Genomic DNA, 72,089 nt, shown 5'->3' with positions numbered 1-72,089 from the left:
TTAGCTTCTGGCACTGTAACCCAATGTTAACATGACTGACACTGTCAGTCTTATCTTCTGCCTCAGGACCCTCCACCCACATGGGATCAATCTGGATTTCACTAGTTTTCTCATTTCCCCTCCCCCCACCTTATCCCAGATCCAACCCTCCAACTCGGCACGACCCTCTTGAACAGTCTATCTTCCTTCCCACCTATCCGCTCCACCCTCCATACCGACCTATCATCAACATGCCCCATTTTCATCTACCTATTGCATTCCTGGCTACCTTCTCTCCAGCACCACCCCCTCCCATTTATCTCTCAGCCCCCTTTGCCCACTCCTCATTCCTGATGAAGGGCTTTTGCTCGAAACATTGATTCTCCTGCTCCTCGGATGCTGCCTGACCTGCTGTGCTTTTCTTGCACCACACTTTTCGACTCTGATCTCCAGCATCTGCAGTCCTCACTTTCGCCTAAAGGGACTCGATCCTTATTGTTGTTGGGGGGAGGGGTTTTGAGGGCAGAAGTGCTGGAAATGGTTGAGATGCGGTTGAGGACATCTTTAAGAATGTGGTACGTGCAGACACCCTGTCTGAAATGGCTAGCTCCTGTGTTTCCCTCACCTCTCGCAAATTGTACAGTACTGAAAGATAATAATCCATCCGCCCATCAAAGGGTTAATACTCTGGCATTCCAGAACAAGCTTACTGGGTGTTTAATCTGCAGTTGATTACTGAGAAATATCAATGATTTCTAAGTTATATAATAATGCTCCTGATTTAATTTGCTTTAATTTGCCATAAGGAAGCCTGCTTTTAACATTCTATCGACATTAATAGAAATTTTAAGGCTTAAATATGTTTTGGATTTACTTGTCATTTTCTTTCCACCAGTTTAACAATTTGTCTCATCTTGAAGCAGAAAGTCATTTTCCCATTAGCTGTCAGATCTTTTGGGTTTAGCAGCCAGTTCTGAGCAAATATTGTTCAAAGGGTGTTGCTGCTGAAATAGGCTGTTTCTGAATTGGTGCTCTTGGTTTAAACTGTGAAAACATTGGAGAAATCAATGTGGTGTAGTTGACACTGCGTAACTCTGTCTCAGTTGTGTCCCATCACCATTCTAAGAGGGAACTTGCATTTTTATAGCACCTGCCACAAACACTCAGGCCGTTCTTTACAGCCAAATCCCAATGAAATTCTTAAATAAAATGAAGGACTGCAGATTCTGGAAACCTGAAAGAAAAGCAAAAATTGCTGGAGAAACTCAGCAGGTCTGGCAGCATCTATGTAGAGAGAGAGAGAAACAGAGTTCATATTTCAAGTCCAGTGACCCTCTGTCAGAAGTCCTGTTAACTCTGCTTTTTCTCGTGCTGCCCAACCTGCTGACTCTGTTAGATTTTCAGCATTTAGAGTATTCAGCTTCAATGTGTTGACCTCTTTTAAGTTTAAAGACTATGAAAGGAAAAGGCAGGAAAGTCACTTTACAATTAGACTGTATTATATTTGATCTAAATTCTTCCTTAATAGAGCCTTGAACCTCAGTACTGTACATGGACTGCAATGATTCAAGGAGGCAGGTCACACTACCTTGTAAAGGAATTAGGAATAGGTAATTAATGCAGCCAGGCAATGATGCCCTCATTCTTTGAGAAAGCATTTTGTTTTAAAAATCTGCTCTTCTCTTATTCAATTTCACAGGAGTGCCCAAAGTGGCATTCTGAAATAAAAGTTTGGGATCATGAACTCAGAGGGGGTGCATTGTCCAGCTGTCCTCTGATCCTATCGTCTGTCACCACAGACCTTCCCACTACCCGACCTGCTCTCACAAATGGGTTGCGACAATTTTCAAGCCTCAGACTTTTTTGGGGGGGAGCGCAGGATTGGTGTTCACAGTGGAAACATCATTCGGGGATCTTGCATAAGCAGGTATGGTGTGTCAGTGGTTGTGTTGCTCACGCAAGTCAGTTAGAGACTATGTACTCATGTCTTGTGGAATTTTGAGAATCTGAATTCATTTTGGAAAAAAAACTGCCAGATTAAAAGTATCACTTAAAGGGGAGTGGTACTGCAAGGAGTAAAGAAAGAAATGTGTCTCAAGGAGATGTCAGTGTTATCATAAAGTGACCAGGGACTTGTTAGATCCTTTGAACGCACTACTAGAAACCAACTCTTCAGCCAAACAATCCATGCCAATCATGTTCCCAAACTAGTCCCGTCTGCCTGCATTTGGCCCATAGCCCTCCAAAACTTTCCTATCCATGTACTTATCCAAATATATGGCAAATGTTGTAACTGTATCTTCATCCAACATTTTCTTTAGCAGTTCATTTCATACATGAAGCACTCTTTGTTTAAAAGCGTTGTCCCCTCATGTCCTTTTTACGTTTTTCTCCTCTCACCTTAAAAATATGCTCCCTAATTTTGAACACCCTCACCCTAGGCAACAGATTCTTGCTATTCACCTTATCTATGCCCCTCTTGATTTTATACACCTCTATAAGGTCACCCCTCAAGAATCATAGAATCATAGAGATGTACAGCATGGAAAAGACCCGTTGGTCCAACTCGTCCATGCCGACCATATCCTAAATTAATCTAGTCTCATTTGCCAGCACTTGGTCCGTGTCCCTCTAAACCCTTCCTATTCATATACCCATCTAGATGCCTTTTAAATGTTGTAATTGTTCCAGTTTCCACCACTTTCTCTGGCAGATCATTCCATACAAACACCACCCTCTACATGAAAAAGTCGTCCTTTAGTCCCTTTTAAATCTTTCCCCTCTCACCCTAAACCTTTGCCCTCTTGTTCTGGACTTCCCTACCCTGGGGAAAAGACCTAGTCTATTTACACTATCCACACCCCTCATGATTCTGTAAACCTCTATAAGGTCACCCCTCAGCTTCCGACACTCCAGGGAAAACAACCCCAGCCTATTCAGCCTCACCCTGTAGCTCAAACCTTACAACATCCTTGTAAATCATTTCTGAACCCTTTCAAGTTTCATAACATCCTTCCATAGGAGGGAGGCCAGAACTGCACGCAATATTCCAAAAATGACCTAACCAATGTCCTGTACAGCCTCAACATGACCTGTGATGTACCTCATTTCCTTGTTCTGGTAAACTACCACCCATCTTGAATCTTCGTTTCCTCTTTATGCACACTGAACATGTTGTCTTTGAAAATAGTGCCCATGTTTCCAGATGTTTATGCTTGAAACGCTCTAATAATATTTCCTTAGCACTCAGCACTGAAATGGCCCTATTCAGTCATAAATGGCAATTTACTTGTCTATGGTTAGCTATCCCTCCTTATCTTCCCCAATCCGTTTTAATGACCTGGTTGACCGTACCATCATCCCTCAAGGAGAAAGTGGGGTCTGCAGATGCTGGAGATCAGAGCTGAAAATGTGTTGCTGGAAAAGCGCAGCAGGTCAGGCAGCATCCAGGGAACAGGAAAATCGACGTTTCGGAAGGGCTTATGCCCGAAACGTCGATTCTCCTGTTCCCTGGATGCTGCCTGACCTGCTGCGCTTTTCCAGCAATACATTTTCAGCCATCATCCCTCAAGGCCTCCCCTTCATTGTCCATTTGGGTGGGACTGTCCTTGTTGGATGGGCTGTCCACGTCTGAGCCCACCCTTATCTGTTCACTTGTGGCTAAAGAATAACCCGTAATCATTTCATCTTCTGCTTCTGCACCATTACTTATGGAATCCGCATTGGATCCATCCTTAGCTTCCTCCTCTTTCTTATCCATGTGCTATCCCTCAGTAACATCATCTGACAATTCAATATCAGGTTCCACTTGCATCCTTCCACATAACATCCAGCTGTACCTTGGCACCACCCCCCTTGGCCTTCACTCTCATAAGTTTACAACTAGTTCGGAAATGTATTTAATACGTATTAGGAAAGATTGCACAATATCAGTTCCTCCTCTGTATAAGTAAAAGGGCTGAGGATTGACCAAATCTTTAAAATTATGAAAGGGTTAGAGAGGCTAGGCATAGAGAAGATCTTTAGATGTGCAGATCAGCCCACTTTACATGAGTCAGTAATAAATCTGATTTGGAGTTTTGTAACCAGGTAGTGTCAAGCCATTTTCCTTAGAGCAGAGAGGGCTTGAGGGGGGACCTGATTGAGGCTTATAAAGCTCAGAGGGGCACAGACAGGATAGATGGGGAGATTCCTTCCCCCCCCCCCCCACCCCAGTAAAGATATCAATGAGCAGGGGGCACAGTTTTAAGGGGAGAAGCAGCAATTTTAGAGGACACTTGAGAATATTTCTTCACCCAGATCGCGTGAGAATCTGGAACTCACTGCCTGAAAGGGTAATATAGGTGGGAATCCTTAAGATATTTTAAAATTATTTAAGCGATCACTTGAAACGCCATGGCATTGAGGTTCTTGTGTCGTAGTGGTAGTATCCATCCCTTTGAGCCAAGGGGCCCAGATTCAAGTGCAAACCGGCCCCAGAGGTGTATAAAAACATCTCTCAACACATTGATTAGAAAGTATGTACAAAGGCTGAGTGTTGGGAAATGGGATTAGAATAGATGGGTACGTGATGAACAGTGCAGACACAATGGGTCAACAGGCCTCTTTCCAAGATATAAAAGCTCTATGATAGTTACAAGGAAAGGATCAGGCAAGGAGTGCTGGGAGGACACTCTCGAGTTTCAACGCCAGCATAGACCTTTTGGACCAGATGGGATGATTCTATGCAGCCATATTATGAAGAAAAGAAGAGGGGACATTGTTTAGAAATCAGAGATTTTTTTAAACTTTCCCTCACAGGCTGTCACTGGAAAGGCCAGCATTTATAACCCCAGCCCTAGTTGCCCTTGAGAAGGTGATGGCTAGCTGCCTTCTTGAGCAGCTGCAGCCAAGGTTGACCCACAATATCATTAGGGAGGGAGTTCCAGGATTTTAACCTAGTGACGCTGAAGAAACAGTGATATATTGCCAAGTCAGGATGGTGAGTGGCTTGGAGGGGTAACTACACTGGCTGGTGTTCCCATGTATCTGCTGTCCTTGTCCTTCTGGATGGAAGTATTTGTGGGTCTGAAGATCTATTGCAACTGAAGATCTTTGACGAAGTTCAAAAATGCATCTTGTAGGTAGTACACGCTGCTGCTACTCAGTGGTGGAGGGAGTGGATGCTTGAGGATGAGGATGTGGTGCCTAACCATTGGGCTGCCTCATTCTGGATGGCTTAGACGGAGATAGGGAGAAATCTTCCTCTCAGACAGCTGCCAGTCTTTGGAACTCTGTCCCATACAGCAGCGGAGGTGGGGTCTTGAATATTATTACTGTATGGCTGAGGTGAATACATTCTTAACTAACAAGGAGTTCAATGGTTATGAAGGGGTGCAGGAGTTAGGGGTGGGTACAATGAGATCAGCCACAATCTTATTGAATGTCATAGCAGGCTTGAGGGGCCAAATGGCTTACTCCTGCTCTTCATTGGTAAGTTCCTGTGGAAGGTGGGAGTTGCTTTGTTTCCCATCTTGATTTTGCCTTTGATTTTATTTTAAATCAGTGACTGCTGCCGTTCCCTTTGTCTCTTTTACATTAGACCAGGAATAAACTGTCTAGTTTACCTCTTGTTCTCTGCTGGCTGTGGGTCCCTGTCACTGCGAAGATTGGCAGTGAGGATTAAAGCAAAAAAAAAATCAATTTCCATCACAGTGTTTAATACCTCAAGACAACAGCCCCTGTCTGCTATTCCCATTTGGTACCCCTGTAGTAATTGTATGTGTCTATGGATCAAGAGCATAATCCCTTGTATTCCAATACTGGGGGATTTCAATTAAGAGCATTTGGGAGAGAACTACAGTCCATTTCCCTAATGAAGATGGGCAAAGGTAAATTAATTGTAACAGCGAATTCGCTTTAATCCCTGTGAATTATAATTAAGAAAAGGGCTGTTATTTTCAATCTTGCCGCAATGTAATTAAAAAGTGGCACGTGGGAGACACCAGTTCTCCTCCCGGTTCGATGTGAACTCGAACTGTCGAGTGCTCATCAGGATAGACTGAGCCACTAGTAATCACATTAGAGGGATTTCTGAGCCTTTCGGGAAGGCGCACAACACTTTTCAAACAGTTGCATTTGCATAGCGCCTTCCACCACCGCTGGTTACCTCGAGGAAGCACTTTGTTAGTCACAGTCGCTGTAGTAAAGTAGCCAATTGGCACACGCTAAGACCCCGATCAGAGCAATGTGACATTGAAAAGATAATTTGATTCTTAATTCGTAATGGTTGATTGACGGACAAATAAGTGGAGTACTGCATACAGCATTGGTCACCTTATTTAAGGGAGGATGGGCGGGAGACAGTTAAGAGGTTGACCAGACTAGGACCTGGAATGGACAGGTCGCCTTCTGAGGAAAGGTTGGACAGACTGGGCTTGTATTCACTGGAGGTCAGAGAAGTAACAGCTGACTTACTTAAAACACACATAAGATCCTGAAGCGTCTTGACCAGGGGAATGTGGAGATGACATTTCCGTGTGTGGGAGAATCTAGAACTGGGGGGGGGGGGGGGTCACTGTTTAAATCAGAAGTCTTCTATTTCAAACAAAGAGCAGGAGCATTTTTCTTCTCCTGAAAGTTTGTGAATCTTTAGAAATTCTCTTCCTAAAAAGAGGGTAGGAGCAGGGTCCTTGAATATTTTAAAGGCTGAGGTAGAGAGATTCCTGTTGAGCAAGAAGCTGTGAAAAGTCATCGGGGTAGATGGGAGTGCAGATTTGAGCTTATACTCAGGTCAGCTCTCCTTTGAATTAACATCATGAGATCTTTTACATCCACCTGGGCCTCAGCTTTACAACTTATCTGAAAGACACTTTCAACAATGCAGTGCTCCCTCAGTACTACACAGGAGCAAGCAGACTTGATCTTCTGCAATGCATTCAAGTGTTCTGGGGTTGGACTTGAATTCAGAACCTTATGACACAAAGCTGAGTGTGCTACCAACTGAGCCATGGTTAGCACAAGAGAGTGAAAAACAAGACACCCTCCCTTCACTGGAGGTGACTGCTCTTTTCTGGGATGGATGCTGAGAAGGAGTTAGCATTTCACCACCTCACTGAGGTGCCCATCTCCATTGTACCCTTTACATTGGACCAGGAATAGACAGTGCGGCAGAAGTGGGTACTGCAGATGCTGGAGATTAGAGTCAAATTTGAGTGGTACTGGAAAAGTACAGCAGGTCAGGCAGCATCCGAGGAGCAGGAAAATCGATGTTTCGGGCAAAAGCCCTTCAATAGGAATGAGGGATCCTGAGGGATCCCCATTCCAGATGAAGGGCCTAGGCCCTAAAGGTCACTTTTTTTCCTTCTCCTTGGATGCTGCCTGACTTGCTGTGCTTTTCCAGCACCACTCTAATCTTGACAGGAATAGACAGTGTAGAGTAAATCTTGTTCTCAGCTATGGGCCTCTGTTGGTGTGACATTCATTCATGTTTAATCTTGCCATCAACAATTTTAGATATTAATCTCTATACTATCCAGCCACAATTTTGTCTAATTCCTCGTTTTTTTGCTGTTTTCTTTTCTGAGCTTTGCTTCTCGCCATTAGTTCAAACAGCATAGAGTCAATCTCAGTGCTCCTTTAAAACTCAACCCTTGTAGGAATATTGCAGAGTTAGCACTAAGTGAGAGGTCAGTGCTCAATAATTTTATAGCACATACTCCATGAAATAAAGATAATGAGAAACTGATATTTTTGAAACTTTGGACACAATAATCAGTCAACATCACAGGGAGTAGTACAACACAGTCGAAACACAATCATCTAACTTGTCCAGATAGAGAAGCAAACTAATTTGCTCTAATTCCAATCTCCCCCTCTTTGGTTATTTACAGACAAGACAATTAGACAAGAACATTAATGAGGGCAGAGCGGTAGACGTGATCTATATGGATTTCAATAAGGTGTTTGACAAGGTTCCTCATGGGAGATTGATTAGCAAGGTTAGATCTCATAGAATATAGGGAGAACTTGCTATTTGGATACAGAATTGACTCAAAGGTCAAAAATAGAGGGTGGTGGTGGAGGATTGTTTTTCAGACTGGAGGCCTGTGACCAGTGGAGTGCCACAAGGATCGGTGCTGGGTCCGCTACTTTTTGTAATTTACATAAATGATTTGGATGTGAGCATAAGAGGTATATAGAGGAAACTCGATTATCTGAAGGACACAGGCAGAGAGTCGTTCATTCAGTTAATCGAATGCTCGATAATTGAGGCCGGATCACATAGTTAGCCACAATCGGGACTTCTGATCTTGTTCAGGTGATCCGAAGTTCAGTTAATCGAATACCAGATAATTGATGCTGGATCACATAGTTAGCCATGCATTGGGACACGCTTCTGTAGTTAGTAAGTTTGCAGATGACACCAAAATTAGAGGTGTAGTGGACAGCAAAGAAGGTAACCTCAGGTTACAACAGAATCTTGATCAGGTGGGCCAATGGCTGATAAGTGGCAGATGGAATTTGATTTAGATAAATGTGAGGTGCTGCATTTTGGAAAAGCAAATCTTTGCAGGACTTATACATTAATTGTAAGATCCTAGGGAGTGTTGCTGAACAAAAAGACCTTGGAGTGCAAGCTCATAATTCCTTGGAAGTGGAGTCGCAGGTCGATAGGATAGTGAAGAAGGTGTTTGGTATACTTTCATTTATTGGTCAGAGCATTGAGTATCGGAGTTGGGAGGTCATGTTGCAGCTGTACAGGACATTGGTTAGGCCATTTTTGGAATATTGTTTGCAATTCTGGTCTCCATCCTGTTGGAAGGATGTTGTGAAACTTGAAAGGGTTCAGAAAAGATTTACAAGGATGTTGCCAGGGTTGGAGGAGTTGAGCTATAGGGAGAGGTTGAATAGGCTGGGGCTGTTTTCCCTGAAGCGTTGGAGGCTGAGGGGTGACTTTATAGAGGTTTATAAAAACATGTGGGGCATGGATAGGATAAATAGGCAAGGTCTTTTCCCTGGACTGGGGGAGTCCAGAACTAGAGGACATAAGTTTAGGATGAGAAGGGAAAGATATAAAAGAAACCTAAGGGGCAACTTTTTCATGCAGAGGGTGGTGCATGTATGGAATGAGCTGCCAGAGGACATGGTGGTACAATTACAGCATTTAAAAGGCATCTGGATGGGTACATGAATAGGAAGGATTTAGAGTGATATGGGCCAAGTGCCGGCAAATGGGACCAGATTAGTTTGGGATATCTGGTCGGCATGGATAAGTTGGATCAAAGGGTCTGTTTCCATGTTGTACATCTCTGACTCTTATATATTCCTTTGTGCTCAAAGGTATTTTGAAGAGATTTACTCCCTCACCAAAGTAAAGCAGATTAATTCATGAAGCTATCATTGACTGTTTAAAAACACATCTGGTTCACCCATACAAGATGGTGGAGATGTCAAGTTAGGTATGATTCAGGCTCCTGGCCTGTCAACCGCCTTTTGGCTGACCAGCCACATTTTTAAAAAAATTATTCTAATTATTATTTATTAATTTCACCTTTTGTGTAAATTCATCTTTGCTTCTTTGTGATGCAGAGGTGTGGCAGTTTCAGTCAGACAACCCTGGGTCCTCAACAGTTTTTACAGGTTCTGGTTCTCAACTTTTGTGACAAAACCCCAGTTCTCAACAGTTTTGAGAGGCCCGGGATCTTAGCAGTTTCAAGAGGACCCCATTCTCAGCAGTTGGGCAAGGCCCTGGTCCTTGGCAGTTGGGTTGGGCCTAGTCCTCAGTGTTGGGCAGACCCCAATCCTTGGCAGTGGATGAAACCAAGAGGCCATGAAATGAACAAAAGATGTTATCTGTTTTAACTTTGTTTCTTTTTTAATCTGTAATTTATGTAATTAAGTGGCAATGGTAATGTATACACATTTTATTGTATTTTCACAAATGCAAGTAACAATAAATTTCTATCTATCCACCTAATTCCCTTTAGGGAAGGAAATCTGCCATCTTTATCCAGTCTCACCTACTTGTGATTCAAGAACCACAGCAATATGGTTGACTCTTATGGCCCAGCAATCCACTCAGTTCAAGGGGGCAGTTAGGGATAGGCAATAAGTATTGGCCTTGCCCAGTGATGCCCACATCCCTTAAAGAATACAGAATGGAAAAAAAGAACTGTGTTGCACAAATGGAAGGCTGTGCTTTTGACGTGGAAGCGCACTCCTGACGTGTGCCTTGTAGATAGTGAGCAGGCTTTGGGAAATCAGGAGGTGAGTTATTTGCTGTAGGATTTCCTGACTCAGACTTGGCCTTGTAGTCACAGAATTTGTACGGCTAATCCAGTTCAGTCATCTACAGGTGGGCTACTCAGCAATGATAATTCCAGCGAATGTCAAAGAGTAATAGGTTGTCTCTTATTGGCGATGGTCATTGCCTGACATTTGTTTGGCATGAATGTTACTTGTCACTTGTCAGCCCAAGCCTGGATATTGCCGTGGTGTTGCTGCATTTATACAAACATTGCTTCAGTATCTGAGGAGTCGCGAATGGTGCTGAACACTTTGCAATCAGCAGCAAACATCCCCATTTCTGACCTTATGATGAAGAAAAGGTAATTGATGAAGCAGCTGAAGATGGTTGGGTCAAGGGCACTACCCTGAGGAACTCCTGCAGACATGTGTTGGAGCTGAGCTGACTCACCTACAACAACCACAACCATCTTCCTTTGTGTCAGTGGCTCTAATGAGAGAAAGTTTTCCCTCTGCTACCCTCGATCGTCTCAATTCCACACTGGATAAAATGCAGCCTTGATGTTGAGGATTGTTAATCTGAACTCACCTATATGTGTATCCAACCAACTGTCTGCTTCACTCGTCAAATCTCATTTCATTAATTTGGCCTTCACTTGTTGGTGGGATATCACTGAAGAATTCTGACTAATCAGGAAAAGGTTCTGTATTCAGAAGTGCTTTGGTACTTGTCACTGTAAGAATTATTGGAAATGGCTAAAGTCACTTTTCAATGTATTTGCACGTTCCAAAGATTATTCAACTTTAAAATGGAATAATCACAGTAATCTACTTTGCAACGTATGAAGACATACAGTGACTCAGTGGTTAGCATTGCTGCAAAGCGCCAGGGATCCAAGTTCAGTTCCACCCTTGGACGACTGTCTGTGTGGAGTTTGCGCATTCATACTGTACCTGCGTGGGTTTCATCAAGGTGCACCAGTTTCCTCCCACAGTCCAAAGATGTGCAGGTCAGGTGGGAAATGCAGAATTATAGGGTAGGGAGTTGGGTCTGAATGGGCTACTGTTTGGAGGGTCACTGTGGACTTGATGGGCTGAATGACCTGCTTCCACACTGAAGAGATTCTAAATAACTTCCAGAAATGACCCGAGTATTTCTTAGATTTTCACAGTTCCATTAAAGAAAATCTAATGTGAAGGATTTACAGCAGGATTATACACTATCAAAGTGTTGGTCAAGGCTAACTTTGGCACCTCAAACATTCTTACAAGGGAGCAAAATCTGAGACTCCTGGAAATTGGCCTGTCAGCTTTGCAGTGGGAGAGTGGCCTGTGTAGTTTGGACACAGGCTGATCAATTCCTAAATCTACAGGCGTCACATTCAAAGGATGCTGAAACACTGTGCTGATCGATTTCAACCTCACCATTCTATCACTTTCAGCTTTTACAATAGCCACACTTGGCCCAAAGTCCTACTATTAACCTCACACTATCCGTAATTAGCAAGTCCTCTAAAGCTGTGATTGTTAATTACACAATATTGGTAATTTGAGAGTGTATATTCACCCAGGAAATTAGGGTTTCAGGGCAATGGAGAGTTTACATTCTCTCTGGGATATTTGAGGGGGGCTACGAGGGGGTTTATACTCTCCCAGGGGTAAGGATAAGGATGGGCAGGGGAAGTATCGATTTGCTCTCCCTCTGTCTGGTGGCCTTGCCCTTGCTGCTGTGGCAGGGCTAACATTCCTGACCACTAATTCCCTGCTAATTGCCCACCGACAGTGAGGCTACTCCTGGGCTCTGCTGCCCGCCTCGTGTCTCCCTCAGCCTCTAATCCCGGCTTTCTCAATGTGGTTGGCTGCCAGCAGGAGCTCTGCGGGATAAATCCCCTGGACATCTGCTGGGCCTGGACAATCCGTGGCTCTGTGTGTGTGTATGTGTGTCTGTGTCTTGTCTCCGCCTCTCTCCAGGACCCTGTCCTTGTGTGTGTGTGCCTGCCCCTCTCTCTGGGACCCTGTTCCTGTGAGTGTGTGTGTGCCTCTGTCTGTCTCTCCAGGACCCTGTCTCTGTGTGTGAGAGAGAGAGTCTGTGTGTGTGTGTGCATGTCTGTCCCTCTCTCTGGGACCCTGTCCCTGTGAGTGTGTGTGTGCCTCTGTCTGTCTCTCCAGGACCCTGTCTCTGTGTGTGAGAGAGAGAGAGAGAGTGTGTGTGTGTGCACGCGTGCACGCATGTGTGTGTGTCTGCCTGTCCCTCTCTCTGGGACCCTGTTCTTGTGATTGTGTGTGTATGTGTGAGCGTGTGTGTGTCTACCCCTCTCTCTGGGAGCCTGTCCCTGTGAGTGTGTGTGTGTATGTCTACCCCTCTCTCTGGGAGCCTGTCCCTGTGAGTGTGTGTGTGTGTATGTCTACCCCTCTCTCTGGGAGCCTGTCCCTGTGAGTGTGTTTGACTCACTCAGGCTGGATTAAAGGAGTTACGAATCCATATCAATAAGAATATCCACTCCTCTCGCTCATTTGTCCACAACCTCTTCCTCTGGTCCCTGTCCAGCGCCCAACTAAAACAGGATCAATCTCTGCAGATTTATACCTCAAGGTAAGATGCATTAGCTTCAGATAAACTATAATTAACTTTTAAAATTCCAGCTACAGGTTATTTATCAGTGATCCTAATGTAAGGGGTTTAGTGTCCCTGATCAAATGATTTGTAAAGACTTAAAGTCCCTAGATTTTAACACCGCCTTGTGCTGCTTTGGTCTCCCTGTGGTTTTGTTTTGGTTTTTTTATTAAGAGGGAGAGAGAGGAGTTGTGGCGATTAAGACAGGGATTTTCATATTTTGAGCCCAGTAGCTTTCCCGGAGAGTGTTACATGCAATCCTCAGTAGCATCTCTACCAAAACGCTTTTAATTTATTTTTTCCACAGCTCCTTGCAGGCTGAAGTGTCAACAGCAAATATTAGCCATGTATAGTCATAGAGACGTATAGCATTGAATCAGGCCGATCGGCCCATGATGTATATGCTGACCAAGTACACTGATCCCATTAAAGTACTCTGCCATGGCATTTTAAGGTGCTTTTTAGATGTTTTGAGGGTAATGTCCCTACCTCAGGACTAGGGGATCCAGGCTCCAGAATGTCATAGCACGGTGATTGAAAAACAAAAGTCTACTTTTTTTGTCTTTTCTTTCACTTCTAAGGACACTTTTGAGAATTTGGATTAATCCTGAAACACTGAAGTTGGAGCATTGTACTCATACCCCTCACTGTGTTGCCCCTTATTTTAGCGACCCTCCAGGAATTAGCATTAATCGACCCCGTCACTGTCCCGAAAGAGGTTGAAGTGTCCATGTGCCAGTTTCTGTGAGCGTATCCCTGGCGGTTTAACTATTTAGCTTTCTACCTCCTACTTTCTGTTTTTTTGCGCCTGTTTTTTTTTTACATAATTCATAAGCAGAAATGTTGAAAGGGGATGGAAGGTGGGCTGGTTTTATTTGCCAATCGGCCTGTAATTTTCCCTCCTGGGTTTTGCTCCCTGCCGTCCCCGAGGCGAATGCACGACTCCCGGACACCCGGAGACAGTGTCCAGCGTGAACTGGGGGGTGACCGCAGGCTCCCTGAGCTCTGGGCCGGCTACCCGGGCTGCAGGGGCGGGATAAGTGTTGGAGGACAGACCGGCCCGGAGCCAATCGGTAGGAAGGTGGCACTGAGACCTGCATTCTGCGGGATGCTGGAATTACTGGTGTTCAGTAAAGTTCAGCATTGTCCAGTCCTTTAATCAGGTAAACCTCACTTTAACCATTGTTATGAATTAGGATCATTCGTTTCATTTGTATCGTTTCCGCTGAATTCGCAAACGCCGTGGCGAATATATTTGATTAAAATAATTATCTATTTATCTGTCTGTCTGTCTGTTTGTCTATCAGCCTGTGTCTCTATCTTTCTGCCTCCCTCTCAATCTATCTGTCTGTCTGCCTGTCATTCTGTTTGTCCGTTTGTCTATCTGCCGTCTGTCTGTCTGCCTGTCTATCTATCTATCTGTCTGTCTGTCTATCTGTCTGTCTGTCTGTCTGTCTGTCTGTCTATCTATCTATCTATCTATCTATCTATCTATCTATCTATCTATCTATCTATCTATCTATCTATCTATCTATCTATCTATCTATCTGTCATGATCTGGAGATGCCGGTGTTGGACTGGGGTGGACAAAGTTAAAAATCACACAACACCAGGTTATAGTCCAACAGGTTTATTTGGAAGCACTAGCTTTCAGAGCACTTTGCCTATTTGTCTGTTGTCTATCTGTCCATCTATCTATCTACCTATCTGTCTGTTTATCTATGTCTGCGTCTGCCTCTTTAGCTGTCTATCTCTTTATCCATCTATGTATCTATCTATCTGTCCATCTATGTATGTCTCCAACTTTTTCTTTCTTTTAATCGTTCTATCCATCTATTTATCTGTCTGTCTCTCTGTGTGGAGTGGGACAGTACCATCTGAGCTGTCACAGTGACATTGAGAGGAGGCAGCTCTAGTTGGAGATGTGAACATTTCTCAGACTGAAGCTTGGGCGGGGGGTGGGGGGGAGGGGTGTGGGGGAGGGGTGTGGTGGGGGTACCGAGTGGGTGTCCCACTCGAATCAGTCGCGACCATTCCCAGGCAGATTCTCACCCAGCCCGTTCTGTTTCCCTGTGAGCCGACACTGAATTACTGTCAACCAGGAGAGATCCATCCACCGTTTCCAATGCGCATTTCGCTCTCCTCAAACTCCGAACGGAGGAGGTGAGAGAGGGTCCTGTCGAAGGCTCTGTTGAGAAAAGTTCACGCTCAGATTTAGTATCGAATATAACGGAATGTGATGGAATGGAAAGCGTTGAGAGAATTTTTATGAGAAAACCGTTTCTCCAACATTTTAACTGAATATTTTGTCCAGAGCAAAGTCTGGTGCTCCTTTTAAAGGTAATGATTCCGGGGTCCCTGTGGTACTTTTTTGGCAGCGGGATGATGAGCAGCTCCTTTAAATGTTTTTGTCGGGTTAAATACAAATCCGTCCTTAATGGGATAACTAAGTCATTTAAGAATGAAATTAAACTGAAAAGTAAGCGTTACTTTAGCTTCCACGGCACTGTTTTACTCAAAGGTATGTGTTGGGAGGGATCTAACAGAAAGCAAAGGCAGATTTTCTTTGTAAGTTTAGAGTAAAATAATTTAGAACTGTTTTAAATCGGGGATGAGAGGACCGACAAGTGAATATAACGGAAACAAAAAGTGCTGGAGAAACTCAGCAGGTCTGGCAACAGAGGGAAACAGTCAATGTTTCAGGCCCAGTACGAGTCTTCTCAGAACCCAGTAACTGGACTTATTTTCTCGAGAAACGTTAGAGTAAAAATGTTGTGAAGTGCGATGGGATTTTTTTTGTGTTAAATTTGATAAAACACAAGTTAGATCTGACACTCTCAAAATGCTTGCACTCACGTTCTCCCCCTTCCCTAAAGAACAGATTTCCACATCCAGGTGATTTACTACGGCCCAGCGCTCCAAAATCCCTGAAAGATAACACCCCCCACTTCTCTCCCAATCTGGTCCAGGCTCACTGTGGGACTTCGGAAATGCTCCACGCCTTCAGTCCACATCCACCACACAGTCTCTTGCCCCTGTCCTCCTGAAAATCAACGGGACAGACAGGTATAGCCAAGAGAAATGGGGGAGAGAAAGAGGAGGGGGCTTTGAACCCAGCGAGACAGCCCCCGGGGAAGGCTTTGGTGCTAAACCGAGCTCGGGGGACTGGGGAAGGATCTCCTCTTTTGGGACACCGGTCATCTCACATCGAAGGTGAGGCACAAGGGGCGGATCATGCCCCCCGCCCAGAATCTCTCCCCCTCCCCTTCCAAACACACACAAACACTCCCTCCGCCCCTGTCTCTGAGACAGGGGATCCGGGTTCAAGTCCAACTCCTGGCGTTTGCTGACTGGGGTGTGTTGGTAAGGGCCTCAGTAGATCAACCCACAAACCCCTTGCAACAATACAGACTCTGTCAAAACACGTCTGTGTTTTTCCTTAATAGGTGGGGTGTGCGTGTCACTGGCCAGAGGGCAGTTATAAATCAACCACATTGCTGTGGGTCTGGAGTCACAAGAAGGTCAGACCAGATAAAGGTGGCCGATTTCCTTCCCTGAGTAGCATCAGATGGATTTTTAACAGCAATTAGTTTCAAGGTTATCGAGGTTATTATCGAGTTCAAGTTCCACCATCTCTAGTGGCAGGATTCGAACCCGGATCCCCACTGGATTAATAAATCTGGCAATGCCACTCTGCCCTTGCTAGGTCCAGACAGACTGCTCCAGTCAAGTGGATGGGGCTGACATTTCTGTCCACCTCAGGAGGTTTCCCAATTCCCTCTGGAAAGCTCCGATTGAATCTGGCTCCAGCACATTCAGGGCCCTAACCACGTCTTGTCTGTTTGTCATCAGAGTCCACTGCCTCCATTTGCCCCAGCCCTCCACCAATGGGCAGTTTCTGCCTGTCCAATGTGTCCAGACCCCGTCTGATATCGAAAACGGCTCAAATCTCCCCGTAATCATCCCTTCCACCACAGAGAACAACATCTCCGATTTATCCTGGAGACGTCTTTCTTTCAAATATGATCAGTTTGTTCATTTCTCCACCCAACTCTGTCTCATGGCCAGAATACTGTGTGTGTGTGGAAGAATTGATCAGCACAAGCTTCAGTTGAGAAGACGGGACCCGTTAGCAATTGGGGTTTAAAGCAAAGATTCTGCAGATAGATGAGATTCCCTACGGTGTGGAAACAGGCCCTTCGGCCCAACCAGTCCACTACCGACCCGCCGAGGAGTAAGCCACCCAGACCCATTTCCCTCTGACTGATGCACCTAACGCTATGGGGCAATTTAGCGTGGCCAATTCACCCTAACCTTCACCTACACAGACACGGGGAGGATGTGCAAACTCCACACAGACAGTCACCCGAGGCTGGAATCGAGTCTGGGTCCCCGCCGCTGTGAGGCCACTGAGCCGCCCCTGAAATAAAACCAGAAAATGCAGCGGAACCTTAGCAGAGCTGCCAGCATCTATGGAGAGAGAAGCAGACTTAATGTTCCATGTTAGAAACACAGAAAATTCCGGAGAATTGCTGTAGGTCTGGCAGGACTCGTGACAAGAGGAACAGAGTTCACATGGCAAGTTGTAAATACAGCAAGTGCTGGAGGAACTCAGCAGGTCCGGCTGCTGTGGAGAGGGAAACAGAGTTAACAGTACAGGTTATGAACACAGAAAGTGCTGGAGGAACTCAGCAGGTCCGGCTGCTGTGGAGAGGGAAACAGAGTTAACAGTACAGGTTATGAACACAGAAAGTGCTGGAGGAACTCAGCAGGTCCGGCTGCTGTGGAGAGAGAAACAGAGTTAACAGTACAGGTTATGAGCACAGAAAATGCTTGAGGAATCCTGCAGATCCGGCAGTGTTTGTAGAGACAGAGAGAAAAAAACGGAGTTAATGTTTCCAATCCAACGACTCTTCTTCAGAGGGAAAGTGAGGTCTGCAGATGCTGGAGATCAGAGCTGAAAAATGTGTTGCTGGAAAAGCGCAGCAGGTCAGGCAGCATCCAAGGAACAGGAGAATCGACGTTTCGGGCATAAGCCCTTCTTCAGTAATCCTGAAGAAGGGTTTATGCCCGAAACGTCGACTCTTCTGCTCCCTGGAGGCTGCCTGACCTGCTGCGCTTTTCCAGCAACACATTTTTCGACTCTTCTTCCGAACCTGAGACTGAAGGTGAAAACGTTTCTGAAGAAGTCATATTGGAATCGGAGCATTAACTCTCTCTCTCTCTCTCCACAGGACCTGCTGAATTTCTACAGCAAATTTGTTTTTCTAATTTCAGATTTCCAGAATTAATCCCAGTTATTAACGGTCCCTGACACCTGTGGCGATCAGTTCTCTGGTTTAAATTGCACATGACCACCCCTAGGAGCCTCTTGGAGTGGAAGCAAATGGATAGATTGAGGTGAGGGGCGCCAGCTACCTTCACACTGGGATACATAGTCTCGGGGTTAGAGGGAGCCACTGGATTAAATCTCTGCTTGAGCAGGTAATGATTGGGTATGATGTCTGCGTCAGAACACATAGCAGCCAGATCCCACGCACTCTCCCCTCACTTCCCTTAAGCTTGTCTTTAACAAGGTTAAACCATATTTCAGCTGCGATTAAACAGCTCTGTATTATCCCTTTACAATATCACGCTCGGTAATTCTAAGCAAACCAGTTACAAAGAAAAACAAGTCTTGCCAAACGGGGTGTTTGCGGTGTCTAAAATCTCCTGTGTTATGTTTCTGTCCTTTCAGGCCCGATTGCTAGAGACCGAGGGAGTCACTCTCAACGTTTTCCTCCCCTCCCGAACAGACCAAATCAGCTTCCAAGCCTGGTAAGTTTCAAATATCACTCTCCTCCTGAGTCAAGTCTCTTGTAAGGTTTTACTGGACCATGTTGAGAAAGGACTGAACGCGGGAAGGGGGATGAAAGCGATTCTAAGCTTTCCCGAGATTCGATTTCAAAGCATTTTCACTGGCGAATTGCTCAGCATTGTGAGCAGTGTTGAGTTTGTGAAAGTTATGTTCATTGGCGCTACGCTCGTCCAGCCCTTCTGCTGGGAGTTGGTAAAGAGACGTGTAGTTTTTTTTTTAGAAAATAGACAGCTGAGTTTCTCCAGCAATTTCTGCTTTTGCTTGTGTGTGTGTGTATTTGACCAGGAAGATTGTGCTCCAGTAATTGATCCGAAATCAGTGACAAATCAGGCATGATATGAACCGAATGGGTAAGTAGATTGGCCGAATTTCCCTAAGTTTTTGCTTTCACAAACTTAATCGAATAACTTCCCAATTTGCATAAATTTGGACACTCTTATTGACTCTCTGTTACTGTCAGTACCCTCACGTCCTTGTTCTTTTCCAAACAAAAACTCACCAACATTTTATTTCGATGCGTTGTTCCCAAAGCCATTCTTAAATTGTGCAAGTATTTTTAAATTTCAGTTCAACTCCACTTTCAAAAATAAATCAGACCCATTTCTGAATTTAAATTGGTTCAGGTTTATTTACAATGAACACTTTTGCACATTAGATCGCCCCCCTTTACCTCAACCCTTCAAAAGGGCTGCTCTTGGTAGAAAAAACAAATCCATGGATCTGAAACGAGTCTATTTTCTGGGCTGCTTATTTAATTTGCCCCGTTCCTGAACGATGCAGCAACTTTACAAACATTACAGAATGGCTGTGAATTTGATATAAAACCCCCAAAAAGCAAATTTGTCGGAAAAAAAAACAACCGACTAGTGACAGAGAATAATAACTGGAAACTGAAAATGCTCAGAATTCTAAAATGACAATTATTCGAAAACCTCTTCGCGTTAAAATCCTGACAAATGTAACCGGTTAAAGTCTCAAAGCGACTGCGGAAAAACATTCCAAGTGCGTTCGCTTCATTTATTTCGAGAGTAAACATAATTGGAATTTGTTAGGAGAAATATTTTTTCAAGTCAAATTGAAGTGACATTAGATACATAAATAAAAAACAATTAAAATGAGGTTGGAAGTGTTCTGTGATGTATATATTGTACAGTCGCTCCGACTGTAAGCTTATTAGAATGTCATTAACTAAAAGTAATAATCTGCCATTCACTAAAATACCTCGGACACAAATATATTTATTAAAATAAATTTGGATTAGTAATACATTAATTTTTTTTAAGTTGGATTAAAAACAATTATATTTCAATAACGTTGAATTAATAATTAATTTAGTAAAATATTTGGATTGATAAATTCATTCAAATAAATTCGAGTTAATGACAAATGTATTCAAATAAAGTTGAATTAATTACAAATTTATTCAAATACATTTAGATTAATAACAAATAAATAATAATATTCTTCAAATATATTTGGATCATGCGTTGAAAAATACATTCCTGCATGTATCTGTAAAAATCAAATTGCACCAGTGCTGTTACATCTAATCTAATCGGAATTGTTTTATGTTTGGTGTGGGGATTGGTGTTTGTCGTTATATCTGTAACATGCTCCTCATGACTCCACTATCAGTCCCTGTAGTGACAGGATGAATAGTCACCTGGCGAAGTTGGGGCCCAGAGAAATGTTGTGAAGTTTTAACGCTGTAATCTCAGCGGCTCGGGGATATTATCTTAAAGGAGCACAGCGTCTCTTGTGTTTGACCAGACCCTTCTGACTGTGAACTCTTGATTTACTTACAAAACGCATTTTCCCCGATTTCCCAAATATTATCTCACCATAAGACACAGGAGCAGAAATTAGGCCATTCGGCCCATTGAGTCTGCTCCTCCATTCAATCATAGCCGATAAGTTTCTCGACCCCATTTTCCCACTTTCTTCCCGTACCCCTTGACGATCACGAACCTATCTATCTCAGTCTTAAATAAACTCAATGACCTGGCCTCCACAGCCTCCTGTGGCAGTGAATTCCATAGATTCACCACTCTCTGGCTGAAGACGTTTCTCATTATCTCCGTTCTAGAAGGGTCTTCCCTTTACTCTAAAGCTGAGCCCTCCGGTCCGAGTCTCTCCTACCAATGGAAACATCTTCCCAATGTCCAGGCCGTTCAGTATTCTGTACGTTTCAATCAGAACAACCCCCCCCCCCCCCCCCCCCCCATTCTTGTAAACTCTGCCGTGTCCTCAAACATCCCTCATATGTTAAAAGCAGCACTATCCGGGCTGAGTGTGAGGTGCTTTCTCTCTCTCTCTTTCACTCCCCCAACCCCCCTTTCATCCACACAAAGAGCTAATGTTAAAGATTGCCTTTACAAAGACTAGGTTAAAAACAATGACTGCAGATGCTGGAATCCAGATTTTGGATTAGTGGTGCTGGAAGAGCACAGCAGCTCAGGCTGCATCCGAGGAGCAGGAAAATCGACGTTTCGGGCAAAAGCCCTTCATCCCTGATGCTGTGCTCTTCCAGCACCACTAATCCAAAATTTACAAAGCCTAGGCAGCCTTTATTTGATGGTGGTATATATGTGGTCGGCTGTAACTTCTTCCCTTGCATGTTGCTGCAGCTGCTTTACTCTGGAGCCCCCGGCTCCTGGGCTTTACTTTGAAAGGACAGAGTAATTGGAGAGGCGGGGATATTTAAATCTACACCACCAACACCCCACCCCTCTCCAGCCCAGCAAACTGAAGGATCTATTGACTTGAATCTCAAGTGCTGACAACTTCAGCGCTAAATGGACACATCGACTCGACACAATTGCCCAGGTGTGAAGGCCAGTGTTTATTTTAGTCTGTTTATTAATTACACATTCTACCGTCTCTCGTCCCTGAAAGTTAAAGCTGGGGGAGGGGGAGTTAATTTTTGCAATTCCGACTGAGATGTGGTAATATTTTTCTGGGTTTAACACTGCCAACTTCAGGAGAATCACGCCGGTTGGAGATGGGGGCGAGGGAGAGAAATAGAGATGGCAGAGAGAGATTTGGAGAGAGGGGAGAGACGGGGAGTGAGGAGTGGGTAGATATGGGAAGGAGAGAGGAAGAAAGAGGGTGAAGAGCGAGAGAAGGAGAGAGAGAGAGAACTAAGTGTGATGAGCAAGTGAGAGGACAGAAATAATGGGCGAGACAGAGAGAGAATAGGGTGAGAATTAGTGCGGGGGAGAGAGAGTGAGAGATAGGGGAGAGAAGGAGAGACGGAGTGAGGGGTAAGCGGGAGAGAGAGGGGAGACTGGGGAGAGGACAGATAAAGATGTGGAGGAGGGTAAATGAGGAAGGGGAGACGGAGATGTGGATAAAGAGGGGGGATGTGGAGTGAGAGAGGGGGAAGATGGAGAAGGGGAGAGAGAGGTGGGTAGACGGGGAGATAAAGATGAGATGGGGAGGAGGGAGAGAGCGAGAGAGAGAAATTAAATACTGTCCTGTTCACTCTAAGAATAAATTTTGACAACAAACAAACGGCCCATAACGTTTCTTAATATTGTTTTACGAAAAGGCCAATCCCCAAATGCTGACAACTTTTTTTTTCCAGCCTGCTTTTTTCGTTCTATTTAAACGTCAATCTACTGTAACCCCTCAGAACTCTGTTCTGTGGTTTACCTGAAAATTTTGAATTGTCTTTTATCTGAAGGGGGCTGGGGGATAAATTCCATTTGTAACAGCCCTCCCCCTCTAACATACACACAAACCCGGATCAGACAGGAAATTAACAGTCTGTCACTTAGGACGACTGATTAGCCGCTGTAATGTACAAAATGCGTTCAAATTCGACACGTCTCGCACATGGGGGGAGGCGCAATTTCCCTCTGGGCGGACTACAGAGGTATTTATCCGCGAATGGACACCTCTTCCTTGAAGAGCGAGCGAGAGAGAGAGAGAGTCGGCGTGTTGTACCCTCTCGAAACCAAGACTGGGTCACCTTCCCAGAATTAGAATATCATTAAGAAACGGTGGATTAATTTCTCGGGTGAGTACTGAGCTCTCTGGTCAGGGAGGAAAGGCAGAATTTGTTGTCGATTGTGGTAATTGGTATTTTGTCTGAAGACAGAGGTAATATTCTGTATCTTTTACGGGGGTGGGGGGAATCAACAACTAATTTCAGCGAAACAAAATCGATCAACTTGTAGTCTAATTATTAATTTGTTGAGTAAACAAGTAAAGTGAGTTGAGTTTATCCCTCGGTCTCGCCAGCTGCTGCGTGTTCTGGAGCTAACCTGAAATGAAAACAAAAAAAATGCCAGAAATCCCAGCGTGATCTCCAGCATTTGTTGTTTTCAGCACAGAGTCCAACATCTAGTACTGTAATTTATTCCTTCAGTGTTAAAGTGAACAGGCTGGTCTCTCTCTCACACACACACAGATCACGCTATGAGTATTGTGAGCAATTTTGGGCCCCATGCCTCAGGAAAGATGTATTGGCCCTAGAGTGTGTTCCAAGGGCCTTCATGATAATGGTCCCAGGAATGAAGTTAAAAATCACACAACACCGGGTTATAGTCCAACAGGTTTATTTGGAAGCGCCAGCTTTCGGTGGTTGTACCTGGTGAAGGAGCGGCGCTGCTTCCAAATAAACCTGTAGGACTATAACCTGTGATTTTAAAATCTGGACAGAATGGACGTTGGGAAGATGTTTCCAGTGGTAGGAGAGACCAGGACTCGAGGACACAGACTCAGAGCAAAGGGAAGACGTTTTAGAACTGAGATAAGACGAAACGTCTTCAGCCAGAGAGTGGGGGCATCTATGGAATTCACTGTCACAGGAGGCTGTGGAGGCCCGGTCTTTGAGTGTATTTAAAACAGAGATTGATAGGTTCTTGATCGTCAAGGGGATCAAAGGTTACAGGGAGAAAGCGGGAAAATGGGGTTGAGAAACCTATCAGCCATGATTGAATGGCGGAACAGACCCGATGGGCCGCACGGCCTAATTTCTGCTCCTGTGTCTTACACAAACAAATCTGCAGTGTCGCACTGTCGGAATATACCTGCTCCCGCTGACCTCACGGAGCGGGGAGATTCTGAACCATAGTCATCTCTCAATTAACATCTTTCCTCACAGGCGAATATGTCCTGCTGGGTGGGCCAGTGCTTTTATTTTTTTTCTGTGGCCTCTTATTGTTGTTAAATGTGTCCGACCTTGCAACAAACTCTGACACAGAAAGAGCTGGACTCGAAACGCTAAATTCCCTCTTCCGCTGCTGCGGCCTGACCATTGAATCCCCACAGCCCCTTCAGGGCCAATAAATCCCTCCGAGGAGGAGCCAATTCCTCTATTTATCCCTGACTAACACACCTAGGCAGAACACGATGAGGCTATTTAGCATGGACTGTGGGTGGGAGGAGAATGTGCAAACGCCATACCCGCCTGGAATCGAACCCGGGTACCTGGCGCTGAGAGGCTGCAGTGTTAACCACTGTGCCACCGATCGACGTGTCTTCCCAAACCACCGAGCCACCTGATCTCCGGCACGTTTTCTCTTCATTGCAACAAACCTCCCCGCATTGTTAAAAATTAAAATGACGTTGTGTGATTTTTAACTTTGTACACCCCAGTCCAACAGCGGCCATCTCCAAATCATGAGTACTTATCGACCTCCCCACATCGCTGTCGAAGGTATTCCCTGTCTTTGTGAAATTCCCTCTCTCCCATCCTTCAATTGGGGGAAATGAAAAAGCGTCAGCTGCGATGGGATTTAAAATAATCACTGTCCCCCCAAAACCCTCTCAGGACGCGTTACACTGGGCTGGGCAATCCCTCCTGTCCTAGTATCTGATGGATCACTTGTCAGCCCAGACTTGCCCCAAAGTGGAACAGGACAAGCGTCTACATCCTTACCGAGTCACTCCCTAGAACACCCCAAAACCCCAGTTTTTAAGTTTGATGGAATCAGCGACATTCAGAGGGAGTAACTGACACTTTAATTTGAAACGAGATCTCCAGCATCCACAGAGGGCCGTGTTTGTCATTGGATCTGTTTAAATCGTTCCGTTTTCAATGGAGAGATTGAAGCTGCAGAGTTGAGAGGGGATTGCTGGAAAAGCACAGCAGGTCAGGCAGTATCCGAGGAGCTGGAGAGTCGATGTTTCGGGCATAAGTCCTTCATCAGGAATATCCCTCCAGACTGCAGCTGCAGGACCTGTTTGCAAAATAGGAACAGAAAATAAAACAAAGAATCTCAGAGATGCTGGAAACCAGAAACAAAATAAACAGAAATTGTTAGAGAAACTCAGCAGGTGTGTCTGTGGAGAGTTAATGTTTCCAATCCAGTGTTCTGAAGAAGGGTCGCTGGACTCGAACTGTTTTCTCTCTCCACAGATGCTGCCAGATCTTGTTCAGCGAATTCTGAGGTGGTTTATTTTTAACTTAATGATTTTACTGAGAGTTAAGCGATGTTTCACATCCTCCCTCTGTTTATTAAAAAGAACGAGTCACAGCCTTGTATTATATTGCCGCAGTATATTTGTAAACAGCTACACAACCATGACAGAGTAACTATGTTGGTAGGTTGTGACATTATCGAGTATATTATCACTGGAACATGCGTACCCGATACAGACTGGGAAATGCGAATTGTAAAATAACTTGTTCCCAGTTCCAAGTATTGATCCAGCCCAGTCCACTGCAAGTTGTGGGAGACCGAATTGGGGGGAGCTTCCCATGTTATTGCAAGGTGTTCACAAGTTCCCACAACGAATCAACAAACAATCAAAGAGAAGGCGCGATGAGAGAAACGATTTTGGAATTGTATTGACCAACATGTCTAGATCCACCTCAAACGCTGACTCATCAGTCTGTGATTGACTCAGCGACAGGGGTGGGCATTAGCTTTGGTTTGGGATTCTTTGATTTAATTATTCAATGCAAACAAGGCCAATAGGGTTTCAAACATTTCCAAAAATAATGATTGTTTTCTTTTAATCTCGAGGCAATAGCCAGTCAGAGTTTATGTCCAGGTGCTAATCCGGAAGAAAATACAAAGTTGAGTTAGAATTCCCTTCCTCAAAATGCAGAATATTTCAACTTTTTTAAAAGGCAGCGGGAGATAGATTCGGACAGTCAAGGGGGTGAAAAATTATTGTGGAAATGCAACAATATAGAGTCAAGGTTAAAATGGGGTCATGGTTCCATTTACGGTGGCACAGTGGTTAACACAGCTACTGCATAGTGCTAGTAAACCCGGGTTCGATTCCCGCCTCAGGCTAACTGTCTGTGTGGAGTTTGTACATTGTCTGCATGGGTTTCCTCCCACAATCCAAAGATGTGCAGGTTAGGTGAATTGGCCATGGTGAATTGCCCATAGTGTTAGGTGAAGGGGTAAGTGTAGAGGAGTGGGTCTGGGTGGGTTGCTCTTCAGAGGGTCGGTGTGGACTCGTTTGGCGGAAGGGTCTGTTTCCACACTGTAAGTAATCTAATCAATCATGATCTGAATGCTCTATTCTCACATTCATAAAACAGGGAACTGCGGAGGTTGGAGATCTGAAACAATGGCAGAAAATGCTGCAGAATCTCAACATTTCTGTAGGAGAGTCAAAATGTTAACTCTGTTTTTCTCTCCACAGATGCTGCCAGACCTGTTGAGTTTCTCCAGCAATTTCTGCTCTTCTTGTCTCCTTCTGTTGCTTTGTTGGTAACAATCTATTGGGTCATTCTCATCTCTCTTGTGCCTCTCTGCAGTTACTGTCCAGCTGGAGTGGGATAAATCGGAGGGATTCAGACACCCAGAGAAGCCCAGAGGGTTTATCCTGGGTTAATTCACCAGCATGATGTCCTATATGAAGCAACCCCACTACGCAGTTAACGGACTGACACTCACTGCCCCTGGTATGGATCTCTTACACTCCGCAGTGGGCTATCAAAGTAAGTCTGCCTTTCCTACTTTCTTTTATCTCTCCAGATTTCGGGGGAAAAAAATTCAACTCGGTCAAATTGTAAATGATTTCCAAATGTAAGAAGGAAAGGGATTTTAAAAACCAGCACAATTAAATTGAATTGTGACTTATTCTGGAGAGGGTGTTGGGTGAATTTTTAAAATTTTATTCACTAACCAGATATGGGCATCATTGGCTGGGCCAGCACTTATTGCCCATTCCTATTTGTGCAAGGGTCAGTTAAGAATAAAACTCATTGCTGTGGGTCTGCAGTCACATGTAGGCCAGACCAGGTAAGGATGGCAGTTACCTTACCGAAAGGACATTTGCGAACCAGATGAGTTTTTCCAACAGGTAGTCATCATTAGACTCTTCATTCCAGGTTTTCACAGGATTCAAATTCCAACATCTGCCCTGGCAGGACTTGAACCTGGCTCCTCACAGCATTACTTGGAGTCTCGGGATTAACAGCAGTAATACCACCGGGCTCTTCCCTCCCCTGAAAGTGCAACAAAAACAGAAATTATTGGAGATACCCAACAGGTCTGGCAACACCTGTGGAGGGAGAAACCGAGTTAATGATTGAAATTTAAAGTGATTCTCCTGCAGAATAGCTTCCGACTGGGAGGCATTAACTCTGTTTCTCTTTCCACAGATGCTGCCAGTCCTGCTGAGTTTTGCCAGCAATTTCTGATTTTGATTTGGAGATGCTAGTGTTGGACTGGGGTGTACAAAGTTAAAAATCACACAATACCAGGTTATATTCCAACAGGTTTAATTGGACGCAACACTAGCTTTCAGGACCACCTGATAAAGGAGCAGTGTTTCCAATTAAACCCGTAGGACTGCAACCTGGTGTTGTGTGATTTCTAACTTTCTGATTTTGTTGAGACTCTCCCCAGTGTCTCGGCCAATATTAATTCCTCAGCCAATATCACAAAACAAAAGCAATTTATTTGGTCACTGCTACATTGCTACTTGTGGGGCTTGACTGCTGTATCCATTCCCGATTTGGAGATGCCGGTGTTGGACTGGGGTGGACAAAGTTAAAAATCACACAACACCAGGTTATAGTCCAACAGGTTTATTTGGAAGCAGTAGTTTTCGGAGCGCTGCTCACAATCACCTGATGAAGGAGCAACGCTCCGAAAGCTAGTGCTTCCAATTAAACCTGTTGGACTATAACCTGGTGTTGTGTGATTTTTAACTTTGTCCATCTATTTCCGACATTACAAGAGTGACCACACTTCATATTCTCATTCTCCAGCATTCTCTGTTTTTGTCTCAGATTTGCAGAATTCTGCAGTATTTTGCTTTTATTGGGGTGAATGTTCACTCTGGATATATTTGTAAGAGGGTGCGGGGTGGGATAAAGCTGTGCAGTCACTGAGTTCTTCTTTCAAAGGTGTGGCCCAGACAAAATGAAGCTGATTGGCCTCTGGTCAACAATCTTTCTGTAAACCAGATACGGATTTGCAATAAAAGGTCAAAATTGTCATTGTCTTAGCAAGCCATAGGGCCACTCTCTCATTAGAGTGAGACAGAAGGTGATGAGTTTAACCTGAGGGTCCCCAGACCTCAGGCGAAGGGAATGTTTGAGAATAAGTCTTCTATGCTAACCTCAGCTGCTGCAAGAATTGTATTCACAAGTCTCTCTTGTATTAGCTAACCAATCCCACCCAACTTACAGTGCAATGTTAGTCGGACTTTATCCACTGCTGGGTCTCTTTACTGAGCCAATGGGAGCATTTTGTAGGACAGTATGAGACCATTCAGCCCATTGTGCTGCTGCCAGCGATTTGAAAGATATATCTAATCAATCCCCTGCTTTCTGCTACTCTCCCCATTGACCTGTGATTATCTCCTTCCTACAAATCTATTGGACTTCCCTTTGATATTTACTTTTGAATCCACTTACAAAGGAGCTCTGAGTCCATTCTGCCCCTCGAGCCTGTTCCACCTGTATTCAGTGGGATGATGTAAGACGTGTGATCTAACTGTGGATGGCATGGTGGCTCAGTGGTTAACATGACTGCCTCACAATCCCAGGGGCCCGGGTTCAAAACCATCCTCGGGTGACTGTCCGTATGGAGTTTGCACGTTCTCTCTGTGTCTGTGTGGGTTTCCTTCCACAGTCTAAGCATGTGTAGGTTAGGTGGATTGGCCACGCTACACTGCCCATTGTGTCCAGAGAGCTGTGGGCTCGTCATGGAGGATGTGAGTGTGGGTGGGATGCTCTTCAGAGGGTAGGAGTGGACCTGTTGGGTTGAATGACCTGCTTCCACCCTGTAGGGATTCTATTTCCATGCATGCATGTTTCCCCCACATTCCCTAACACTTTGTATCTCAAAACCTATTGATCTCAATTTTCAACCATCAGAAATTTATCCTCTTCATTGATCCCTATTCCCTCGCATCTTTAAAACTTCAGTTTTGTTGTTCTTAGTCTAAATTCCAGGGGTTACAATCCCTGTTTGTGTAGTCTCTCTGTAGCTAAACCCTTGAAGCCCAGGTATCCATTCTTCACTGCACTCCCTGCAAAGCCAATCCATCCTTCCTGGGATGTGGTCCCCAGGACAATAAGGCACAGGAGCAGAAGTAGGCCATTCAGCCCATTGAGTCTGTTCCACCATTTAATGTGATCATGGCTCAGAACTGCTCACAATGCCTCCAGGTGAGGTTTAACGAGAGCTTTGTTTACCTCTAGCATGACGTCTACCTCCTTGTATTCCAGTCCCTATCTATAAAGGCTGGAGTTCCTTTGGCATTTGCAGTTATTTTCTGTAAATTGTGCCTGACATTTTAACAACCACTGTACGTCCTTGGACCCTCCCTGGACCCTCGGCTGTTTCTGAATTTTCACCAATTACAAAGCATCCAATTCAGGTCCATACTGAACGGCCTCACATTTGTCAAATGCCAAAGTTTTATCCCATTCACTTCATCTATAGTTCATTCATGGGGATGTGGTAGTGTTGAGGCAATGTCACTGGACCCAGAGGCCAGGTTACTGTCTGAGGTAATGGGTTCAAATTCCATTATAGCAGATTGTGAAATTTGAATTCAGTCCAAATCTGAATTTCAAACTATTGCAACCATTGTCAATTGTGTAAAAAAAAGCCATTTAGTTCTCTAATGCCCTTCAGGGAAGGAAATCCGCCATCCTTAGCCAGTCTGGCCTATCTGTGACTCCAGACCCACAGCAATGCAGTCGACTCTTAATCGGATTTGAGATGAGTGATAAATGCTGGCCTGCCCACATCCTGTGAATTTAAAACAAAACCTCAACCTTTCATTGGCAAATTTGAATGCTTACTTTACTTATCAAAGTTATTAGTGAATATAAACAGATATAATCTGTTCTTGAATACACATTCTCCTGTCTATTTGAGCACCTTCCCCTTTATCATATCTCCTGCCTCTCGGCCAGTTTCTGAGCTAGATCAATCATTTGCCTTCACTTCATGGGAGTGAGATACTGAAATTGCATGATCGTCATATTGAATGGTGGAGTAGGTCCGAGGGGCCAAATGGCCGACTCCTGCTCCTATTTTCTCCGTTCCTATGTTTTTCAAAATAGGTTCTGGAAGTCTATAAAACTGATAGTAGAAAGAACCTTGACAATTTGCAATCCCATTGACCTTTTTCAGCCTGAGGTGGGATTTGATGGGCTGCTGCCCATGGGCACTTGGCTCAAGGAATTGAACGGATGAATGCATCAAATAATTTTTATAAGGCTGACAAAATGTGTGCCTTTATTTCATGGGCAGGGCCAGGCAAAGAGTTTTTGTCTCCCTTGATCAATTGTGACTTTGGGACAGGTGGAAACTCTGCTCCAGTTGTTCTGGCTAGACACCAACAGCAGGAACAATATTCAGTTGAGGGACAGACCTGAGGAGTATCCTGCAGATTTGCAACAACGATACTGAGTCTGAAAGCGTTCAATTATGAGGACAGGTTCCACAGACAAGCTTTGTGTAGAAGATTAGGGGAACATCTAATTGCGGTGATTAAGATGATTAAAAGATTTGAGAGGGTGGATGGAGAGAAACTATGTCCTCTGTTGAGGAATTGTGGTATTGTTTTATACTTTAATGGGATGTAGGTTTCATTGAGTAAGGCCAGCATTTAGAGTCTTAGAGTTATTACATCATGGAAACAGACCCTTCAGTCCAACTAGCCCACGCTGACCATGTTCCTAAACTAAACTAACCCCACTTGCCTGCGTTTGTCCCATATCCTTCAAAGCCTTTTGTATTCATACACTTATCCAAATGTCTTTAGTGCCTCATCCCTAATTGCCTATTGAACGGAGTGTCTCCTTTGACTATTTCAGAGGGTAGTTAAGAGTCAACCATATTGAGGTTGGTGTGGAGTCCTATGTAGGCCAGACCAGGTAAGGATAACAGATTTCCTTCCCTAAAGGACTTTAGTGACCCAGACGGGTGGAGGCCGCTATTAACAAGAGTTTCACAGATATCAAAAATCAAGCTAGTTTTCAATTCCAGGATTAATTTATTAAATTTGAAATTTTGTCAGTTGTTGTGGAGGGATTTGAATGCCTTTATCCAGGGCACCACCCCCTGCAAGTTCCCCTCCAAGCCATTCACCATCCCAACTTGGAAATATATCGCCTTCCCTTCAGTGTCACTGGGTCAAAATCCTGCAATTCCCTCCCAACAGCATTGTGGGTCCATACATCATATGGACTGCAGTGGTTCAAAGAGGCAGCTCACCACCACCTTCTCAAGGGGCAATTAAGGATGGGCAGTAAATGCTGACAGAGACATAGAGTCATAGAGGTGTAAAGTGCAGAAACACACCCTTTGGTCCAACCCATCCATGCCGATCAGATATCCTAGATTAATCTAGTCCCATTCGCCAGCATTAGTCCCATATCCCTCTCGATCCTTCCTATTCATGTCCCCATCCAGATGCCTTTTAAATGTTGTAATTGTACCAGCCTCCACCACTTCCTCTGGCAGCTCATTCCATACACGCACCACCCTCTGCGTGAAAAAGTTGCCCTTTAGGTCACTTTTAAATCTTTCCCTCTCAGCGATGCCCACAAACAATGAATGAATAGCAAAAAAAAATACCTGGGTTTCTAGCCCAGTGACATTGCCACTACACCATTGTGTCCCTGAAAAGGATAGGATGAACAGATGAAAGGGTCATAGTCATAATATTCCAGCCAGGCCATTCCGGGGAGATTTCCAAAGGGGAGGCTATAATTGAAGCTGAGTACAAGTTTCCTTTCATTGGAGACAGTTCACAGAAGGCTCACTGGGATGATCCCTAGTGGGATGGAGGGAAGGTCTTATGAGCAAAGGGCAAACAGTTTGGGACTTTGAGGTTTAGGAGAATGGGAGATGATCTCATTGAGACCTTTTGGATTCTCCAGGGGTTTGGCAGGGTCAATGCTGAGAGGATGTTCCCTCTCATGGGAAGGTCTCGGACCAGAGGGCACAGTCTCAGAATAAAGGGGCACCGATTTCAGACTGAGATGGGGAGGAATTTCTTCCCACAGAGGGCTGCAAGTCTTTGGAACTCCTTGCCATAGGGGGAAGAGTCAATGTGTATATTTAAGGCTGAGAGAGATTCGTGATCAGTCGGGAGATTCGAGGGTTACGGGGAAAGTCGATGTGAAGAATGTCGGATCAGCCACGATCCTATTGAATAGAGGAGCAAACTCAAGGGGCCGAACAGCCTTCTCCTGCTTCTATCTCTTATAATCTTATCAAGCTGCTGAGGCTTAGACTTAATAGAACGTGCCTCCCCAATAAGACTGATTGATCTTGGTTGGGTCAATGTACTATGGTGTGTAGAAACGAGACAGCAAAAGGGATTTAAATGTCTAACTAGTCTTGTCTTGATTGAGTGATGGGACAGGGCTGAATGGCCTCCTCCTGGCCCAACAGTCATGATTGTACGGGAGGGGCTTATGGAGGGCCTTAAGAGGCTCCATCTATTGGTGGATCTGTGCAGTTGCAGGCATGACTGTGCACGACGAGGCTTGGAATGAAAGAGCAACACCTGCATTTCTGTAGAGCCTTTCGTGGCTGCAGGATGTCACAAATCACCGTACTGCCAAAGACATACTTTCTCACTGGATTTTCATGGATGTTTAGAAGAATGAAGAGGAATCTTAGAGAATCCTATAAATTTCTAGCAGATCTGGACAAGATGAAGTGGCAGGAAGGGTGTTCCTGATGACTGGGGAGTCCAGAACCAGGGGGCCATAGTCTAAGGATACAGGGTAGGCCATGTAGGACTGAGATGAGGAGAAATGTCTTGACCCAAAGCGTGGGGAGCCTGTGGAATTCTCTGGCCAAATCATTGTCTGAATTCAAGAGGAGTTAGATATAGTTTAGATTAGATTACTTACAGTGTGGAAACAGGCCCTTAGGCCCAACAAGTCCACCCCGACCCTCCGAAGAGCAACCCAGCCAGACCCATTCCCCTACATCTATCACTACAGGTAATTTAGCATGGCCAATTCACCTAACATTTTTGGAATGTGGGAGGAAACCGAAGCACCCAGAGGAAACCCACGCAGACACGGGGAGAATGTGCAAACTCCACACAGACAGTTGCCTGAGGTGGGAATTGAACCCAGGTCTCTGGCGCTGTGAGGCAGCAGAGCTAACCACTGTGCCACCGTGTTCTCAGAGCTAAAGGAATCAAAGGGTATGGGGGACAAAGGGGGAACACGGGACTGAGGTGGACGATCAACCACGATCAAACCTAATGGTGGAGCAGGCTCAAAGGGCCGAATGGCCTACTCCTACTCCTATTTTCTATGCCGACATTGTGAGCTTTGTGAGCGCTGTTGTAATCTCAGGGATGGAAAAACCCAAGTGCGTACAGCAAGATACCACAAGCAACAACAGGACCATGACCACTTGAGGGATAGATATTGGCCAGGACCCATTCTGGGACAAACACCCCCTGCTCGTTTTCCAAATCCTAGTCATTTAAGGTGCGACAAATGCATGAGTAGGTGGGGAGCAAAGGGATACAGATGCTTAGGAATTGAGCGATAAGTTTAGACAGTGGATTTGGATCGGCACAGGCTTGGAGGGCTGACGGGCCTGTTCCTGGGCTGTAAAGTGTCTTTGTTCTTTGGTCAAGGCACTTTTTCTGATGCCCTAACTGACTGACTGATGCATTGTTATCACATACTGAAAAACAGTGAAAAGTATTGTATTCTGTGTTCTCCAGGCAGAGCACACTATACATTAGATTAGATTCCCTACAGTGTGGAAACAGGCCCTTCGGCCCAACAAGTCCACACCGACCCTCCAAAGAGTAACCCACCCAGACCCATTTCCTTCTGACTAATGCTAACAATATGGGCAATTTAGCATGGTCAATTCACCTGACCTGCATATCGTTGGACTGTGGGAGGAAACCAGAGCATCCGGAGGAAATCCATGCAGACAGGGGGAGAATGTGCAAACTCCACACAGACAGTCACCCGAGGCTGGAATCGAACCTGGGACCCTGGTGCTGTGAGGCAGCAGTGCTAACCATTGAGCCACTGTGCTACAAAACCCAGCGAGATAGCAGAGCAGGGTGCAGAATACAGTGTTACAGTCACAGAGGAGGTACAGAGAGAGAGCGAGAGAGAGATCAGAATTCACATTAAAGAGGTCTGTTCAAAAGTCTGAGGGAAGAAGGTGTTCTTGAATCTATTCGTACATGTATGCAAACATTTCTATCTTCTGCCCTATGGAAAGGAATATAACCGGGGTGGAAGGGGTCTGTGATGATGTTGGCTTCCTTCCCGAGGCACTGGGAAGCATAGATGGAGTCAGTGGATGGAAAGCTGGTTTGTCTGATGGACTGTGCTGCGTTCATGACTCTCTGTGGTTAAAGGCAGCCCCCCCCCCCCACCCTGCAGCACTCTCTCAGTGTTGTAGTTGAGTGTTGGACTTGGTTTATGTGCATAAATCCTGAACAAGGAGAGCTGGGGTCATGTGGAGAGTTGAGCTGATAATGGAGCCCCGCCGTTCCGTAATCTGACACATAAAATCCCAATGAGATCACCAAGCTGAGCCATCTGTGTGATGGGGCTGCTATTCAGGGGCGGCTTCCCCTCAGGTTTCATGATGAAGCTTTAACAAATAACAGAGAAAAAAATTACTAATCTGCTACTGTCCAACTTAAACTATATCCCTTTAAACCCCCAAAAATACACACACACACACACAAACAGACACACACACACGCACGTTCATACAAACACACACACACACACACAAACAGACCCTCACACACACACAAAACAGAAACACACACACTCTCACACACAAACAAACAGACACACTCTCTCTCACACACACTCACACACACACACACATACATACAGACACACTTACACACACACACACATACATACAGACACACTTACACACACACACATACAGACACACTTACACACACACACACAAAAAGACACTCACACACACACAAAACAGACACACACACACTCTCACACACACAAACAAACAGACACTCACACACACACAAACAGACACTCACACACACACATTCTCTCACACACACACACATACAGACACACTTACACACACACAAACAGACACACACGCTCAGACACACACACTCACACACACACATTCTCACACACACACACACACAAACAGACACACACACTCAGACACACACACTCACACACACACTCTCACACACATACACACACTCACACACACACTCATTCACAAATAAAATAGACAAAAAGTTCAATTATTCCACATAAATATTATAGATGGAAAAACCATAGACACGGAGCACAATTCTGAAGATTGAGTTTGGGTTAAATTGTCTCAGTTCCTTCATCTTTCAGCAATGATTGCATGTTGTTGTCTATCAAACAATAATCATTCCTCACTTTGATGGTTAATCCGGATAACATGGGTCCTTTCTTGTTGGCTTTCGTTGTTTTCACATCCGGAGGAAGGGCTGTGTTCCATTCACACCCTCTGGTTGTCCTGCACCCGCACATTTGTAGCAAACTGCAGCCCTTCCAATCCAAAGGCTGTTGCCAAACAGGCTTTCCCTTAACCCAGAGGCTCTTGGTGCCTCTCTGTAACAAAGTATGCCCTGCATTGCTTTGAAAAGCAGCGTTGTCTTGCACAGAGCTAAAAAGGGTGCAGCACCTAATTTTTCCAAGTTGAAATATTCACCTGGTATTCCAACACTAAAGCAGTCCAAACTACATGGTCCCTTACTCTAGATAAGACAAAGTGATTGGTTATATTTTTTGCCTTTAAAGCTGAATAATACGCATAGAGTGAGCCTTGAATCAAAGGGCAACTTTGCCACCTCTCAGTTGGAAACATAGGGCCATGGGCCCCCTCAAGACAATCCTGGGGCAAATGAGAACCAGAAATCCCATCTCTGGGTTGACATCCATTGAGGCTGTGGGGAGTAGGTTTGCTCGCTGAGCTGGAAGGTTCATTTTCAGACGCTTCGTCACCATACTAGGCAAATGAACCTTCCAGCTCAGTGAGCAAACCTACATCCAGAACCTCAACCTGAGCTACAAATCTTCTCAAAGGCAATCATTGTCATTGATTTTTATTTCTCCTGGGTGATGTCATGTATATTTACACAATAAGGATCGCAGAATCCCTATAGTGTGGAAGGAGGTCATTCACTCCTTTTAGTCTACACATCCCCTACCCAATCCCTGTATTCCTGCTAACCCACACATCCCTGAACAGTATGGGGTAATTTAGCATGGCCAGTCCAGACTAACCTGCACGTTTTTGGACTGTGACAGGAAACCCATGCAGACACGGGGAGAAGGTGCAAACTCCATGCAGTGAGTCGCCCGAGGCTGGGATCAAACCCGGGTCCCTGGCGCCGTGTGTGCAGCAGTGCTAACCACTGAGCCACCGTGCCGCCCTATGAACATCCATAATCAAACAGATAAAGCTCATCCGACGACTCACTCCTTTTGCCAAAACGATTTTTGAGAAAAGAAACAGTTGCATTCCCATATCACATTGACCTCTAATCCCATCGCCACAGTGCCTCGCAGTTAGTGACCCTCTCTGGGTGGAAGTGACCTGCTGCAGTACAGGAAATTCAGCAGCCAATTTGCACACAGCAAGCTCCCAGGTGTGATAATTCCAGCTGATCTGTTATCTTATTTCAGAATAAGGGGGGGTGATATTGCCAGTGGACTAGCAATCCAGATAAATCTCTCCCCTTTCTGCCCCTACCCAGCCTGATATTCAGGAGCATACGAACTAGGAGCAGGAGTAGGCCATTTGACCCATCAAACCTGCTCTCCCATTCAATATGATAATGGCTGACCTTTCTGTGGACCCAGCTCCACTTACCCGCCCTCTCACCGTAACCCTTCATTCCCTCCACTTACCCGCCCTCTCACCATAACCCTTCATTCCCTCCACTTACCCGCCCTCTCACCATAACCCTTCATTCCCTCCACTTACCCGCCCTCTCACCATAACCCTTCATTCCCTCCACTTACCCGCCCTCTCACCATAACCCTTCATTCCCTCCACTTACCCGCCCTCTCACCATAACCCTTCATTCCCTCCACTTACCCGCCCTCTCACCATAACCCTTCATTCCCTCCACTTACCCGCCCTCTCACCATAACCCTTCATTCCCTCCACTTACCCGCCCTCTCACCATAACCCTTCATTCCCTCCACTTACCCGCCCTCTCACCATAACCCTTCATTCCCTCCACTTACCCGCCCTCTCACCATAACCCTTCATTCCCTCCACTTACCCGCCCTCTCACCATAACCCTTCATTCCCTCCACTTACCCGTCCTCTCACCATAACCCTTCATTCCTTTCCTGTTCAAAAATCTCTTTAGTTAAAAATCTCACAACACCAGCTTATAGTCCAACAGGTTTATTTGAAAGCACTAGCTTTTGGAGCGCTGCTCCTTCATCTTTAACTTTGTATACCCCAGTCCAACACTGACATCTCCAAATCACAAATCTCTCTATCTTTGCCTTAAACGCGGTAGCCTCAACTGCTTCACCGGGTGGGGAATTCCACAGATTCATAACCCTTTGTGTGAGAAAGTTCCTCCTCAACTCAGTCCGAAACCCTCTCCCCCTTATTTTGAGGCTATGTCCCCTCGTTCCAGTTTCACCCACCAGTGGAAACAGCCTCCCTGCTTCTATCTTATCTATTCCCTTCATTATTTTATATATTTCCAAATAATTTCTCGTCATTCTTTTAAACTCCAATGCATATAGTCCCAGTCTCTCCTCATCAGCCAAATTTCTCAACTCCGCCTCTGCACCCCCTCCAGGACCAGTACAGCCTTTCTCAAGTAAGGAGACCAAAACTGCACACAGTACTCCAGGTGTGGCCTCTACAGCTATAGCAGAATCTTCAAATCCCATCATCCCAATTTAAATCTAATGAAACAAAATGGCAGGAATAAATAACTAATCCGCTCGCTATGTGTGCTGACAGTGTAAACATTAGCAATTGTTCTGAAAGCCCACCTGGATTACTAATGGTCTTTAGGAAAGGAAATCTTTACCCGGTCCTGCCTGCATGTGACTCCAGAGCCTGGGGATGAACCACCCTCTGACAGGACCCAGCAGACCTCGCTACTCAACCAGTGACACTGACATCCCAGGCATGAAGAGACAAAAATGACCAGTAGCACTGACCCCCTCATTGCAGCTGAGCCCCACAACTCCCTCATTGGCTTTCTGCTCCAACTGATAACTTTCCATTCCTGTCTAAAGCCATGAGCTTGTTTATTTCAAACAGATTAGCCATTGGGAGGGTTGTAAACAAAATAGTAGGGGATTATTATAGAAAGCCAGCTATCTCTAGCATCACAGTAATCCTTCTATTTGACCATTTTTATGTTACTTTGCCTTAATTCCAAACCCTGAACCTTCAGCCAATTCCATTCCAACCAATTCCCCCTAATGTTTCATTTTAATATTCACTATTGTTTTAAAAAATGCTTTCACTGACGCATTTTCACAAATATATCAGCTTTTACATAGTTCAGACAGAATGTTTCACTCACTCCTGTTTGTGGGAGACTCAGTTTCATTCCCATTCACATGCTGTTCACGCACACACACAGACTCACAGTCGCAAACACACACACACAGTCTCACACTCACAAACACACACACACACAGTCTCACACTCACAAACACACGCACACACAGACACATACACACACACTCACTGACCCACACACACTCACACACTCTCAAACACACATAGTCTCACAATCACACACAGTCTCACAATCACACACAATCTCACAATCACATACACTCACACACATACAATCTCACATACAATTTCTCACACACACTCTCTCACACTCACTCTGTCACACTCACTCTCTCTCTCACACACACACACTCTCACAAACATAGACCTGCACATACACACAACTTGCTGACATTTTCACACAAACACTCTTCGTTCACGCTTGTAGATATTGTCACTCACACCTCACTCACTAAAACACTGAGAGACTCTCACACATCCTGTCATTTTCCCACCTCGCTTACCCACCGGCTCCTTCAAATGCCACACTGATTCAGAAGAGAAATTGGAATCTTTGTCACTAAAGCAGGCCAGTTGGCTGAAAACAAACCATCCAGCCTAACCCCAGTTATTCGGTTTTCAAGCCTATAGCTGGCAGCACTTCGAGTATTCATATGAAATATTTTAAAATGCAGTAAATGTTTCTGCTGCTACCATTGTTTCAGGGATTGAGTTCAGGCTGCCCAAACTTTCCTTGTGGTGTAAATTCCTGAAATCCTGGCAAGCTTCTCTGTTCCTTCTCTATTCCAATCCCCCTTGTTTCTGTAATACGATGACCAGAACTGGGCAGAGTACTCTAGCTGCGACCTAACTGGTGTTTGACATTGACTCTATTGAATTTACACAGTCCATAACCAGTTGTTCATTCTAACTTCTGTTCGTAAACATCACTCATAAAGTCACTCGCTTCAATTATCTTGGGTAGAAGCTTAAATGATTCACTCGTACACACACACACACACACACCAGAGAATGTTTCTCGCACTGAGTCGGAAACAATGTTATTTTGAACTAAGCTTTTAATCATTTAACATCAACAACTAGACAAAGGAAGCAAATTATCCATTCATTATCTGTAATTTATTCTGATTTTCAGTTAAGCAATCTCGATGCAGCTTTGCCTAATTATACGTTTTAAAATAAAGCAGCGATTCATGTATGTGCTTAGTCAAATGAACATATACTGTTTTTTAAAAACATGCATTTGTATCGCTCTTTCACAACTGCTGGTATCCCAAACAACTCGACAGCCAATGAATATGTTCGGAAGTGTTGTAGAGTAGGAAATGCTACAGCCAATTTGCACACAGGGAGATAATTCAGTGAAAGGAAGGAGACAGAGAATCTGGATTATTGGCAGGAATTCTAATTTGCAGGATGAGACGAGATCCTGCAAGGATCTGTGATAGGGCCTCAGTTAGTCACCGTATTCATTAACAGATTAGAATGAGAAACCAGATTTATCAGAGAGTTGACAGTATCAACTGTGTTGTGGTAGTGATTAAAAAAATTACGAAGAGGTATCGATAAAGGAAGTGACTGAACCTTGAGCAAACGGATTTCAACATGAGAATTCGGTTTGATTGACATGTGTACTTAAGTGCAGGGTACAGTGAAAAGTTTACAATATCGGCGCTTGCAGCATCATCTGAGATACAAGGTGCTGAGGTACAAAATCCTAGGTAAAGAGTAGAGAAATAAAGAAATAAGTTAAAAGTTCACTGTTACAGGTCTTGTTGGGATAAAGTAGTGCATACAAAATTACATTAAATGTTCCAGATTAAAGTCCTTCTTTAGCCAGGGGCCTGCAGTCACTCCACCCTGGGCATTCCCCAAGAGGTATCGATCTCTCTCTCCTCCCGCACTGACTTCGATCTCTCTCTCCCCACACTGGGCTCCATCTCTCTCGACCCCGCACTGGGATTGATCACTCTCTCTCCCCGCACTGGGATTGATCACTCTCTCTCCCTGCACTGGGCTCGTTTGCTCTCTTCCCCCACACTGACTTCGCTCTCCCTCTGTCCCCGCACTGAACTCAATCTCTCTCTCTCTCCACACTGGGCTCGATCTCTCTCTCCCTGCACTGGGCTCAATCTCTCTCTCCCCCTACTGGGATTGATCTCTCTCTCCCCCTGCACTGGGCTCGATCTCTCTCTCCTCCCACACTGACTTCGATCTCTCTCCCCCCCCCCCCACACAGGGCTCGATCTCTCTCCCCCGGCACTGACCTCGATCTCTCTCCCCCCTCTCTGGACTCGATCTCTCTCTCCCTCCGCACTGGGCTCAATCTCTCTCTCTCCCCCCACACTGGGATTGATCTTTCTCTCCCCTGCACTGACCTCGATCTCTCTCTCCCCACACTGGGCTTGATCTCTCTCTCTCCCCCCGCACCGGGTTCGATCTCTCTCTCTCCCCACACTGGGTTCGATCTCTCTCTCCCCCCGCATCGGGTTCGATCTCTCTCTCTCCCCGCACTGGGCTCGATCTCTCTCTCCCTCCACACTGGACTCGATCTCTCTCTCCACGCACTGGGCTCGATCTCTCTCTCTCCCCGCACTGGGCTCGATCTCTCTCTCCCTCCACACTGGACTCGATCTCTCTCTCCCCACACATTGGGCTCGATCTCTCTCTCCACGCACTGGGCTCGATCTCTCTCTCTCCCCGCACTGGGCTCAATCTCTCTCTCCCCACACCGGGTTCGATCTCTCTCTCTCCCCACACCGGGTTCGATCTCTCTCTCCCTCTGCACCGGGTTCGATCTCTCTCTCTCCCCGCACTGGTCTCAATCTCTCTCTCTCCCCGCACTGGACTCGATCTCTCTCTCCCTCTGCACTGGGCTCGATCTCTCTCTCCCCCCGCACTGACCTTGATCTCTCTCTCCTCCCAGACTGGGCTCGAGCTCTCTCTCCCCACACTGGGCTCGATCTCTCTCTCCCTGCACTGGGCTTGATCGATCTCTCTCCCCGCACTGGAGTCGATCTCTCTCTCCCCCCGCACTGGACTTGATCTCTCACTCTCTCTGCACTGGACTCGATCTTTCTCTCCCCCCGCACTGGGCTCGATCTCTCTCCCTCTGCACTGGGCTCAATCTCTCTCTCTCCCTCCGCACTGGGCTCGATCTCTCTCTCTCTCCGCACTGGGCTCGATCTCTCTCTCCCTCCGCACTGACCTTGATCTCTCTCTCCCTCTGCACTGACCTTGATCTCTCTCTCCTCCCATACTGGGCTCGATCTCTCTTTCCCCGCACTGGGCTCGATCTCTCTCTCCCCGCATGGGCTTGATCTATCTCTACCCCCGCACTGGGCACGATCTCTCTCTCTCCCTGAACTGGGCTTGATCTCTCACTCCCTCCGCACTGGACTCGATCTCTCTCTCCCCGCACGGGGCTCGATCTCTCTCTCTCCCCGCACTGGGCTCGATCTCTCTCTCTCCCCGCACTGGGCTCGATCACTCTCTCCTCTGCACTGGACTCGATCTCTCTCTCCCTCCGCACTGATCTCGATCTCTCTCTCCTCCCACACTGGACTCGATATCTCTCTCCCCGCACTGGGCTCGATCTCTCTCTCTCCCCGCACTGGGCTCGATCACTCTCTCCTCCGCACTGGACTCGATCTCTCTCTCCCTCCACACTGACCTTGATCTCTCTCCCCGCACTGGACTTGATCTCTCTCCCTCTGCACTGGGCTCAATCTCTCTCTCTCCCCCCGCACTGACCTCGATCTCTCTCTCCCTCTGCACTGGACTCGATCTCTCTCTCTCTCTGCACTGGGCTCGATCTCTCTCTCCCCGCACTGGACTCGATCTCTCTCTCCCCGCACTGGACTCGATCTCTCTCTCCCTCTGCACTGGACTCGATCTCTCTCTCCGTCTGCACTGGACTCGATCTCGCTCTCCCTCTGCACTGGGCTCGATCTCTCTCTCCCCACACTGGACTCGATCTCTCTCTCCCTCTGCACTGGGCTCGATCTCTCTCTCCCCACACTGACTTCGATCTCTCTCTCCCTCTGCACTGGACTTGATCTCTCTCTCCCTCTGCACTGGGCTTGATCTCTCTCTCCCCGCACTGGGCTCGATCTCTCTCTCCCTGCACTGGGCTTGATTGATCTCTCTCCCCGCACTGGAGTCAATCTCTCTCTCCCCCCGCACTGGACTTGATCTCTCACTCCCTCCGCACTGGACTCGATCTTTCTCTCCCCCCGCACTGGGCACAATCTCTCTCCCTCTGCACTGGGCTCAATCTCTCTCTCTCCCCCCGCACTGACCTCGATCTCTCTCTCCCTCCGCACTGGACTCGATCTCTCTCTCCCCGCACTGGGCTTGATCTATCTCTCCCTCTGCACTGGGCACGATCTCTCTCTCTCCCTGAACTGGGCTTGATCTCTCACTCACTCCGCACTGGACTCGATCTCTCTCTCCCCGCACGGGGCTCGATCTCTCTCTCTCCCCGCACTGGACTCGATCTGTCTCTCCCTCCGCACTGGACTCGATCTCTCTCTCCCCACACACTGGGCTCGATCTCTCTCTCTCCCCGCACTGAGCTCGATCTGTCTCTCCCTCCGCACTGGACTCGATCTCTCTCTCCCCACACTGGGCTTGATCTCTCTTCTCCTCATTGATCTCTCTCTCGTTCCCTGTGCCTCTAAACTGCTGTCTCATGGAGAAGAGTGAGATGACTATGTTCCTCTTTAGCATGGTGGTTAGTATTTTACCTGTCATAGGAGAGACCAGCGTTCAGTCCCTGGACAGGAAAGGTAATGATTTTAATGGTTGGAATATTGTGAACAGTCTGGTCACCTTATCCTGGCATTGGAGAAAGTCCACTCAGTGTGGAGGGACTGTCTTATGAAGACAGTTTGAGTGGGTTGGGCCTGCACTCTTTGGAGTTGAGAAGACTGGGAGGAGACCCTATTGAAATATTCAAAATTCTGAGAGGATTTAACAAAGTGGAGATGTGGGCAGATTATTTCCCCTTGTGGGAGAGAGTCTAGGACCAGAGGGCATCATCTCAGAATAAGGGGTCGCATATTGAAGACAGAGAGAGAGAGATGAGGAGGAATTTCTCATCAAATTTCACTCCGAGAGGAGTGAATCTCTGTTATTCTTGACCACAGAGGGCTGTCGAGGCTGGGGCATCAAAGAGATGCAAGGCTGAGATTGAGAGACTTTTGAAACGCGTAACATCCCGAGAGGACCTGACTGCGTGGATGTGAAAATGATGGTTCCCCTTGTGGAACAATCTATTGACAGTGGGCCACAGCTTAAAACTAAAGGGCACCACAGAGATAAGGAAACATTGGTCCTCTCAGAGGGATGTGAGGCAATACATGAAGAATCTTTAACTATCTGTCAGGCAGAGGTAGACAGATTCTTGATGACCAAGGGGACAGAGGGTTATCAGGGGATGTATAGGAATGTACAGCTAAGGTTAAAATCAGGTCAGCCACCATCTTACTGAATGATGGAGCAGACCTGAAGGGCCAAGTGGACTACTCCTGTTTGTTTTTCATACGTTTGTATTTTTAATCAACGAAGGGAATGAAGGGTTAATTTATTCATTTTTTTGTGGGATGTGGGTGTCACTGGCTGGGCCGAGTCTTTATTGCCTCATCCCTAGCTGCCCCTTGAGAAGGTGAACCGCCGCAGTCCATCTGCTGTGGGTTGACCCACAATGCACTTAGGGAGGGAATTCCAAGATTCTGGATTTCTTAAGGAACGGTGTTATATTTCCAGGTGAGTGGCTTGGAGAGGAACTTGCAGGGGGTGGTGTTCCCATGTATCTGCTGCCCTTGTCCTTCTAGATGGAAGTGGTCATGGGTTTGGAAGGTGCTGCCTGAGGATCTTTGGTGAATTTCTGCAGTGTATCTTGTAGATGGTACACACTGCTGCTACTGAGCGTTGGTGGTGGGGGGAGGGGATGTTTGTGGATGTGGGGCCAATCAAGTGGGGGCTGCTTTGTCCTGGATGGTGTCGAGCTTCTTGAGTGTTGTTGGAGCTGCCCCCATCCAGGGCAAGTGGGGAATATTCCCTCACACTCCTGACTTATGCCTTGGGGAGTCAGGAGGTGAATTACTTGTTGGTGGCTTCCAAGTGGGGTGGCACGGTGGCTCAGTGGTTAGCACTGCTGCCTCACAGCACCTGGGACCTGGGTTTGATTCCACCCTCGGGCGACTGTCTGTGTGAACTTTGCATGTTCTCCCCCGTCAGTGTGGGTTTCCTTTGGTTTCCTCCCACAGTCCGAAGATGTGCAGGTTAGGGTGGATTGGCCATGGGAAATTGCCCCATAGTGTTCAGGGATGTGCAGGTTAGGGTGGATTGGCCATGGGAAATTGCCCCAGAGTGTTCAGGGATGTGCAGGTTAGGGTGGATTGGCCATGCTAAATTGGCCCATAGTGTTCAGGGATGTGCAGGTTAGGGTGGATTGGCCATGCTAAATTGCCCCATAGTGTTCAGGGATGTGCAGGTTAGGGTGGATTGGCCATGCTAAATTGTCCCATAGTGCCCAGGGATGTGCAGGTTAGGGTGGATTGGCCATGCTAAATTGCCCCATAGTGTTCAGGGATGTGCAGGTTAGGGTGGATTGGCCATGCTAAATTGCCCCATAGTGTTTAGGGATGTGCAGGTTAGGGTGGATTAGCCATGCTAAATTGCCCCATAGTGTTTAGGGATGTGCAGGTTAGGGTGGATTAGCCATGCTAAATTGCCCCATAGTGTTCAGGGATTTGCAGCTTAGGGTGGATTGACCATGCTAAATTGCCCCATAGTGTTTAGGGATGTGCAGGTTAGGGTGGATTAGCCATGCTAAATTGCCCCATAGTGTTCAGGGATGTGCAGGTTAGGGTGGATTGGCCATGCTAAATTGCCCCATAGTGTTCAGGGATGTGCAGGTTAGGGTGGATTGGCCATGCTAAATTGTCCCATAGTGCCCAGGGATGTGCAGGTTAGGGTGGATTGGCCATGCTAAATTGCCCCATAGTGTTCAGGGATGTGCAGGTTAGGGTGGATTGGCCATGCTAAATTGCCCCATAGTGTTCAGGGATGTGCAGGTTAGGGTGGATTGGCCATGCTAAATTGCCCCATAGAGTTCAGGGATGTGCAGGTTAGGGTGGATTGGCCATGCTAAATTGCCCCATAGTGTTTAGGGATGTGCAGGTTAGGGTGGATTGGCCATGCTAAATTGCCCCATAGTGTTCAGGGATGTGCAGGTTAGGGTGGATTGGCCATGCTAAATTGCCCCATAGTGCCCAGGGATGTGCAGGTTAGGGTGGATTGGCCATGCTAAATTGCCCCATAGTGTTTAGGGATGTGCAGGTTAGGGTGGATTGGCCATGCTAAATTGCCCCATAGTGTTCAGGGATGTGCAGGTTAGGGTGGATTGGCCATGCTAAATTGCCCCATAGTGTTTAGGGATGTGCAGGTTAGGGTGGTTAGGATTATGGAGAGAGGATAGGGAGCTGGGTCTGGATGGGATGCTCTTTGGAGGGCTGGTACAGACTCAGTGGGCCAAATGGGCCTCTTTCTACACTATAGGGATTCTAAGTGGAACATGGGAGGGAGTGTAAATGATGCCGGTGTTTAGTTTAGGTAGATTTCACATCCACACCTTCCTGATGAGGGGGTCTCAGTGCCTTCCTGAAACAACCTTGCCGGTCACAAGGGCCAGGACCTCCCATGAGCTGTCTGACACCCGCAGGACATCTGTGAGGTGAATCCACCGCTGTCCTCAGAGTCACCTGCCACAACTGAATTCCAGGCAGAGGAAGGGGGACAGACTGTGTTGTGAATTGGCTCAATCATTACTAGATCTTTACAAAATGATAAACACTCGTTTGGAATTGGGATGGAAAGATCTCGGATCGTTTTCAGTAAGCATGTGTCCGGATCGCGTTCACATCGGCGACCTCTTGAAAACCAATGTAATGGTGTTTGGTTCGTTTGACCACAGCCACTCCGAGGAAGCAGCGCAGGGAGAGAACGACCTTCACAAGAGCGCAGCTCGATATTTTAGAAGCTCTCTTCGCCAAGACCCGCTACCCTGACATCTTCATGCGGGAAGAGGTAGCTCTGAAGATCAATCTACCCGAATCCAGGGTTCAGGTAAAATCAGCACAAGATCATTTTCAAACCAAATTCAGAGTCTGGACTGTCAGCTCTTCCAGGATTGTCCTGGAGGTTTCTGGGAAGGAAGGTTCATTTCAATCAACCTCCAGTACTTAAAAAAATAAAATTGCAATTTAGTTTTTGAAGACTTTTATGTATTTGCTGTAAAAATGTCAGAGAGAGGTGATTGGGTCAAGGCAGTTTAATTGAGAGTGGCATTGGAAGGGAGAGGGTTAAACCTTCAATTAAGTTTTTTAAAAATCAGGCACGGGATGTAGTCCTCTCTGCCTAGGCCAGTGTTTATTGCCCCATCCCCAATTGCCCAGAGGGCAATTACGAGTCAACCATACTGTTGTGGCTCTGGAGTCACATGTAGGCCAGACCAGGTAAGGATGGCAGATTCTTTCCCTAAAGGGCATTAGTGAACCAGATGTGTTTTTTTTTCCTGACAACTGACAATGGATTCTTAATTCCAAATTTTTATTGAATGCAAACTCCACCGTGGCAGGATTCAGACCTGGGTCCTCAGAACATTACCTGGGTCTTTGGGTTAACAGTCCAGCAATAGTATCACTAGGCCATTGCCTCCAGGAATATGTCCAATGGGTTTAAGCAGTCCTGTTGCCCTTAATTCCATTATGGGACATGGGTATCGCTAGCTGGGCCAGCATTTGTTGTTTATCCCTAATTGCCTCTTGAGGGGGTGAGCCGCCATCTTGAACTGCAGCAACCCATGTGGTGTGGGGACCCCCAATGCCCTTAGGGAGTTAATTCCAGGATTCTGACCCAGCGACACTCAAGCGACAGCGATGTATTTCCAAGTCAGGGATGGTGAGTGGCTTGGAGTCGAACTAGCAGGGACTGGTGTTCCCATGTACCTGCCGCCCTCTGGACTGTACAGTTTGGCAAGTGCTATCAAAGGAGCCTTCGTGAGCTCTTACAAACACACAGCCATGAGGGATTGCAAAGCTTGACAGAAAATGAAGCATGCTGGAGAAACTCAGCTGGTCTTGTAGCTTTGAGAAACAGGGTTAACACCTCAAGTCCAATATGTCGAATCCTTGCTGAGCCCAGAATGATCTGAAGAACTGTCACTGGCTCAAAATGTTCACTTAGGTTGTCTCTCCGCAGATGCTGCCTGACCTGCTGAGTTCCACCAGCAATTTCTGCATTTGTTTCAGATTTCCAGCATCCAAGGTATTTTCCTTTCGTGAGCTGGAAAAGCACAGCAGGTCAGGCAGCATCTGAGGAGCAGGAAATTCGACGTTTCAGGCAAAAGCCCTTCCTCAGGAAATCATGAAGGGCTTTTGCCTCGCAGCGTCGATTTTCCTGCTCCCCGGATGCTGCCTGACCTGCTGTGCTTTTCCAGAACCACTCTAATCTTGACTCTGATCTCCAGCATCTGCAGGCCTCACTTTCACCTATTTTAGTCAGCTGGCAACCCTGTTTATTTAGCAGTAATTGAGGCCTGCCTTAAGCCCCAAAGCAAGGACATGAATCTACTTTAGCGGTGGAAATAATAAACACAGCACAGTCCAACAGGTGAATCCTGTGCCTTTGGAAACAATCAATTGCTTGATTCATGAGCAATGCCAGGGGAGAGTGTTGCAAAATGTCAGGTCAAAATATTGTACATTTTTCAGAACTTTCACATGTTTGATGTCCGTTTCTTCATTCAGAGAAAAGCCCAAACTGAATCGCTGCCTATTATTATAAATTACTTAAATGAAGGACAAAGGGAACTTCCCTCAGTAATGGGGCTGACAGTTAACTATCGGCTAACTAAGGCTAACGAGTAATTATACGGTGGGTTGTCCTATTGCTGTTTGTCGGAGCTTGCTGCGTGTTAATTGGCTGCCACATCTCCCATACAGGAGAAACTGAGGACTGCAGAAGCTGGATATCGGAGTCAAAAGGCGTGGTGCTGGAAAAGCACAGCCGGTCAGGCAGCATCTGAGGAGCAGGAGAGTCAACGTTTCGGGCATTAACTTCCTGATAATGGGCTTATGCCCGAAACGTCGATTCTGCTGCTCCTCGGATGCTGCCTGACCGGCTGTGCTTTTCCAGCACCACACTCTCTTCAAATTCTCGTATATAACCCCTCACATTATTTTGGATTGACATCATGTGCTGTGATCATGGCCACCATCTTGTGAAGAGCAAGATCCCACTAAGAATAGTGAGGCTAATCGCTGCTTTGGCGAAGTGAGGACAGGGGATACTTGCAAGAAAGCCTTCCGTCCCTCAAATTGGGGTTTCTGCTTAACGCCTCTGTCTGTTATAGCCCGATACTGAGGCCTGGGAGCGCTGGGGTGTCTCATGTTGGATGGATATCTCCAAAGCCAAACTGATACATTGTGCCAATACATGGGGTGGCACTGTAGCTCAGTGGTTAGCACTGCTGCCTCACAGCACCAGGGACCCAGGTTCAATTCCCGCCTCGGGCAACTGTCAATGTGGAGTTTGCACATTCTCCCCGTGTCTGCGTGGGTGTTCTCCGAATGCTCCAGTTTCCTCCCACAGTCCAAAGATGTGCAGGTCAGGTGAATTGGCCATGCTAAATTGCCCGTAGTGTTAGGTGAAGGGGTAAATGTAGAGGAGTGGGTCTGGGTGGGTTGCTCTTCAGAGGGTCGGTGTGGACTTGTTGGGCTGAAGAGCGTGTTTCCACACTGTAGGGAATCTAGTCGAATCTAATTATATGTGAGCATCCCGAGATGAGCTCCCTCAGTCTATAGGTCTTGTCATATTTGAGCTGGTTTTTAACCTGTGGTGGTGTTGGGGGGGGGTGTTGGTGTGTCGAAATCCAGATTGAGAAGGAGTCTCTGCCCTGACAGGCCTCTCCCAGTCAACCGCTTCACATTATTAATGTTCAGAGCAATGAAATCTCTGCAGACTGCTGCTTGCAGGTTGCCGCTGGGTTAGGAGGGAAGATGTTTTAAAGAGTAAAACATGAATGAGTTGCAGAGATAATGTTATTTCTTCAGCTGATTCGACTCCAGGGCATAGTGCCAGCCTCAATGACTATGCTGAACTCTCTGAGCTCCTCCAATTATCCCCTCTTATAAAACCTGATTTCCTTGACTCTGCCAAACTGCTTAAACTGCAAGTTCTGGAATTCCTTCTCTCAATCTCTCTTGCATGTCGAGTCATAGAGATGTACAGCGCTGAAACAGACCCTTCAGTCCAACTCGTCCATGCCGACCAGATATCCTAAACTAATCTAGTCCCATGTGCCAGCACCCGGCCCATATCCCTCTAAACCCTTACTGTTCATATATCCATCCAGATGCCTTTTAAATGCTGTCATTGTACCAGCCTCCACCACTTCCTCTGGCAGCTCATTCCATACACGCACCACCCTCTGAGTGAAAATGTTGCCCCTTAGGTCACTTTTAAATCTTTCCCCCTCACCAAAAACCTGTGTCCCCTAGATTTGGACAGCTTATCCTGGGAAAAATATCTTGATTGTACCCTATCCCTGACCCTCGTGATTTTATAAACTTCTAAAAGGTCACCCAGCATGTTTTGCTTTCAGTCAGTGTTCAAGCTTTGTATTCTCTCATGGCTGTGTGTTTGTCACAGCTTCCCAAGGATCATTTGACAGAACTTTCCAAACTTTACCACCTGGAAGGACAAGGGTAGCAGATACATGGGAACACTACCCCCTTGGAAGCTCCCCTCCTAGGCCCTCCCCATCCTGACTTGGAAATGTATCGCCATTCCTTCAGTGTCGCTGGGTCAGAATCCTGGAATTCCCTCCCTAGCAGCACGTTCCCCGCTCTGCCCTCATCAATCCTCTTTGTCACTTCTTCAGAAAACTCAATCAAATTAGTGAGACATGATTCCCCATGCACAAAGCTATGTTGACTATCCCTAATCAGCCCTTGCCTTTCCAAACACATGTCATTGAGTCATAGAGATGTACAGCATGGAAGCAGACCCTTCGGTCCAACCCGTCCATGCTGACCAGATATCCCAACCCAATCTAGTCCCACCTGCCAGCACCCGGCCCATATCCCTCCAAACCCTTCCTATTCATATACCCATCCAAATGCCTCTTAAATGTTGCAATTGTACCAGCCTCCACCACATCCTCTGGCAGCTCATTTCCACACACGTACCACCCTCTGAGTGAAAAAGCTGCCCCTTTTACATCTTTCCTCTCTCACCCAAAACCTATGCCCTCTGGACTCCCCCACCCCAGGGAAAAGACTTTGTCTATTTATCCTATCCATGCCCCTCATGATTTTATAAACCTCTATAAGGTCACCCCTCAGCCTCCGACACTCCAGGGAAAACAGCCCCAGCCTGTTCAGCCTCTCCCTGTAGCTCAAATCCTCCAACCCTGGCAACATCCTTGTAAATCATTTCCGAACCCTTTCAAGTTTCACAACATCTTTCTGATAGGAAGGAGACCAGAATTGCACACAATATTCCAATATGTCAATCTTTACATCTGGAAAATTGACTTCCATGACTAAACATCACTGTTCAAATACCGCTGGATGTGGCAGATTGTGGTTTGATTGTGTTCCCTTGAAGCATCTTGGGATATTTAGCTAGATTGAGGTGCCTCATGAATAAAACTGTCTGTTGGTGTTCCATTCATCACATCCCTGATTGCGATAGTTTCGATCACATCCTCAGACAGCTGACACCAACGTGAACCCGCTGCCTTCTAGACATTTTTGGGTTCTCGGGCATAGGGATACAGTCTGAGCCATTGAGGACTGGGATGAAGAGGATTGTCCTCACTCACAGCTGAGAGGGTGGTGGGAGTACCTTTGGAATTCTCTCCACCAGAGGGCAGTGGAGGTTCACTCACAGTGAGTGTGTGCAGGCCAGAGGTTGCTAGGTTTCTCCGTGTTAAGGATATTGAGGGATGAATGGTGGACAGGCTGAGGGGCTGAATGGCCACCTTCAGCCAATTATTGAAATTTGCAATAAACCAGGAGGCCATTTGTTCAATTGTACTGCCACATCAGCCAATCTCTGTTAGGCAAGTGTTTCAATTATAAGCAGGAGGAGGCCATTCAGCCCATTCAGTCTGGTCTATCACTTGACAGGATCAAGATTGATCCGACTGTGGCCTTGACTCCATGTTTCATCCCCCCTGCAGCCTCAACAACCAATAGCTCCCTTACCCTATCTCCCCTCAATCCCATAGTAGACAATGAAGTTTCTTTTTAAGAGTATAATCTCTGAATACCTCCACCCAGGATGGAGACTGAAACCATTATATCCTACTTCTGTCTGACATGGCTCACTTGTGATGGGCTCTTAGCCTGAGTGCAGCACAGACATGATGGGCCAATATCTACAAGGCTGTCTGTGTGAAGTTTGCACATTCTCCCTGTGTCTGTGTGGGCTTCCTCCCCCAGTCCAACAATGTGCAGGTCACGGTGGATTGGCCATGCTAACTTACCCATAGTGCCAAGGGATGTGCAGGCTGGGTGGGTTAGCCCTAGGGAATGCAAGCTTCAGGGATTTGGTGAGTCTGGCTGAGATGGTCTTTGGAGGGTTGGTGTGGACTCGATGGGCAAATTGGCCTCTTTCTGCATTGTAGGGATTCCAGACTCATAACCACTTCCATCCAGAAGGACAAGGGCAGCAGATACATAGGAACACCACCCCCTGCAACTTCCCCTCCACTCATCATTTTAACTTGGAAATATATCGCTATTCCTTCAGTGTTGCTGGGTCAGAATCCTGGAATTCCCTCCCTAAGGACATTGTGGGTCAACCCACAGCACATGGACTGCAGCGGTTCAAGAAGGTAGCTCAGCCCCACTTCTCAAGGGGCAACTAGGGATGGGGCAATAAATGTTGGATCCAACCAGCAACACCCATATCCCACGATTGAATTAAGAAACCCTAAGTTCTCTGGGATATGGTGCTTTTGTAAAAACTCCCTCTGTTGGTCTGTTGGGGAAATGTCCCTGGGCTCTCAATTAAAATCTCACCCAGTGGTAAACGTCTTTCACAGCGTATCTACAATGTGGGGTAATGTCGTCACTGGAATGAGGTTGGTCAGGTGGATCTCATTGAGTATGTGATCCCTGATTGGGGCTGTTAACTGGGGTCAATCAGGGAGCCCCGGCTGACAGATAGAAACAGGAGATTCAGAGAGTCACCTCACCCTGGGGACGAGATGTGAGCTGGCCGGTCAGAGCCCATGTAGTCTGTACATGTAAATAACGGGTGACTTGGTGACAGGATATCTGCCCCTGTGGAGTTATTTCATGGTGATATCTGCCCCTGTGGAGTTATTTCATGGTGATATCTGCCCCTCTGTGAGCTAAGGAAAGCCCGTCATTTGGTTTTTCTGTGGACTCCATTCCCCTCCAGCTCTCAGCCTCTGGCTTGTCAGGTGGGTCAGAGTTTGCTTGTCCTTGCTCGGAGAGAGCAGCAGCGGGAGACACCTTAGTCACCCTCCAGTGAAGCTCCAGGGGGTTGGTGGAAACTTGTTAAATGATTGGATTTTCCAGTTTTAGCTCAGCTTTGTGGCTGGATAATGGAAGTGTTTCTTTTTGCAGAATCACAGAAGTGTGACGCCACAAAAGGAGGCCATTCAGCCCATCGAATCAGCACCATCACCCTGGTGGCATTCTCCTGTCACTTACCCCCAGACCCTTGGACATTGTTCCATTTTAAATAACTATCCAATGATTGCCTCAGTAGAACCTCCAATGTGGGAAGGGGGGGGGGGGTGCGTGCGGAGATGGGGATAGTGTGCATGTCAAGACAAAGAGCTCCATTTCCCTAGCGCCCTTTATCACCCCTGCACCTCGCAGCCAATGGAGTCTTTTTACAGACCGGGTTGTGTTGTAAGAAACACAACAGCTGATTTATGGACAGCAAACTCCCACAAACTGCAGTGTGGAGATAACCAGACCCACCTATTGCAATGGAGGCAATAATCTAAGGTGAATTGAAAACATCCAGCTATTTCCCTGTTCAACAATGTTAGTGCGCACCTCTAGAGCAAAGGGAGCGTTCAGAGGGAGGAACACTACCATTGTGCCACAAGAACGTTTGTGTGATGTGGATTGTGGGTGGGAGGGTTGAACCCATGACCACTGACACCACGCTCTAACCATTTGAGTCAACACCCTCCCACTGTATGATGGGCACCAATAGTTTTGTGTTGAACAATCTGGATCCAAGACTGACAGATGGATTAAAGACTCAGATTATGCTCTGATCCATATTGAATTGTGAACCATTCTTGAGGGGCTGAATGGCCTCCTTTTTTTATTTACTTGTCGCTGGCTGGGCCCACATTTATTGCCCGTCTATAGTTGCCCCTTGAGAAGGTGGGAGTGAGCTGCCGCCTTGAACCGCTGCAGTCCACATGCTGTGGGTTGACCTACAATGCCCTTAGGGGACACAATTCCAGGGTTCTATCACTGAAGGAACAGCGATATATTTCCAAGTCAGGATGGGGAGTTGTTTGGAGGGGAAATTGCAGGGGGTGGTGTTCCCATGTATCTTCTGCCCCTGGTCCTTCTAGATGGAAGTGGCTGTGGGTTTGGAAGGTGTTGCCTGAGGATCTTTGGTGAGATGCTGCAGTGCGTCTTGTAGATGGTACACACTGCTGCTACTGAGCGTCAGGGGTGGAGGGAGGGGATGTTTGTGGATGTGTTGCCAATCAAGCGACTGCTTTGTCCTGGATGGTGGGCGAAAGTGGGTCCTGCAGATGCTGAAGATTAGAGTCAAGATTAGAGTGGTGCTGGAAAAGCACAGCAGGTCAGGCAGTATCCGAGGAGCAGGAGAATCTACATTTCTGGCAAAGGCAGGAATACTGATGAAGGGTTTTTGCCTGAAATGTCGATTCTCCTGCTCCTTGGATGCTGCCTGACCTGCTGTGCTTTTCCAGCACCACTCTAATCTTGACGCCTTATTCCTAACCTCTGACCTGCCCTTGTAGCCACCGTGTGGAGGCGTCGAACTGACCGTATTAACTCCCTGCTCTTCCTGTTGCTCCCAAGGTTTGGTTTAAGAACCGTCGGGCGAAATGCCGGCAGCAGCAGCAGCAGAGCAGCGGCCAGGCGAAAACACGGCCCGCTAAAAAGAAGACCTCTCCAAGCCGGGACACCAGCTCCGAGACCAATGGCAACGGTCACTACAGTCCGAACCCGCCAGGGACGGTGGGCACTGCCAGCTCTATCTCCAACGCCAGTGTCTCCATCTGGAGCCCGGCCTCGATTTCTCCCATCCCGGATCCGCTCTCCTCCTCCACCGCCTCCTGCATGCAGCGCTCCGCTGCCTACCCCATGACCTACAGCCAGGCCCAGGGATACAACCAGAGCTATGCCGGCTCCTCACCGTACTTCAGTGGCTTGGACTGCGGACCGTACCTGTCCCCCATGCACCCCCAGCTGTCCGCCCCGGGGTCTGCCCTCAGCCCCCTGGGCACCCCGGCCATGGGCGGACCCCTGAGCCAATCCCCGGCCTCCCTCTCAGCTCAGGGCTACGGCTCGGCCAGCCTGGGCTTCAACACCGTCGAGTGCCTGGATTACAAGGACCAGACCTCCTCCTGGAAGCTGAACTTCGGCCCCACTGACTGCTTGGATTACAAGGACCAGACCTCCTGGAAGTTCCAGGTCTTGTAGGGCCAGTGGGCGAGAGGCTTGGGCGAGACCCAACGGCCGTTTCGAGGCGGCCGGGGAGAGGGGAGGAGGGGAGGCTCACCAGGCATCAGCAAACACAATCACTGACCGGGTTTGGCATGGGGACGTTGGTGGAGGTGGGGGGGGGTACTGTCATCTATTTCACCATCAGCAACATCCAATAGCACGGCTGGGGTGGGCAGAAGGAAGGATTTCTACATTAAAAACCAAACGTGGGGGAAGGGAGGGGGGCGCGGATGTGAATTCACCAAATGGAACGACTTTGCAAAAACTTCAACCAGGAGAGAAATGTTCTCCTTCAGTGACATTTCTCCGCCCCCCCCCACCCCGATCTTGATAAACTCTTATTTGTGACCCCGGGGGGGACGGGGGTGGCGTGGGATTAACGAACTGGGGAGGGAAGGTGTGGTGAGAATGTATTTGATTTTGCATTTCTTTTACATTATTGTCAGGAAGGTGTGCATTTGAACATCCAATCACCTGGGACAGCACATCCCCTAACTCTTTGATCCCCACCTTTGAAAATACTGCGGGCTGTTCTGTCAGGGAGTGGGTTTTGGGAATCTCTATAAAGAGGTGATCCAATTCCAGAGACAGTGGACACATCTGACCACATTACCCCAAGACCACCACACTCTCTCTCTCTCTCTTTTTGTGTTTTCTCCTTTAAACTTTCTTTTTGGGAATTTAAATGAGGAAACCGCCACATTTCGAACCTGGTTCCCATGGAATAGCCCTTTGCTTTTCAGTTGACAGAATGGAGTGACTGTGTTCAGCCTGTCTCTGTAGAACAGAGCCAAGGGCTCCTCACCCTCTCTGCTTTGCAGGAGGAGGACTGGGAGTCTGAATTCAACCTAGAACCACTTTCTGTCGCACAGTTTCGAGGTATTTACCCTCGAGAGGGTTATAACGGTGATACACATCATAGAGAGGGAGGGATAATTCTTTCATGGCAAACCTACCTCATTGTCCATGGTCCAGAGGTTGTGTATGTCTGTGAGTGTGTCTGGGTGTGTCTGGGTGTGTGGTTCTGGGTTTGTGTGTGTGCCTGTGTGAGTGTGTGTGAGTGTGTGTCTGTATCTGAGTGTATGTGAGTGTGTGAGTGTGAGAATGAGTGTGAGTGTCAGAATGGCTGAGTGTGTGTCTGAGTGCATTTGTATGTGTGAGTGCATGAAAATGTGTGTGTGAGTGTGAGAATAAGTATGTGTGAATGAGTGTGTGTGTGTATGAATGTGAGAGTGTCTGTGTGTGTGTATGTATGTGAGTGTGTGAAAATGTGTGAGTGTTTGAGTGTGAGAATGAATATGTGTGTCTGAGTGGTGCGCGTGTGTGTATATGAATGTGTGTGTGCGTGTGTGTATTTGTGTGTATATGTGTTGCTGGATTACACTTTGCTGTCAATTGCTTGGCTGTTTTGGAGCTGGGACTTTGGGCCCCCGCCCAGAGATTATATCAATATCAACAAAACAGCTGAGAGAGCAATAGGGCCTTGGGTCTGCCTGGACAGCTACCTCGAATGGTCTGATCGAAATCAGGAACCGCTGAGATCAAAAACATACCTCTTGAACAAGTTAATTCTAGAAATATGAGGGTTGTGGGAAGGTCAGCATTTATTACCCTGTCTTTAATTGCCCCCTTGAGAAGGTGGGGGTGAGCTGCCTTCTTGAACCGCTGCAGTCCATGTGCTGTGGGTTGACCCACAATGCCCTGATGGGGACGTTGGAGGGAATTCAGCCATACTGAAGGAATGGTGATATATTTCCAAGTCAGGATGGTGAGTGGAGGGGAGGTTGCAGGGGGTGGTGTTCCCATGTATCTGCTGCTCTTGACCTTCCGGATGGAAGTGGCTTTGGAGGGTGCTGTCTGAGGAAGTTTGGTGAGTATCTGCAGTGCATCTTGTAGATGGTACACACTGCTGCTACTGAGCGTCAGTGATAGAGGGAGTGGGTGAATGTTTATTGATGTGGAGCCACCTTGCTCCCCTTAGCCTTCCAGACAGTGGAGGTCACTGCTTTACAAGATACTGCCAAGGAATACACTGCAGTGCGTTGAAATCTTTGAAATGGCAAATCTCCGTTTCCTTGCCAGTTTAAAATGTGACCTCCCACTGAATGCGTGACCTACTGAACATGGAGCTGTCCTTGTTGTGTTTACCAGATTCAGTGCACTGACCATCAGGGGTATAGCTCAGGAGGGTGGGGTTAGAGGGGGTTAGTATTGAGAGCTTTGGTCTCTGGCTGGGACCCAGCAGGGCTGAACTGTAAGAACAGACACTGAGATGGACCCTTGCCTTGGCTTTGCACAGCAGCCAGCTCACCCCAATGGCTCCTTGTTAACTCCTGAACCATACGGTCTCAATTGTAACAATGTCCACCCAATGGGAGTCCTTCGATCCCTGTATCAAGCTCAGAAGCAGTGTGTATATCTGATTCCGGCATAGTCTCTCACAAGCTATAAGAGGCTGATCGACATGGAAAGTCAGCACTGAGAGCATTGCCATTGAGGTGAGCTCGATGAATAGGCAACCAGAGATTCCACCAATGGATGAGGGTATCTCCCCATGGGTATCGCCCTTGCCTACAGTGTGCCACTGACTGTAGGCGGTATCCTTGACCTCTAGGCTGCAGAAGGGGGGGGGAGAGATTGGTCAGGAGCCCACTCCCCTCCTGGGGTGGGGACACGGAGGGTAAGAATGAGATTCAGACCTGAACCTGTGTGAAGTCTACCTCAGGGCACTTGGGATCTGTTGCCCTGCAGCCTGAGGCAGGCATGGGCCTACGGCAGCAGTTAAGCTGAGAATGAAGAATGGGAGCAACTCTCCGAAACCCTTCTGTTGGCATGTTGTCCACAATGGCTGCCTGGGCACTGGTGCCCGGGAGCTTTCTCTGCCAGTCTCTTCAATCTCCATCATGTCCTCTGGCCACTGAAAACTGGATGTTTCTCCTCTCTGGGATCACTCACATGCCAAGAGCCGCCAACCCCCAACATCCCGCCATCGAGACCCAGACTAGGAGAATGGGTGGAACTCCATGAGTGACCATCAGCAGATCATGACACTCTAGCTCTGAGGACTAGTTATTACCCTCTCCCCTGACATTAGGTGAAGTCAGAACTCAGTATAGCCCAAGAGGAGAGATTGCCTTTTGAAAAGGCTGGGGGGAGCTGGGTTAAACGATCTAGCGACAATCCTTTGGAAAACCTTTGATTGCGTTCAGTTTTAGCGTGGGTTTGCTACAGGAGGTTACCCATTGATCTTGCGCATGGCCAGAAATATTTGCACTGGAACAGATTCCCATCCCCCTTCCGCCTCCTCCAGGCGGTTGTGATTTCTCTGACCTGCTTGATACCCTTGTGTCAGTCAAATCACTTCTTGTGATTTGCAGGACTGCACTGTGTGTGTTTTCAAACAGGTCAGTGACCACCGTGTGGAAACGGGGGGAGGGTTTCTGGGAGGGAATTCCAGGGATTGGGATTCAGTGGCTGAAGGCATGGCCAATGGCTGAGAGATGGGCATCAGGCGGAAAGGCCAGAGGCTGGAATTGGGGCGAGTCCAGAGATCCTGGGGGCTGAAGGAAATGTCAAAGTTGGGCCAGGAACAGGCCATTCATCCCTTCAAGCCTGCTGCACCATTCATGGCTGATCATCTGACTTTATAGCCTGTTACAGAGATAAGGGAGAGGGATTGAGAAAGCGCAAAACAAAGATGAAGGTTTTAAAATCGAGCTGTTGCTAGACCAGGACTAGATGTAAGTCAGTGATAACTGGGGTATGAGGGACAATAGGGATAACGCCAGGGAGCTGTGTGTCTGCTCGCTTCTGGTTGTGGTCATAGTTACATTTTAAAAATGGAAAGAAGTTTGTACCCAGGGGGCTCACGGGCAGTGACGGATGGTTTCACAGAGTCGAGAAAGTGGTGCTGGAAAGACACAGCAGGTCAGGCAGCATCTGAGGAGCAGGGAAATCAATGTTTCAGGCATAAGCCCTTCATCAGCTGCCTGACCTGCTGTGTCTTCCCAGCACCGCGCTCTCAACTCTGATCTCCAGCATCTGAAGTCCTCACTCTCTCCTGGATGGTTTCACAGAGTGCTGATGAGCCATTTCTGAAGTAAGGACTGGTCTGTTTCTCTAAATGTCTCCGTTTTCAGAAATGAACAGAAGTCTTTGCACGAAAGGAACTCTGGTCAGTTCTGTGGACACTGTTCATCTTGTTGAATATTCAATTCCGTGTCACAGTCCTACCATCTTGGATTTTACGTCCTAGTGTATCTTTTTTTGTTGTTGGTTGGCAGGGCGAATATTTAGCTCGGCTACCTACCACTCCTTGCCTCTCACCAAACTCTCATTGGGGAAAGAGCCCAGTATACCTGGATGGGGAGGGCACTGGACCATGGAAGTTGGTATCAAGTTGCATCTTTACGTTCTGCCCCACTTTTGGTTTGTGGCTCCCCAAAGTGAAAATGCCAGGCGCCAGACGTCTCCTGGCAATGATTCTGATTCAACAATCGAGTGATGTTAGACCGCTCAAGCTGGGCACTGCCCGCTGTGTGTGTGAATGAATCCTACAAACCCAACCCCTCCTCGCTACCTCTGCAAACCTGTCACACCGCCACTGAAGAGCTGACCTATACATTTGTAAAATAAAAAGTAAGATTATTAATAAATAGAACAGCAATAACTTAAACTAAATTAATAGACAATCATCTTGTTTTTAAAAAGCGTGTATGTTGGGGATTAATATAAATCATCTTTGTTGGTTTTTAATGATTTGTATTTAGTTTTACGATAAAGCAGAAAGAGTCCCTTTTCTCAGTAGTAAAGTTTAGTAAACTTGTAAAGCAGAACAAAATAAGCATTATAATGTATTTATTTGTTTAGTCTTGGCAACAGAATTCTCAGAATCAATGTGATGACTTCCTTAATTAATTATGATTAAAGTAATGTTGGAGAAATTTTATTGGAAAATAAAGGATAATTACTGAGTGCTATGTGGAGAGTCTGGTTTCATTGAGGTGACGGATGCTGATTGTTGGGAGCTCTGTGTGTTGCCTCTTCCTCCGGTCTCCCACAGTTACACATCGCCCCCTTCTCCTGAAGAAACTCAGGCCGGCCATGACTCAGTGGGAGCACTTCTGCCCCGTTTGGGGGTCTGGGCTCCCACTGTCGACTGATGCTGCGCCATTGCTGAGCTGGTCTTGTCCATGCCTTGGCTCATCGCCTGCAGAAGACCTCGTCTGTGCTGCTGTTCCCTTGACACTCATCCTGTTACCTGTGGCCTGTTGCCTCTGCAAATCTCCTATTGTCTGAATCCCTGCTGCCCCTGACGTGCATCAAGTCCTTTTCCTCTATTAACCTGCCCCCTCCCAGATTCACTGGCTCCTCAACAAATGATGCCTCAATTTTAACATTTTCACCCTCATTTCAAATCCCTCCATGCCCCCAACCTTACAAACCCTCTGAGACATCAACATTCCTCCAACTCCAGTCTCACAAGCATCTGCCATTGGTCAGTGGGCCTACAGCGCTGGAATCCCCTCTGCCTTTCTCTGACTCCCATCTTGACCAATCTTTCGGGTCACCCATCCCACCACCTTCCTGACTCAGCACCACCTCCACCCCCCCACACCACCCAATGGGTTAGCAAAGGAGCTATGTTTACATCCCACCTTAAAGTAAGACCCTTCCTAGGTGTCTCTGGAGACCATGAGATGTCCCTAAGACATTGGAGAAAATCAAAGGGGGGACTTCTCCTTTGGACAGAGACTTGTCCATCAACTAAGATCATCAAATTGGAGACAGACACAGAATGCTGGAGAAACTCAACAGGTCTGGCAACCTCTGTAGAGAGAGGGAGCAGATTAATGTTTTGGGTATGGTATGACTCTCCTTCAGAACTGGGTTTTGAGTGTACTGTGTTCTGAAGACTTACACCAAAGACTTGAAACATTCACCCAGTTTCTCTCTCTGCTGATGCAGCCAGCCCTGCTGAGTTTCTCCTGCATTTTCTCTCTCTCTCGCTCTGTGATTATTTCTGATTTCCAGCATCCACTCTTCTTTACCATCAACAAAGCAGGACATTCCCACCTGCGGGATCTTGCTGTGCACAAATTGGAGCAGAACGTTAAGAAACTGATCAGTGAGGGCAGTAATGGTGACCAGGAGATGTGGAGTCCTCCTCCCTCCCTGGAACCAAGCCCTAACTCCCTGTTACCTCGGGTTTGTCCAACCCTGAGACATGAACCAGGACGGACCCAACATCACTCTGACCGATCCTAGGTCATTCCTGGTGCCGGGTTTTCCAGGTTTGCATCGTCTCACTTCACAGACTCATACAGCACAGAAACAGATCCTTCGGCCCAACCCGTCCATGCCGACCAGATATCCCAATCCAATCTAGTCCCATCTGCCAGCACCCGGCCCATATCCCTCCAAACCCTTCCTATTCATATACCCATCCAAATGCCTCTTAAATGTTACAATTGTACCAGCCTCCACCACATCCTCTGGCAGCTCATTCCATACACGCACCACCCTCTGAGTGAAAAAGTTGCCCCTTAGGTCTCTTTTATATCTTTCCCCTCTCACCCTAAACCTATGCCCTCTAGTTCTGGACTTCCACATCCCAGAGAAACGACCTTATCTATTTATCCTATCCATGTTCCTCATGATTTTCTAAACCTCTATAAGGTCACCCTTCAGCCTCCGACGCACCAGGGAAAACAGCCCCAGCCTGTTCAGCCTCTCCCTGCAGCTCAAATCCCCCAACCCTGGCGACATCCTTGTAAATCTTTTCTGAACCCTTTCAAGTTTCACAACATCTTTCCAATAGGAAGGAGACCAGAATTGCACGCAATATTCCAACAGTGGCCTAACCAATGTCCTGTACAGCCGCAACATGACCTCCCAACTCCTGTACTCAATACTCTGACCAATAAAGTAAAGCATACCAAATGCCTTTTTCACTATCCTATCTACCTGGGACTCCACTTTCAAGGAGCTATGAACCTGCATTCCAAGGTCTCTTTGCTCAGCAACATTCCCTAGGACCTTCCCATTAAGTAGGTAAAAACAATGACTGCAGATGCTGGAAACCAGATTCTGGATCAGTGGTGCTGGAAGAGCACAGCAATTCAGGCAGCATCCGAGGACAGGCAAAATCGACGTTTCGGGCAAAAGCCCTTCATCCCGAAACGTCGATTTTGCCTGTCCTCGGATGCTGCCTGAATTGCTGTGCTCTTCCAGCACCACTGATCCAGAATCCCTTCCCATTAAGTGTATAAGTCTTGCCCTGATTTGCCTTTTCAAACAGCAACACCTCAATTATCTAAATTAAACTCCATCTGCCACTCCCCAGCCCATCAGCCCGTCTAATTTCGATCCTGTCGTACTCTGAGGTAACCTTCTTCACTGTCCACTGTCAACTGCAAACTTAATAACAAACCTCTTGTATTCACATCCAATTAATTTATATAAATGACGAAAAGTAGTGGACCCAGCACACCACTGGTCACATACCTCCAGCCTGAAAAACAACCCCGCCACCACCCTCTGTCTCCCAGCTTCAAGCCAATTCCGTACCTGATCATCGAGCTCCCCCCTGGATCCCAGGTGATCTGACCTCACCGACCAGTTTCCCATGTGAAACTTTCCGGAATAGCTTTGTGTTCAAACTTGGCAAGTCAATGCTTGCACTCGGAACAATTCATAAACAACAAATCCTCGAGGGAAGTTGTCCTCAGTAGCCTTTTCCCGGAGGTGTGCATGGGCAGAGTGCGGAGGCATTGAGGGACAAGCAGCTGGCATTCCCATTGCTGGGTGCTAGACCAAGGCATCACCCTGGACGTCAGATGAAGACAGGATTGGGAGTTGCACACCAACAAGAAACAGGGGTAGACCATTTGGCCTCTGGACCCTGCTTCCCCCATTCATTACGATCACCTTTCACCCACTTCGCTTAACAAGCAACTTCTGCTTTGGAGGTCCCACAGTTTTTAAACAGTGACTCCACACCCCCACCAACCCCTGTAGTGATTGGAACCAGGTTGACTGCGTTGACTATGAGGTCATTGATGGGGGTTGTTAATCTGGACCAATCAGGAAAGCTGTGGCTGACCGATATAACCATATAGTTGGGGATAAAATAAGCACTACCGCACTTAGGTGGTAGTGTGGGGGTTAAAAAGAAAAAAGGGGAGTGTGGAGAAAAAAAAAGCAGGAACACAAGAGAAAAAAAAATAGAAACAAGGGATTAAAAAAGAAAAAAAAAAGAAAAGAAAAAAAATATATAACCATATAGTTGGGGAAAAAATAAGCACTACCGCACTTAGGTGGTAGTGTGGGGGTTAAAATAAAAAAAAATAAAAAAAGAAAAAAAAAGAAAAAAAATATAACCATATAGTGGTTGCACTTCAGTCCCACGCTCCTGATCTTTGGGCACCCGGTACGGAGGAGGGAGGGCAGGTCTGAAGACCTCCTCGTGGGTCTGCTCCTGGGCCTGGCCAAACTGGCCATTAACAGGTCCAGGCAGCGGGCCGTGGAGGGGGTCGTTAGGGCCGACTGCCTGCCCCTCTTCCGCGGTTACGTTAGGGCCCGGGTGTCCTTGGAGAGGGAGCACGCGGTGTCGACCAACACCCTGGAGTTGTTCAGGGAGAGGTGGGCGCCGCAGGGAGTGGAGTGCATTATTTCTCCCTCCAATTCTATTTTGATTTAGTCCCTACCCTCCCCTTCACTGTTTTGATCACACAGCATTGCCCTTTGATGTGAAGGGCAGTGTTTGTCACTGGCCACCCGGGTGTTTCCTTTCTTCCTGGTGTTGGAAATTGAATAAAGATTTGTGCACTTTGTGTCTTTAAAAAAAGAAAAAAAAAGAATAAAGTGCTATAGTGTCTCACACCTATACACACACACCATGGGTGCTGGGGCAAAAAATAAGCACTACCGCACTTAGGTGGTAGTGTGGGGGTTAAATTAAAGAAAAAAAAAATAAAAAAAAATATATAACCATATAGTGGTTGCACTTCAGTCCCACGCTCCTGATCTTCGGGCACCCGTACGGAGGAAGGAAGGCAGGTCTGAAGACAGGAAAAAAATATATAACCATATAGTGGGTGTCCTTGGAGAAGGAGCACGCGGTGCCCACCAACACCCTGGAGTTGTTCAGGGAGAGGTGGGCGCCGCAGGGAGTGGAGTGCATCATTTCCCCCTCCAACTCTATTTTGATTTAGTCCCTACCCTCCCCTTCACTGTTTTGATCACACAGCACTGTCCGTCACTGGCCACCCGGGTGTTTTCCTATCTTCCTGGTGGTGGAATTTGAATAAAGATTCGTGCACTTTGTGTCTCTCACTGTGTCTCACACCTGCACACACACACCATGGGTGCTGGGGAAAAATAAGCACTACCGCAGTTAGGTGGTAGTGTGGGGGTTAAAATAAAAAAATATATAACCATATAGTGGGTGTCCTTGGAGAAGGAGCACGCAGTGTCCACCAACACCCTGGAGTTGTTCAGGGAGAGGTGGGCGCCGCAGGGAGTGGGGTGCATTATTTCCCCCTCCAACTCTATTTTGCTTTAACCCCTGCCCTCCCCTTCGCTGTTTGATCACACAGCACTGCCCTTCGATGTGAAGGGCACTGCTTGTCACTGGCCACTCGGGTGTTTCCTTTCTTCCTGGTGGTGGAAACTGAATAAAGATTCGTGCACCTTGTGTCTTACACCTGCACACACACAACATGGAGGGGGGGGGGGGTAAACAAAATAAAAATAAATAAATAAACAGGAGTGCCAGGGGTTCTGCTCACTCTGAGAGCTGCCTCTGAGGGAGTGAAAGACTCTGCTCTTTAAAGAAGAGAGGAGATGAGACTGATTTTTGTTGGTGTCCTCACATTAAAGAGGAGTTTATTTTGAAAACAGAAGGAAAAACAAATAACCATATAGTGAAGTGTTCCACATTTTTACCCATTGAGGGGGGTCATTCGGGCCGAATGCCTACCTCTCTTTCGCTGTTATGTCAGACCCCAGGTCTCCCTGGACAAGGAGCACACGGTGTCTACCAACATCCTCGAGCTGTTCAGGGAGAGGTGGGCTCCGCAGGGAGTGGAGTGTATTATTTCCCCCTCCGACTTCCCCCTGCGAGAAAATGCATCTTTCTAGATGAGCTGTTCCTGTGGGGAGGCCTGACCCTTTGCCAGTGGACTAGGCCTCTGTAAAGACTGAACACCTGTGTGTGTGCTGGGAGGTGAGCACTTGCTGTGTCCTGGAGTTTGGGAGTGGACTCTGCCTTTGGCAGGGGACCAAACCCCTGTGAGGGAACTGTATCTTTACAATGTACTATGTTTGTGTGAGTGGGCCTGGTCCTCTATGGAGACTGAATGCCTGTGTGTGTGTTGTGGAGTATGCATTTGCTGCCTTCAGGAGTGGATCTGCCCTCAGTTGTGGACTCTGCAATTTGGAATGGACTCTATTTCTGACAGTACACTTTGTATACTGGAGTGGACTTTGTTCCTGGGAATGGGCTCTACATTTTGAAGAGAACTGTTAATGGTAATGAACTCTGTACCAGAAGGAACTCTGGTACTCTTGTTAATTGACTGTTGCTTGTTGGGTTTATCACCTGCACTCTCTTGTGTGTCCCTGGGTCTGGCAGGCCTTACTGTGAGCTGGGAGGCTCAGAAGTCATCCTGAAAGCTGCCACCCGGAGAGCTGGAGGGTGGGTGGACCATCCTGTAAACCTGAAATTGGGTAGGCTGGCCAGAAAGCCAGAGGGTGGTTGGCCACCCTGATGCCGGTCACCCTAGGAGATGAAGGTGGGTAGGCTATTCTGAGTGCTGTCCCAAGAAGGGGTAATCGGAATGGGCTGTCCCATAGGTGGTCAGAAGGTGTCAGAGCAGCCAAAGGCCAGAAGGTTTGTGGGCTGCCCTGTGCGCCATCTTCCCAGGGAAGGGTACAGACTGTCCGAGGGGTGGCCGGAAGGTGTGTCAGGGCAGTTCACAAGCCGGATGGTGCATCGGGGTGGGCAAGAGCCAGATGGCATGTAGGGGCAGAGTGAGAGCTGGAAGGGGCATTGGGGGGAACGAGAGCAGGAAGGGGCATTGGGGGAACGAGAGCAGGAAGGGGCATTGGGGGGAACGAGAGCAGGAAGGGGCATTGGGGGGAACGAGAGCAGGAAGGGGCATGGGGGGAATGAGAGCGGGATGGCGCATCGGGGTGGGCAAGATGGCATGTAGGGGCAGAGTGAGAGTCAGTAGGGGCATGGGGCAGAGTGAGAGTCAGTAGGGGCATGGGGCAGAGTGAGAGCAGGAAGGGGCATTGGGGGGAACGAGAGCTGGGAGGGGCATAGGGGTGGGCTGTCGTAGAGTGGCTGGAAGGTGGGAGGGCCGGGGGCTTGCTGGGTCTCTATGATACATGCACTGATTTATTGTTCAGTTTATCGGACCGTCTGTATGTGACTGTGTTTACTGTTTCCTCCTTGACTGATGGTGGGTGGGATTTCCCTGTGAACTGGTTTTACGGTGGGGTTTGGGGTATGGCTTTGCTGCCCCTTTCCCCTGTAAATTGCAGTTTCTTGTATTCAGCTGTAAATGTTAACTCTTTCGCTTTGAAATTTGTACTGGTTAATAAAATATAAAATAAAAATTCATATCCATACAGTGCTTTTGGCCGTGGAGGGGGTCGTTAGGGCCGACTGCCTGCACCTCCTCCACAGTTACGTTAGGGCCCAGGTGTCTCTGGAGAAGGGGCACACGGTGCCCACCGACACCCTGGAGTTGTTCAGGGAGAGGTGGGCGCCGCAGGGAGTGGAGTGCATTATTTCCCCCTCCAACTCTATTTTGGATTAATCCCTGCCCTCCCCTACACTGTTTGATCACACAGCATTGCCCTTTGATGTGAAGGGCACTGCTTGTCACTGGCCACTCGGGTGTTTCCTTTCTTCCTGGTGGTGAGGGGGGCGGAATGTGAAAAAAGTGTTCTGCACTTGTTCTTCACTGTGTCCTCCATCTGCACACACGTGACATGGAGCTGGGGAATGAATAAGCACGTGTGGGGGTTGAAACGAAAAAGATGTATAACCAGAAAATTAGCACCTCCTCTGTTCAGCTTCTGACTCGGAGCTGGCTGGCCAGAGGCAGTGTACTGTATACAGGTAAATAAAGGGAGACTGGGTCTCAGTGCAGTTATTTCAAAGTACGAGTGAGATTGTGGGGAATTGAGAAAGCACTGGGGGGTGCAAGGAAGGGGGTAAATGCATTTAAACCCTCAACAATGGTGAGAGCCCCTTGCTTTTTAAAATAAATCTATTTTCCAACCTCCTCTTAATCCATCCCCAGTGACATTTGAAATACATTAGCACGGTAATCTGGTGCTGTCAAGCCACATTTACCAGATGTGGGACGCTCCATAATCCTTAATGCACAGAGTCTAAAAATATCACAAAGCCCGAGATCTTTAAGGGAACAGGGACATCTGTAACACTCACCTGGTGAATCGATGGAGAGAATTGGACGATGGGACAGGACACAGGGGCTGCCCACTGCTACAGCTGTGGGCCCTCGACGAGATATGAGCCCATCTTCCTGCTCGGGTGATAGGAAACAATCACACGGTCACTGTTTCAAATAACAGGGAGGCTAGGAGTCATTTCACAATTCATCGACACTGCCCTATACTGTGTACAGTGTAAATCCTCAGGGACAGCGTTAGATACAGTGTAACTACAGTGAAACAGCACTGTGTACAGTGAAACTACAGAGAGAGACAGCACTGTGTACAGTGTAATTACAAAGAGACAGCACTGTGTACAATGAAACTACAGAGAGAGACAGCACTGTGTACAGTGTAACTACAGAGAGAGACAGCACTGTGTACAGTGAAACTACAGAGAGAGACAGCACTGTGTACAGTGTAACTACAGAGAGAGACAGCACTGTGTACAGTGTAACTACAGAGAGAGACAGCACTGTGTACAGTGAAACTACAGAGAGAGACAGCACTGTGTACAGTGTAACTACAGACAGAGACAGCACTGTGTACAGTGAAACTGCAGAGAGACAGCACTGTGTACAGTGAAACTACAGAGAGAGACAGCACTGTGTACAGTGTAACTACAAAGAGACAGCACTGTGTACAATGAAACTACAGAGAGAGACAGCACTGTGTACAGTGTAACTACAGAGAGAGACAGCACTGTGTACAGTGTAACTACAGAGAGAGACTGCACTGTGTACAGTGAAACTACAGAGAGAGACAGCACTGTGTACAGTGTAACTACAGAGAGAGACAGCACTGTGTACAGTGAAACTACAGAGAGAGACAGCATTGTGTACAGTGTAACTACAGAGAGACAGCACTGTGTACAGTGAAACTACAGAGAGAGACAGCACTGTGTACAGTGTAACTACAGAGAGACAGCACTGTGTACAGTGAAACTACAGAGAGAGACAGCACTGTGTACAGTGTAGCTACAGAGAGAGACAGCACTGTGTACAGTGTAACTACAGACAGAGACAGCACTGTGTACAGTGAAACTGCAGAGAGAGACAGCACTGTATACAGTGAAACTACAGAGAGAGACAGCACTGTGTACAGTGTAACTACAAAGAGACAGCACTGTGTACAATGAAACTACAGAGAGAGACAGCACTGTGTACAGTGTACCTACAGAGAGAGACAGCACTGTGTACAGTGTAACTACAGACAGAGACAGCACTGTGTACAGTGTAACTACAGACAGAGACAGCACTGTGTACAGTGAAACTGCAGAGAGACAGCACTGTGTACAGTGTAACTACAGAGAGACAGCACTGTGCACAGTGTAACTACAGACAGAGACAGCACTGTGTACAGTGTAACTACAGACAGAGACAGCACTGTGTACAGTGAAACTGCAGAGAGACAGCACTGTGTACAGTGTAACTACAGAGAGACAGCACTGTGCACAGTGTAACTACAGACAGAGACAGCACTGTGTACAGTGTAACTACAGACAGAGACAGCACTGTGTACAGTGAAACTGCAGAGAGACAGCACTGTGTACAGTGTAACTACAGAGAGAGACAGCACTGTGTACAGTGTACCTACAGAGAGAGACAGCACTGTGTACAGTGTAACTACAGACAGAGACAGCACTGTGTACAGTGAAACTGCAGAGAGACAGCACTGTGTACAGTGTAACTACAGAGAGACAGCACTGTGCACAGTGAAACTACAGAGAGACAGCACTATGTACAGTGTAACTACAAAGAGACAGCACTGCGTACAGTGTAACTACAGAGAGAGACAGCACTGTGTACAGTGTAGCTACACAGAGAGAGATAGCACTGTGTATTGTGTGACTACAGAGCGGGACAGCACTGTGTACAGTGTAGCTACTACAGAGACAACACTGTGCACAGCATAGCTACAGAGAGAGACAGCACTGTGTACAGTGTAACGACAGAGAGAGAGAGCGCACTGTGTACAGTGTAATTACACAGAGAGACAGCATTGTGTACAGTGTAACTACAGAGAGAGACAGCACTGTGTACAGTGTAGCTACAGAGAGAGACAGCACTGTGTACAGTGTAACTACAGAGAGAGACAGCACTGTGTATAGTGTAATTACACAGAGAGACAGCATTGTGTACAGTGTAACTACAGAGAGAGACAGCACTGTGTACAGTGTAGCTACAGAGAGAGACAGCACTGTGTGCAGTGTAACTACAGAGAGAGACAGCACTGTGTACAGTGCAACTACTAAGAGACAGCACTGTGTACAGTGTAATTACACAGAGAGACAGCACTGTGTAATGTGTTATTGCAGAGAGAGACAGCACTGTGTACAGTGTAACGAGGGAGACGTACTGTGTACAAGTATAACTGCAGAGAGAGACAGAACTGTGTAATGTGTAACTACAGAGAGTGACAGCACTCTGTACAGTGTAATTACACAGAGAGACAGCACTGTGTACTGTGTTATTACAAACAGAGACAGCACTGTGTGCAGTGTAGCCACAGAGGGAGACGTACTGTGTCTAGTGTAGTTACAAAGAGACAGCACTGTGTACAGTGTAACTACAGAGAGAGACAGCACAGTGTACAGTGTAGCTGCAGAGAGATACAGTACTGTGTACAGTGTAACTACAGAGAGAGACAGCACTGTGTAAAGTGTAGCTACAGAGAGAGACAGTATTGTGTACAGTGTAACTACAGAGAGAGACAGCACTGTGTACAGTGCAACTACTAAGAGACAGCACTGTGTACAGTGTAATTACACAGAGAGACGGCACTGTGTACAGTGTAATTACACAGAGAGACAGCACTGTGTACAGTGTAACGAGGGAGACGTACAGTGTACAAGTATAACTGCAGAGAGAGACAGAACTGTGTAATGTGTAACTACAGAGAGTGACAGCACTCTGTACAGTGTAATTACACAGAGAGACAGCACTGTGTACTGTGTTATTACAGACAGAGACAGCACTGTGTACTGTGTTATTACAGACAGAGACAGCACTGTGTACAGTGTAGCCACAGAGGTGTACAGTACCATCACAGAGAGGAGACAGCAGTGTGCAATGAGTAACCACAGAGGGAGACAGCACTGTGTACTGTGTAACTACAGAGAGAGACAGCACTGTGTACAGTGTTATTACAGAGAGAGACAGCACTTTGTACTGTGTAACTGCAGAAGGAGACAGTACTGTGTCTAGTGTAGTTACAGAGAGACAGCACAGTGTTCAGTGTAACTACAGAGAGAGACAGCACAGTGTACAGTGTAGCTACAGAGAGATACAGTACTGTGTACAGTGTAACTACAGAGAGAGACAGCACTGTGTAAAGTGTAGCTACAGAGAGAGACAGTATTGTGTACAGTGTAACTACAGAGAGAGCACACTGTATATAGTGTAACTACAGAGAGAGAGATGGCACTGTGTACAGTGTAATTACACAGAGACAGCATTGTGTACAGTGTACCTACAGAGAGAGATAGCACTGTGTACAGTGTAACTACAGAGAGGGACAGCATTGTGTACAGTGTAGCTACAAAGACAGACAGCACTGTGTACAGTGTAACTACAGAGAGAGACAGCATGGTGTACAGTGTTGCTACAGAGAGAGACAGCACTGTGTACAATGTTGCTGGAGAGAGAGACAGCACTATTTATAGTGTAACTTTGGAGAGAGACAGCACTGTGTACAGTGTAACTACAGAGAGAGACAGCACTGTGTAAAGTGTAGCTACAGAGAGAGACAGCATTGTGTACAGTGCCATCATAGAGAGAGACAGCAGTGTGTATTGAGTAACTACAGAGGGAGATAGTACTGTGTACAGTGTAACTACAGAGAGAGACAGCACTGTGTACTGTGTAACTACAGAGAGAGACAGCACTGTGTACAGTGTAATTACACAGAGAGACAGCACTGTGTACTGTGTTATTACAGACAGATACAGCACTGTGTACTGTGTAACTACAGAGGGAGACAGCACTGTGTCCTGTGTTATTACAGACAGATACAGCACTGTGTACAGTGTAACTACAGAGAGAGACAGCACTGTGTACAGTGTAACTACAGAGAGAGACAGCACTGTGTACAGTGTAACTACAGAGAGAGACAGCATTGTGTACAGTGCCATCACAGAGAGAGACAGCAGTGTGTAATGAGTAACTACAGAGGGAGAC

At 46.9% G+C, this 72,089-nt stretch overlaps 1 protein-coding gene across 6 annotated transcripts; it reads left to right on the top strand.

Moving 5' to 3' along the window:
* The first annotated feature begins 12,148 nt into the window (after positions 1-12,148).
* LOC122542767 (homeobox protein otx5-like) lies at positions 12,149-55,500 on the top strand. 6 transcript variants are annotated; one of them, XM_043680782.2, is made up of 5 exons: positions 12,149-12,799; positions 18,558-18,637; positions 26,404-26,586; positions 46,647-46,798; positions 54,793-55,500. In XM_043680782.2, the coding sequence occupies exons 3-5, from the start codon at positions 26,490-26,492 to the stop codon at positions 55,414-55,416; spliced, it is 873 nt and encodes a 290-aa protein (XP_043536717.1). In that variant the 5' UTR covers positions 12,149-12,799; positions 18,558-18,637; positions 26,404-26,489; the 3' UTR covers positions 55,417-55,500. The 6 variants fall into 6 exon arrangements, with proteins under 6 accessions (XP_043536717.1, XP_043536720.1, XP_043536719.1 ...); XM_043680785.2 differs by lacking the exon at positions 12,149-12,799 and adding an exon at positions 13,025-13,983; XM_043680784.2 differs by lacking the exon at positions 12,149-12,799 and adding an exon at positions 14,869-15,160.
* The last annotated feature ends 16,589 nt before the right edge of the window (positions 55,501-72,089 follow it).

The sequence above is a fragment of the Chiloscyllium plagiosum genome, unplaced genomic scaffold (assembly GCF_037043375.1).
Source record: "Chiloscyllium plagiosum isolate Xiang-an unplaced genomic scaffold, Cpla_swu_hap1 HiC_scaffold_47, whole genome shotgun sequence".
NCBI lineage: Eukaryota > Metazoa > Chordata > Chondrichthyes > Orectolobiformes > Hemiscylliidae > Chiloscyllium > Chiloscyllium plagiosum.
This window is presented reverse-complemented; position numbering and strand designations above follow the sequence as displayed.

Excerpts from the sequence above, each read along its gene's own strand:
- LOC122542767 (XM_043680782.2), top strand. The coding sequence starts at position 26,490 with ATGATGTCCTATATGAAGCAACCCCACTACGCAGTTAACGGACTGACA. Across the intron at positions 26,587-46,646 it reads CTCCGCAGTGGGCTATCAAA|CCACTCCGAGGAAGCAGCGC; the intron begins GTAAGTCTGCCT and ends GTTTGACCACAG. Across the intron at positions 46,799-54,792 it reads TACCCGAATCCAGGGTTCAG|GTTTGGTTTAAGAACCGTCG; the intron begins GTAAAATCAGCA and ends GTTGCTCCCAAG.